This window comes from Lathyrus oleraceus, chromosome 5 (assembly GCF_024323335.1).
Source record: "Lathyrus oleraceus cultivar Zhongwan6 chromosome 5, CAAS_Psat_ZW6_1.0, whole genome shotgun sequence".
In the NCBI taxonomy this organism is placed as follows: Eukaryota; Viridiplantae; Streptophyta; class Magnoliopsida; order Fabales; family Fabaceae; genus Lathyrus; species Lathyrus oleraceus.
Window position 1 is genome coordinate 613,981,095 of NC_066583.1, and position 72,089 is coordinate 614,053,183.

General features: G+C 34.6%; 3 protein-coding genes across 4 annotated transcripts; all 3 read right to left on the reverse strand.

Annotated features, from left to right (window-relative positions):
- Window positions 1-22,277: 22,277 nt before the first annotated feature.
- On the reverse strand, window positions 22,278-27,577 carry LOC127087059 (GATA transcription factor 11). Of its 2 annotated transcripts, XM_051027907.1 has the most exons (4): window positions 27,346-27,577; window positions 26,762-27,019; window positions 22,933-23,622; window positions 22,278-22,778 (listed from the first exon to the last, which is right to left on the reverse strand). In XM_051027907.1, the coding sequence occupies exons 2-3, from the start codon at window positions 27,005-27,007 to the stop codon at window positions 22,945-22,947; spliced, it is 924 nt and encodes a 307-aa protein (XP_050883864.1). In that variant the 5' UTR covers window positions 27,008-27,019; window positions 27,346-27,577; the 3' UTR covers window positions 22,278-22,778; window positions 22,933-22,944. The 2 variants fall into 2 exon arrangements, with proteins under 2 accessions (XP_050883864.1, XP_050883863.1); XM_051027906.1 differs by having other exon boundaries at window positions 22,278-23,622; window positions 27,346-27,576.
- An 8,235-nt stretch (window positions 27,578-35,812) lies between these two features.
- LOC127087060 (protein ENHANCED DISEASE RESISTANCE 2) lies at window positions 35,813-43,984 on the reverse strand. The gene is made up of 21 exons (XM_051027908.1): window positions 43,555-43,984; window positions 43,317-43,391; window positions 43,145-43,198; window positions 42,978-43,043; window positions 42,826-42,875; window positions 42,569-42,675; window positions 42,410-42,456; window positions 42,220-42,320; window positions 41,265-41,360; window positions 41,089-41,153; window positions 40,933-41,004; window positions 40,446-40,592; window positions 39,976-40,280; window positions 38,146-38,209; window positions 37,884-38,059; window positions 37,469-37,570; window positions 37,304-37,354; window positions 37,081-37,224; window positions 36,715-36,810; window positions 36,397-36,498; window positions 35,813-36,152 (listed from the first exon to the last, which is right to left on the reverse strand). The coding sequence occupies exons 1-21, from the start codon at window positions 43,738-43,740 to the stop codon at window positions 36,060-36,062; spliced, it is 2,199 nt and encodes a 732-aa protein (XP_050883865.1). The 5' UTR covers window positions 43,741-43,984; the 3' UTR covers window positions 35,813-36,059.
- An 11,345-nt stretch (window positions 43,985-55,329) lies between these two features.
- LOC127087062 (uncharacterized) lies at window positions 55,330-68,649 on the reverse strand. The gene is made up of 15 exons (XM_051027909.1): window positions 68,490-68,649; window positions 67,536-67,641; window positions 67,272-67,380; window positions 67,041-67,172; window positions 64,297-64,401; window positions 63,694-63,777; window positions 63,482-63,597; window positions 63,186-63,287; window positions 62,983-63,096; window positions 62,809-62,865; window positions 62,651-62,717; window positions 62,466-62,519; window positions 56,942-57,019; window positions 55,808-55,843; window positions 55,330-55,622 (listed from the first exon to the last, which is right to left on the reverse strand). Exons 2-15 carry the CDS (start codon window positions 67,553-67,555, stop codon window positions 55,521-55,523), a joined length of 1,176 nt encoding a protein of 391 aa, XP_050883866.1. The 5' UTR covers window positions 67,556-67,641; window positions 68,490-68,649; the 3' UTR covers window positions 55,330-55,520.
- Window positions 68,650-72,089: the final 3,440 nt, after the last annotated feature.

Here is a 72,089-nt window from a genome sequence, read left to right on the forward strand (position 1 = left end):
AAACGGTCAGGTGAAATAATGATTGCCAAGGGGCATTGAAAGGAAAAAATAAGTTGCAGGAACCTCTGATTCTGATGCCTCCCGCGGAAGGAGCAATTGTTTATCTGTACTTGACGGCCTTCGAGGGGTCTATGAGGTGTATTGGGTCAGCATGACGAGTCTTGTCGAAAAGAGCATGCAATTTACCTTAGCAAAAAGTTTATCGACTGTGAAACAATACATTCACTGTTCAAGAAAACTTGATGTACTTTGGCATAGGCTGCTCGCCGACTGGGACAGTATATGCTGGTTCATGCCACTTTGTGGATGTCCAAGATGGATCCGATCAAGTATGGGTTTGAGAATCCAGCATCGGTCGGACAGGTTGCGAGAGTGCAAAAGAATGTTGACTGATTTGTGATACTCTCAGAAAGCAATAAAGGGGTGTATTGTCTGATTACATAGTCCCGCAACCCATTGAGGATGGTCAGCCGATGAAGTTTGAGTTCCCTGATGAGGACATCTCGAGGTGCTCTAATCGAAAGATTGAGAGTGACCGATCCCGGAGGAGGGGCCTGACCCTGAATCCGAACGGATTCTGATGTCTGATGGGGAGGTTAAGGTGAATAAACTTTTGTTGCCCGGATAACATTTGAGTGCACCGGCAGTGTGATTAAGAATAAAGCTGGTATCCTGGGTACCGAACGTCGGTGCGTACATCTACTGGGGCAACGCCTTTCTAAACTGGTATATGGAATGGAAGCGGTGCTACCGGTTGAGGTTCAAATTCCCTCTTTGAGAGTCCGGATGGATGAGAAGTTAGCAAGAGGCGGAATGGGTAAGGACTCGGTACGAAGAGTTGAGCCTGATTGAGGAAAAGAGGCTGGCAGCCATCTGTCATGGGCAGTTATACCAGCAGCGGATGAAGCGTGCTTTTGACAAGAAAGTACGATCTCGGGTATATCACGTGGGTGATATGGTGCTGAAAAGGATCATTCCTTCTCAAAACGATCGAAGGGGCAAATGGACACCGAATTATGAAGGTCCATTCGTGGTCAAAAAGGTTTTCTCTGGTGGAGCCTTGTTGTTAACGACCATGGATGGCGAAGATTTTCCATCCCCTGTGAATGCGGACGCAGTTAAAAAATACTTCGTATAAAGAGACCCGCTGGACGAAAAGAATAAAATAGTCCAGGCAAAAATGGGCATCCCGGCGAACCAAAAAACAGAAAGAGAGGTTCGGGCAAAAATTAGGGATAAAAAGAAAATGTACACCCGGCGAGTCGAAAACCTGAAAAGGCGACTTGGGCAAAAAAGGGTATCCCGGTGGACTGAAAACCCGAAAGGGCGGTCCAGGCAAAAGAGGGATTGAAACGAACGACTGCGTCCAGCGTGATCGTTTGCGCTTTGGTTAAAGCATCATGGATAATACCCGGTAGGGATCAATCAGAATCGTCTTGTTCAGAAGGCAGAAGGCACGGAGAGTCTGAGGACATATGGGGTGTAACCGAGTTGGAACTCGATGAGATCACGGGTTTCACATTGCCATTAGGATAGATTTTTCCTTTTGTGCGCAATTACCTCTTTTCAGGAATTGCTTCCTTTGTATTGCTCAATTTGAGCCACACTTTTCAAATCAATAAAATGCATATTCAGTCAAATAATTTTGTTTTTGTTTTTCATTACCGCTTTGATTGCAAAAACATCCGATTATTTTGATAAAGAATCTTGCATTTTAAGACATACAGGTCCCTTCCAATGCATGTTTATAAGATTGAAAGCTTGAAATCTTATTCGGAAGGTTGAGTGACCCAAGTGTTGAAATCTTGACACGCCTGGGGCACGGTTTTATCTAACGATCTCTTTTGCAGGTGTTGTTAGATGTTTTTCACTCACTTGCAGGTTGTGATGTGGAAGCTGTTGATGAAACAGATCCCCAGAGAGTTCGCTCAGGGACGAATGAATGAAGGGATGACGAAGACGTTGAGACGTACGACGATCCTTGATGATAATCAAGAAGACTCTTCAAAGTCGGAAGATTGGAAAGTCTGTAGAAATTCCCCGCAGAGTCCAACCAGGGACGTTTGAATGGGTAGAGAAGCTATGAGAATACGTCGAGGCGTATGATGACCTTTGGAATTAATCAAGAAGACTCTTCAAAGTCGGAAGATTGAAAAGTCTGTATAATCCCCAGGAGTTCGTTTTCCGTCGAGCGCGGAGCGATTGGGAATACAAGATGATGGAGCAGAAAAGGTCCAGACGAGTCTGGGAATTCTCAAAAGTGGAAAGTCGGTACGAGATTGGGAGGTGGATACCATGGTTCGACAAGTCGACGGGTGTTCTGTACCAACTTTTCTCATTTCCCCAGCGAGGTCCCCAAGCAGAATTAAAGGACCAACTCCCCTGCAGATCCAAGGTCTGTGACTTTCCCAGCCGAGTCAGGATGGTTATACCCGGCAGGTTTAAAACGGTGTATCCTCAGCAGCCAGGTCTGAAGGTTGCTATTCCCCGAGTGGAGCGGGTTTCAAGGAAATATATCTCCAGCAGTGTTCATCCTACCAGTGGATTGGACAAGTTTCCGTAGCAGACGGATATCTGCATCCCCAGCTGAGTATCCTAGGTGTGGATTGGATGGATTCCCCAGCGGAGTAGCATTCGTTTCCCTAGCAGGGTCAGGATGGTTATCCCCAGCAGGTGTCAGACCGATGCTTTCCCAGCCGCCAGTCCTGGAGGTTGCTGTTTCCCAGCAGAGCTATCTGTGAGTATTTCCCCGGTGAAGTCGACAGGTATCTGTGAGGGTTCTCCAAGCAGAGTTGGGATTGATATCCCCAGCAAGTCAAAGACCATTGTATCCCCACAGAGCGTTGGTGGTTCTTATCCCCAGCAATCCCCAGGTGGATTGGGTGCAAAGGAGGTGCTTCCCCAGCAAGGGTTACCTTTTCCCAGCAGCAGTGCTGTTCCCCGACAGGGTGGAGATGGAGCAGTGGCGAGTTCCTCAGCAGAGTGCCTTGAGCTCCCCAGAAGAGTCCCTTGAGGGGGATACTTTTTATGCATGCATCATTTAGGAGATCATAGCATATTGCATAATAAATTGCGTAGCATTTCCATAATTATGGAGCATTACGCAGAAAAAATCAGTCATGCATCATTGCAAGCATAAGCTAGTCTCAGACCGTGGTTATTGTTTGAGAGGTGGTTTGCCCAGAGGTGAAGATGTTACTCCGAAGAGTTTAGCCTCATGATTGGATCAGAGATGTACCCCAGTAGTGCGATACTGGAGGGAATTTTTCCGTCGGACAGAGATGGAAATGAAGATCGCGATCAGCGCGACTCGGGCCGTGGTTACCATTTGAGAAGTGGTTTCGCTGGTTGGAAGATCAACATCAGCATTGCAAGCATCAGTTACTCGGGTCGTGGTTACCGCTTGAGATTTGTTGTACCCCGGTAGTGCGATACTGGAGGAAGCTTTTCCGTCGGGCAGAGATGGGAATGGAGATAGAAAGGTGACGCGATCAGCGCGATTCAAGCCGTGGTTACCGCTTGAGGATTGGTTTCGACAGAAGTTGGAAGGTGTTACTCTGAGGAGTTCAGCATCGGGATTTTGGAGCAGCAGTGTTTCCCAGTCATCAGTAAGTGTCTGGTCGAGTTTTCTTTGGTGTCAGTAGACATCATCATTCGATGTCCAGTAAACGTCGAGTTATTTCCCAGTCATTGTTTATTGTCTGGTCGATCATTGTTTGATGTCCTGTCAACATCATTGTTCGATGTCCTGTCAACATCATTGTTTGATGCCTGTAAACATCATTGTTTGGTGTCAAGTAAACATCATCGTTCGATGTCCAGTAAACGTCGAGTTTCTTCCCAGTCATCAGTAAGTGTCTGGTCGAGTTTTCTTTGGTGTCTGTCAACATCATTGATTCGATGTCCAGTAAATGTCGAGTTTCTTCCCAGTCATCAGTCAGTGTCTGGTTGAAGGGGTTATTCTGAGGAGTTTAGCATCTGGATGTCAGATCGGCAGTGTTCTCCAGTAGCGCGATACTGGACGAGTTTTTCCGTCGAGCGGAGATGGAAGTGAAATCAAGGATGTTACGCGATCAGCGCGATTTTCCGGGGTTCAAATGAAGAAAGGGAAGTGTTGCGACATTTTCTGGAGATCGGGGTTCAATCAGAGAAGAGTATATGCTGAGGCATTTTCTGGGGTTCAAGTGGAGATTAGAGTTGAAGAATGTATCCGGGATGAGGTCCTTAGGATTTTCTTCTGTTCATGTGTCACCTTAGACTCTGGCTGAGGCCAATGGAGGTCGTTATAGGTGTCTTCTGAGGAAGAGATACACATGCTACCTTCCTTTTGTGAAGGTATACCCTCTGACATGTCGCCCTCAGAGTGGTGTTTGGTGCTATTTCCGACGTTGCCAGCGGAATTATCACGAGAGATTGGAGATCGGGGTTCAAACGGAGAAAAGAAAATGTTGAGGCATTTTCTGGAGACGGGGTTCAAATGGAGAAAGGGAGATGTTGCGGCATTTTCTGGAGAACGGGGTTCACATTGGCGATCACAAGTTATCGTCAGGCGACTGGGGTTCAAATGGAGAAAAGGAGACACGAGGTGTTTTCTGGAGAATGGGGTTCATTATTTTGGCAACAGGAGAACGGGGTTCAAATGCAGTGATCGGGGATCATTCGCGCAAAAGAAAAATTTTGGGGTCCAAGAAAATGGAAAAGAGAAATTATCAGAAAAATTTCGGGGTTCAAGAAAATCAAAAAGAAGAGATAATCCCTAGCGGACGTGTGGGGTTCAGGCCATGGTTATCCCTGTGTTACCATTTATTTTGGTATCCAGGTCGACGTTGTTGTTTCGGTGATTAGGCCGACTTTCTCCGTTCCAGACGGATTTTTCTTTCGAGATTGCTTCTTTGCCGATTCTGACAGGCATGGTTAATTATTTTCCCATCAGAGTGCAAATTGTTCGTCTGTTCTTGGTATTCAATCACTCTTCATCCTGATCATCTGAAAGCCGAGGCTGTTCATATCAACAGGTTCACAGTGGATTGAATAGGGGCAGCTGTAACACCTCAAAATTTGCCCTCCTCTCTTGGGACTAGCTTAACATATTGCATATCATTTGTAGGTCTTTAGGCATTGCATATTGCATATCATGTGGTTACATTGTGCAAGTCATCCTCACAAGTCTTGATCAGAAGATGGAGAGGTTATGTGCAAGCTAGGGTTTCAGTGGATTGGATCATTAATCATCTGAGGGTGGTGATTCAAGTTAGGGTTTTGATTCTCAAGGAGATTGGTCTTCATCTTGGTTGAAATGATACATCATCATCATCATGGTTCTGATATCATCCAAGAAGATCAAGTGTTTGATCAATATACCTTGGGATTAGGGTTTTGACCACTGGTCAACCCTAATCAGTTGCATTGGGCCAATCAGGGCATAGCAAGGAGATGGGGTCTATGATGGATATGGGGATCATCATGTGATTATATGGAGCTTATTGAGGCTAGGGTTTCATCCTTGAGCCATTGCATTAGAGAATTGGGGTTCAAATTGATCAATGCATTGCAAATTCATCTATCAGTTGAAAAAGTCAACTATGGTCAACTGTGCTTGATTTTATGGATTTGGAGGTGGGAGAGAGTTGGATGCACTTCATTCATGTTGTAACAAGTGTTATTTGACATTTCAAAGCTTAAGAATGAAGAAAATCAAGTCAGGACAAAAATTGCCAAAAATAGAAAGTGACTTGTAATGGAAGTTTCCAAAAATGGAAAGTTTTTGACCACAAAATTACATGTCCAAGGAAGCTTCAAATGAAAATTTGTTCAACATGAAAGTTGTAGATCTTGGTCTCACCTTTCCAAAAAGTCCAAGAACTTGAAATTCCCATGCATGGTTGGCAATTTATGGCCCATTCAATTTCAAAAATGACCCATAATCAAAGTGGCATAACTTCCACATGGAGTGTCCAAATTGAGTGATCTTTTTATGAGCAAACTCCATTTGACATGTACTTTCATGGTGCATGATTGGAATTCATCAAAAATGGTCAATGCAAAAAGTCAATTTTCAAGTGTACAATTAAAGATCCAAGGGCAAAATGGTCCAAGTTGAGAAATAATGAGAATTTTGGCATGAGGATTTTTGCAACACCTCACAAATGCAAATTGGAAATGGTTTGAACTGTCATAAACATCCAAGGTGCAATATTTGAACAAGTCATTTTTGAAGTGTACTTGAAATTACACAATTTGGCATGACATGGTGAAAATGAAAAATACAAAACCAATTGCCATGAGACAAGTTGCAACATATCACAAATGGCATTTTGAGGATGTGTGAGCTGTCATACAGCTGTCACAGGGCTTATGTGAAAAGTCCATTTTGCCCTTGCTTAGTAAAATGCATTTTTGCTAATCACATTGCATTTTGGTTAATTGGATGATTAAGAGGTGATTAATTGGAAGTATAAACACTTAATCATAACTAACTTCTGATCATAACAAAAATCACAAGAAATCCAACAGTTTTTCCCTCCATTTTTCTCCAAAACTCAAGAACATTCATCAAGCAAAGTTGAATCAAACTCTTCCAATTCTCCACCAAAATCCAAAATTCCTTTTGCTTCGTGTTCCTTGATCTCTCTATTCCAACTGTTTCATCAATTCCTTGGCTATAACCTCACGAATCTAAGCTGTTCAAAGTGTGCTCATCAATGGTGAATTGAGGTTTCTCATGCGTGGAGCTGTTTTGGATCAAGCTACAAGTTGCATTCACTTCTCCAAGCCTTAATCTCGATCTGTTTTGAAGAATCTCGTCCAAAAGCGCACGGTTTCATTACTGCTCCATTCAAGGTACCTAAAATCGAATCTCATGGTTTCTTGAATTGTGATATGCTTTTTGAAGTGCGTTTAATGTAGAACGCTATGATGTAATTAGTTTTTGATTTAGTGAACTATAGGTCGAGATATCGTGATTTTAAGATTTGATGCCAAAACCTAATTCGCTCGATCCGTGAGCTACAGTTAGAATTAGGTGAAATTAGTTACATATTTGAGATCCTCACGCTCAGACCTTTCCAATGGATATCCGTTTGTGTATTTTGGTTGAGAAATGAGCGAAACCGCATTGGAAGATGATGATGAACATGAACACGGCAATGGAGACGATTTTCTGAAGCTTTTTTCCTGTTTGATCCGTCACGTGGCCTGGAATTTTTGAAATGGTGTTTCCCTCCAGCTTTCACCAATCAGCGCCTGACAGCACATTAATGTGCTGCGCACCGTTTTGCCTTGGCTTGGGATAATTACAACGATGCCACTGTTAATTATTTAATTCATAATTCATTTTAAATAACCATTCACATAATTAATCAAACTTAAAAAAATCATAGAAAATTCATGCTTAGTCCAAAAATAGTGAGACTTTTTTTGTTGGATTCATATTTTTCTCTAGAATTTTATAGGCACGGTAGCATAAGTTGTGCATGGAGAAATGTTGACCTGGCCTATTGATCTTTGACTTGTGTATATTTTTTACATGTTTCACCATATCCTTCATGAAATGCTCATACATTAAAAGAAATGCCTGAAAATTTTTGTGCTTATTGTGGACATGTTTATGGTGATTTCCATGTAAAGTTTGTGAATTTTGGATACTTGGTTGATTAGATATGAATTTTTGGAGTAAGGTGTGACAATTTGTGTCACACCAAGCTAGGTCAACTTTCTGATTTTATTTGCCTGGCCTAGAAATGTTTGATTGCTCCAATTTTTTGCATGAATGATCATTGATATGTCAAGATTGCATGTAATTTTTGCTGGGATTTTTTGTTGCATTTTCAAATTGATTGATAATTTTCTTCACTGTTGGTTCATTTTGCAAGCTTGTACGATACATGTTTGTATATCTTGTGTGAAATTCTCATATGGTTTTGGATGAATGTGAAATTTGGTATGCTGATTATAGACACATTATAGGACATCACTGTTTTGGTCCCATTCATTTCTTAAATGTTCTCACTGATTTATGAATTTTTGAAGTGAATGCATGTGTTGATACCTTGAATTGGCTTGAATAATTGTGTCTGGATTTCTTGATTTTCATTGGCCTATTTTCTTTTGTCCAATTGAGCTGAAAATTGACATGCTACTTGTTGATTATGTCCTGTTTAGGTGTGAATTATTTGAGGATTTTTGGAATTGTTTTGGTATGCTTTTGAGTGAGATAGTTCTGTTTGGTCAATTGAAGTTGCAAATTGCATGTTTGATGTTAAATTGTGCATGAAATGATATTGGTGAATGGTATGAGCATGGGACCAATTGTATTTGCTTTTGAATGGTTTTAATTTGATTTTGGATTGGTTTGGCTTGCTGTTTAGATTTTTTTCTCCCTTTTGGACCCTAGGCTTGGCCTAGTGGTCTAGTTTCTCACATTTGGTTTGGATTTTCAGGATGAAATGCACAATGCTTAAGGAGATTGCTTCAAGGCAATTTGAATTGAGTTTGGTTGATGTTTATAAACTAACTTGACTTTGTTTTGTAGGTTGTGATGCTTGAGCTTGAGCTTATAGCTTGCACTTACGTGCATTAACTTGTGTTGCTTTGTATAGATTAACTGATTAACATTTGCTGTTTATTGTTGGTTTGTCTGAGTACTGATGATACTTGATTGATTTCAGGTACATTTAGTCGCTTACAGTTCTTTAAGAACTTGCTTGCTGCTGCTTGGTTTTTAAACCACTTGAGGTAGGACTTCTATTCTCCATGTAGTCTGGAAGACCTGGCCTGTTACTTGGCCAGGCAACTGTCTGAAGTCCTCCTTAAGAGGCGATGTTTGTGGTTGTTTACATTTGTGCCAAGCAGGTGAAGACCTCTATGAGGCAATTGGTGGATCAAAGGGATATGCAATCTATCCCCCACTATTCTGTGAGTCGTCCCTCTGCTCACACGGCTGTGTGTTGATGCATTGGGACACAAACCCAAGATCTTGTGCTGTTGCACAATCGAGTCAGAGTCTTTGAGCGTAGAAGGGTCCCTCCATTCTGGACCCACGCTCCTTTGTCTGAAGCTCTCCCTGGTCAGGGATAAGAGCTGTGAAGTCTAATCTTCACTCACCTTTCATCTGCTTCACCTTAGCCCCGCAATGGCAAGGTTAAGAGCGAATACTACCCATGTACAGATGACTTGCTTCGGCAGTCAAACCCATTGTTTGAGCCTCACTTGACTGGTTATAGTGTGTGCTATGTGAATATTTGCTTGAAATGCTTGTTTTGATCTGTATGCTTGTATGCTTGCTTTCTTCCTGGATAGGATTAGCTTGCAGTTGTGCAAGTAGGTAGAAACCTGAACATAGGGTAATGATGCATGACAACACTAGGCTCGAGTCCAGCTCCCTGGTAGTGTGTCTTCCCTTGGTTTCTGGCTAGATTTTCTTTCCCTTGAGGGGGAACTACATCGCCCTGATCCTCGTTCCAGACGAGGTATGTAGGCAGGAGGTCGTGCGAGACCTCTCCGGGCACCTTTTTTTCTTTTTTTGCGTGTGTATGCTTGTTATCTTCTTGCGTGTATTTTGGTTCGCATGCCGACGTAAGTCCAGTGATTGGCGGTCGGGCTCCACGTTTGCCGTTTTGTGCGCGTTTTGGTTCGGATGCTGATGTAAGCCCAGTGATTGGCATTCAGGCTCCATGTTTGCCTGTGGGTGTGTGTGTCTTGTTTGGCGTGCGTGAGCCGAACTACGGCAGCTCTGATTCTCGTTCCAGACGAGATACGTAGGCATAGGATGCGATGTCCTATCGAGCTCTTTTCCTCTTAACCCCACCTGTGTTGTCTTCGGCGTGTGTGTGTGTGATGTTTTAGCAACCTTTTCTTTTCTTAGAGCGTGGATCCCGTCGAGTACGACGGACGTGAGGGGTGCTAATACCTTCCCCTTGCGTAACCGACTCCCTTACCCTTTCTCTTTGGTCGCGAGACCATGCTTTTTCCAGGTTTCTCTGAGCGTTTCCTTTCCCTATCTTGGGATAAATAACGCGCAGTGGCGGCTCTGTGTTTTTTTTGTTTCAGCTCGCCGGTTGTTTTTCGCGGATGCGACACTAGGTTTATTTCCTGCTAGATGTGTGATTCCGCTGCTATGAACTCTGTTATAGGGATCAAAGTGTTTTAGCCAAAAAATTTGCCAAAGGGGGAGTTTGTAGGTGTTTAATTGGCTGCATTATATGGTAAAACACTAGCTGGAGTCTAATGTCTTGACTGATGTCATGACATGGTGTGTATGTGTGACTGCATTGTAGGTTAGAATATCTAACTGTACTCTAATGTCTTGACTGATGTCATGACACACTTGAGTAGTTACTGCAGGATTAGCTAATACAGGATTTATTGAATGTCAAACTGGAGACTGTGACATTCATCCCTGTCAGCAGCTACTGAGGAATAGAACAGTTGGTGTTCTGTTAGAGCTCAGTATTCATTTGCAGTCTGGTTATCAAGGAAGAACCAGACCTGGCATAAGGCCTATTGTATGAATGTCAAACTGGATGTTATGACATTCATCATGGACAGTATATACTGAATAATAGACAGAGTGGGGTTCTGCTACACTTCAGTATGTTTCTTAGTTTGTTCTCCCAGAGGATAACAGAACTGACTTAAGGCTAAATGTGTAAATGTCAAATTGGATGCGTTGACATGTATTAATGTAAGCTGTTACTATAGAATGGACAGTTTGGTCCTGTACAGTTCAGCAAATTATGTACAGTCTGTTTTCAGGAAAAACAGACTTAGCATATGGTCCTTGATGTCAAGCTGAATGTTGTGACATTCATTCCTGACAGCATATGCTATATTGTAGGTTGTTTAGTTTTTCTGTTTCAGCATTTTCTCAGGCTAAAATCCAGGAAACCAACAACCAAGCTACAATTAAGGAACCTAACAAATAGCCTATTTGTTAGCACACTAATATCTGGAAATTAGTTAGAATCCTATGTGGCATTATTTGTGGAGGTCTTGGAATATATATAGGCTCAAAATAAGGAGATATATATGGAGAGATTTTAGGATTGAAGACCTTGTTTGTAGCAGAAAGTTTCTGCTGACTTTGTAACAGCAAAGAACAAGTTTGCTGCGATTTCTGAAGGCCCAAATCCAGTTGGGTGATTAGGTTATAAATAGCACTTTGTAACCTAGTTTGTGTAAGGCTCCTAGAATGAATTTTTAGGGGTGTGTGTAAGGTAAACCTCCCAATCTGTGGGAAGGTTACCATGTGTATCTCAGTGGTAAATCCTGAGAGTATTTGTAACTCAAAGCCTGTAGGCAAGAGTGATTATGTTCTTGAACGAAGCTGTGAAGCAAGTTCAAGTTGTTCTCTCAGTGTTCAAAGCTGAGAGTATTTATAGCTCAAAGCCTGTAGGCAAGAGTGATTATGTTCTTGAACGAAGCTGTGAAGCAAGTTCAAGTTGTTTAGCATTACATTGTAGTGAGAGGAATGGAAACTAGAGGTTTCTATCTAGGAGTTCCTAGGTATAGATTGCATTGGGTAGGGATTAAGTGAAGAGTTGTAAACGGGGGAGTTTAACTCTGAATTAATACTGCTGATAGTGGATCTTCTTCCTGGCTTGTAGTTGTAGTGATAGGAATGGAAACTTGAGGTTTCTATCTAGGAGTTCCTAGGTATAGATTGCATTGGGTAGGGATTAAGTGATAAGTTGTAAACGGGTGAGTTTAGCTTTGAATTGATACTACTAATAGTGGATCTTCTTCCTGGCTTGGTATGCCCCCAGACGTAGGTGATGTTGCACCGAACTGGGTTAACAATTACTTGTGTTTTTACCTTTTGCATGTTATAATTTTGTCAGTTATAAAATAAGGTAAACCTATAATGCTGTAACAGATGATGTTCAAATCAATGTTGAGACATCATGCTGATAACTGTGCAGGCTCAACAGAAGCAAGTGCTATGTTTGATCTCTGCTGTGTTTGTGTACCAGATGGACAGAACTGGGTGTTCTTCCATTCTATGGTGATATAGTAGCAGATGTCGTGACATCTGTGAATGTGTGCATATCAGTACTAGGTTGTAATTTGTATAACTGTCTTGCTGTATTAGTTACAATGTTAGATTAGATGTCATTACTTGGAGTAGAACATCTAAACTCTGACTACACCAGAATTTCAATTCCTTCTAGAGCAAACCTTCTTAGAAATTGCTTCTCAGGTTTCTTTCTTGACTTAATTGGCAGCTTTAACTCCAACAGTTATAGGCTAAGGCATGGCATCTCGTTGTAGTCCCATGTGAAGTAATCCTTGTAGTTCTTCAGCAGTTGTATTACCTGGTCTTTTAAATCTGGGTATATCTTGGCAATAATGTAGATAGGCCTTTTGATAGATCCATCTACCAGGTATATTTCTTCCAGAGGATCTTGCGCCTGGATTTTTTCAGTCGAAATTGAGGGGTCTTTCTCAAAGCCCAAAGGCTTATCATCATAGATGCAATCAAGCCTCTGGTCGAGCGTGTAATCTATCGCTTTCACCATGTTGGTTTCATTAGCCAATTTGAGATGTAACTTAGCCTTTAGAGCAGTCTTTTCTTGCTTTTCTGGGAAATAGGTCATAGTTTGAGCCCATGCGTCAGACACAACTTTTTCTTTGGCTCTTCTAGCCAACTCTTCTTGGACATTGGCCTCTTACGCCAATTTCATCTATGTTTCGGCCACATAGGTCGTAATCTTGGTCCAAGCATTTAACTCATACATAGTTTGGTTCATCATCACCCCATCATGTTAGGGCTACTCCATCCTCTTCAGGAGGATCTTCTCCCCAAAATTCCCTTTCCCACATGAAACCATAGGTTAGGTTACTGAATGGAACACATTAATCTGATGGATAAAACCCTCATCTTTTGGTGGACATGGTGTTATGTTTGCTAAGTTCTTATCGAAAGTCCTTCTACTCACATTTTTTACCTTAGCCATGTATTAGATTTGGTCTGCCTCCACATTTTCCACTATACCATCTTCCCTCTATATAGATATCCTCTGGTGAAGAGAATATGGGAATGCATTAACACCATGTATCCACTCTCTTCCTAAAAGCATATTGTTATTAGCTTTATAGGGTATGACCATGAACAGAGTTGGTCGAATAGTAGTTCCGACAGCCAAGTCTACCTAGATTTCCCCTAGGGAATGGCCGGTTTTACCCTTATAGTTAGAGAGTACCATACTATGAGACTTGAGGTCTGTGTCGAATTTCCCTATTTTACTCAGCAGGGAATGCGGCATCAGATTAAGTGTTGCACCGTTGTTGACCAAAACTTTGTTGACACCATAGTTGCCAACTTTAGCTTTAATAAAGAGTGGCTTTAAGTGACTATTCATTCCCAAATGGGGTTTCTCGAACATGGAATTTTGTTCACTCACACAGTTGTTGTTCATTACATAATAGCACATTGGTTTGTGATCAGCCAATTCTTCTGCATAAAATTCTTCTTCTGCATTCGTTACCTTCATTACCACATCACATTTGATCGATAATATTGATACCATATTACAAAGGACATCGAATTCGTCCCCTGAATCTAATAAGTTGTCTTCTATCATCTCCAAGTCTCCATCCTTATCTCCCTCTCTGTCACAAGATAGAGTTGGATCTACTATCGCTTTACCCGCCCTCGCAGTTTACTCGATCTTAGGCACGTTTGAAGAATATGGGTTCACCTTCTAGTTTGAGGTCTTCCTCGCCAACGCTTAAGGAAATTCTAGTTGGCTTCCTTTTCGAATTCCTTTTAGAAATCTAGGCTAACACCAACTCAAGATCAAAGATGAAGACAACCCCATCAAAGGCAAAGGAATATAATGTCGTGAATGTGAAGGTTTTTGTTCATATTAAAGCCGAATGTCCTACATCTTTTAAAGAAACAGAAAAAGGGAATGTCAATCACTTGGTCTGATTCTAATGATAAGAGTAAAGAAGAAACGGCTAACAAGGTGATGGCTTTCACTGGAAAATATAAATCTGGTAGTGAGTCTAGTGATGAAGATATCATTGATGAATAGTTAGCTTAAAAATACAAACTTTTTTACAGTCAGTGGAAGGAAGCATGTATGGTAGGAGAGAAATAGAAGAAAACTATAAGTTCTCTCCTTCTAAAAAAGAAAAAATTGTTTTAACATTCACTAGTCTAGAAGAGGAGGTCACCATGTTAAATTTCAAACATCAAAGTATGAAAAAATATGTTTGTATGTTGAACAAAGGTTCGAATATGGTGGATGAAATCCTAGAATTTAGGAAGATATAAAGGAATGTGAAGGGAATATGATTTGACTACAACTCCATGAGCAAAGAAACAAAAGTTTCCACTAAGAAGTTTGTCCCCCGTGAGAAGAAAAGTGGGTTTTTGGATGGAGGACCACGTGTCTCAACAACCTGCTCGCCATATGCACCCTCAGTTATCACTATGAAAGATATAGACATATAAGGCCCTATTGCTATAGACTGTATGGATATCCTCGGTCCTATAGTCAACCAAGGATCAACAAAAAAGAGGCAAGAACATTTAAGAAAGGAAAGCGTGGAAGCCTAAATAAATAGCCACAAGTCTCATAGATCATACATATCTTAGAGTTTCCTCAAAAGAATATTGGTACTTTGGTAGTGGATGTTCCAGGCATGTGACTGGAGAAAAGAACTATCATGAAGAGTTAAAAACCTACTTTAATAGTTATGTCCAGGTTTCCCTTGCCTTGATGATATGTTGTTGGTAGAAGGACTAACTGTAAACTTGATCAGTATAAGTCAACTATGTGATCAAGGTCTGAATATGAGCTTTAACAAATCAGAATACATTGTTTCCAGCAAAGATCAAGAAGTGTTAATGAAATGATCAAGATGTAAAGAAAACTTTTATATGTTGGTATCTCAAAACAAAAGGCATCCCTTAACATGTTTGATATTCAAGGTAGATGAGGCCAAGGTATGGCACCAAAAACTTTGTCATCTCAATCTCAAAAGTATGAAAAATATCATATCTAAAGATGCTATCAAGGCATTACCAAATCTCAATATTTAAGAAGCAAAAATTTTATGGAGAGTGTCAAATAAGCAAGCAGCCCAAGATGTCCCACGAGAAGCTCCAACATCATACTACCTCAAAAGTACTAAAGTTCTTCATATCGATCTGGTGGGGCCTATGCAAGTAGAAACCATGGGTGGGAAAGTATATGTCTTTGTGTGTGTGGATGATTTTTCAAGATACACTTGGATCACTTTTATTAAAGAAAAAATTTGACACATTTGATGCTTTCAAGATGGTGGAACATTGTGTTGATCAAATAAAATATGAATTTCAGATGAGTCTTGTAGGAAGTCTCACCTACTTTATTGGTCTACAAGTAAAGCAACAAGAGGCGCTTTCACTAAAGCTTTAGATGCAGCTCAGTTTGAAAAGTTGAGGAGTGATATTAGTATTTGCATGTGTGAAATATTATGGCAATTAATATAAGGGAGGCGTGCAAGAATAAAAGGAAAGTTTCTCTCTCTCTTATGATCATTGTAGCACATAAAATAAGGGAAATATCTTCCAATTTGAAATCTTCTCATATCTACTCCATCCTCACACGTAAAAATAACATCTCTCTCTCTCTCTCTCTCTCTCTCTCTCTCTCTCTCTCTCTCTCTCTCTCTCTCTCTCTCTATATATATATATATATATATATATATATATATATATATATATATATATATATATATATATATATATGTATGTATATATTGTTCTACCACAACTGTTCATCTCTCTTTATCTCAAGTCCTTCAATCACATACGAAAATGAGTCAAAAATATGAGGAAGCTTAAGACTTATGAACCCAGACATGTTACAAATGCTTATGGGGTCAAAATGCTGGAAGTCAAGGTTAGGAAAAAATCACCAATGAAGAAATCTAGGGTTCTTAACTCAAGTAGCAAACATGATGAACAAGATATGGTACATGATGATGTACCTCTTCAAATGATTGTGCTTGTTGATATATCAAAGAAAAGAACTAAGAAGTTTAACTCCAAGAAGAATTCAACATTTGAAAATGTAAGTTCTTCTGACAAAGACACATATGTGCATACTCATATTGATAAGCCTGTTGAGACTGTGATTAAAGACAAGGTGGCTAATGTAGTTAGTACCATCACTACTGAAAATGTTGTTGAACCTACTGGAACCATCATTGATTCTCATGATGAACCACATGTTGAACCATCTGATAAACCATTTGTTAATCCTTCTACTAAAACCACTGATGAACAAATTATTCATGCTACTGTATCTGATACATAAACTGGATAATACCTTGAATGAAAAGCATGAGTCCAGTGAATATTTGAGGGATGAGGATCCTAAAAATTCATAGGCTAAGGTTTAAGATGAAAGGAATGAAGAAGTTGGTGAGGATGATGATGTCCCCATTGAATACATAATGAAGATAATAATTGAGAATGTAACCAAGTCTTCAAGACAAGGATTCTCAAGAAAAGGCTAAATAAGTGGTTGACGTGGATGAAGAAATTGAAACTGATGAAGAACCTATTGTGAGTGTGATGAAAAGTATAACTAGGTTTGTAGCTGATAGGGTAAAAGAGAAGAAGAAGGAGAAACATGTTCCTCCCAAAACCTCCATGAAGAATATTGAGATGGTAAATAAGAAAACTCCTTCAAAAGAAGCCTATGAATAAGAAAAGAAAGGTTGAAGAGAAAATTGTTGAGAAGAAATCCCTGTAGATAAAGCTTGTTCAAATAAGTGACTCTGAGACAAATGATAAAGAAGATGTCTTGGACATTGTGCCCACTGTAAGAAGAAAGATTATAGGGGAGAGAATTCTTGTGAATGTACCTTCTTCACCCATGGATAATGTGTTATTTCACTCTGAATCAAATGTTCATAAGTGTAAATATGTTTTTCAAAGAATAATTGATCTTGGAATAGAGCTTAGCAAAGAATATCTTGATTTTCAAGAGATTATGAATTTGCTGAAGGATTCTTGACTAATGAAGACTGTGTCAGACATTAGTCATTGTCATGAGAAATTGATCAAGGAGTTCATTGTCAACATATCCACCGAATGTAATATTGAAGGAAGCAAATAATTTAGAAAGGTGTTTGTAAAAGGTCATTATGTGAAATTTTCTCCTTAAATCATTAATGAATATTTAGGGAGAAGCAATACTGAAGAATCTAATGAGTACCCTTCATTGACCAAAACAAATTACTACTGGGAAAATCAATCAATGGTCGAAGAATGGTCTACTCCCTTCTGGAAGTCTGAGTGTAAAGTATGAAGTACTGAACAATATTGATGACACCAACTGGGAACCCATTAACCATAGTTCATGTATAACTTCTACCCTGGACAAGCTAATATATCAAATAGGAACCAAGTGAAAACTAAACTTTGGAGATTATGTGTTGGAGGAAACCATGAAGCATGATAATTCATATGCCGTTAAGATTCCCATAGCTTTTCCTTGTTTAATAACTACAATTATCTTGTAGCGACACCCTAATATTATGCATATTGGAGAAATGAAGAGCAAAGAGGAAGTACCATTGACCCTTGACTACAGGTTGTTTGTTGGAACACGTGTTTCATACATTGTGGTGACAAGAAATCAAGATGAAATTGCTAATGGAAATTCTTCCCCTTTATCCATATCCACCAAGAAGAGTGTACTTCTTGAACTCAAGGAAGTCTCAAAATCCCTTGAAGAAACTATCAGATCAAGCACCTTAAGAAAGAAAAATATGGATATATTGATTAAGTTGATGTCCAAAAAAGAGGATGTTGTGGAAGAAGAAGAAGCTGGAAGTGTAGAATCCTCAAGTCAAGAAAAAGAATCAAGCTATGAAGACTGAAGCCATCAAGCTGGAGTTATTTGTGCTATTTTGAGGATTATCGTTATGATGTTTTTATTTTGGCCTATTCAAATGGGCATGTTTTTTGCGGTTCTGTAATGATCCTTTAGCAATGACTTCTGCACTATAACCATGATTCCAACTGTTTCAGATTTGGTACTCAGTTGTGCTCCTGGATTGTGATTGCTTCTCTGGTTTTATTTTTCAAACCTTTGCCAATTGTGGCAAAAAGGAGGAGTGAGAAAAATGTGCATGTGTAGATAAGCTTGTCTTGACTTCATATTTATGTGTTTAGAAACCACTTGATTTCTTTATGTAGCAACCACCTTGCAAGTTATCTGATATGTGTGTTACTTCTGTTGTTGTTGTGTGTGTGCTCTGATATGATGTGCTGCTTTATGCTCATAAATTTTTTTTTATACCATAATTAATACTTGTATGTTTATATGCTGAAACATCTGGCTTTCAACTATGTGAGCATGTATGTATGTGATTTTGTGTGTGTATGTTGTTGATGTGGTATACTCTGATATGTGTGTATGTGTGTATTTTCCTGAATGAGAATTATTTTTGATTTAGTCTTGTACATCTTGTAGAAAAGTTGTAAGTTGTTTTAGCCAAAATTTTCCAAAGGGGGAGATTTTTGTTCCTTTAGTTGGCTGCTTTAGGTAAAACAACATGGGCAAAAAAAAGATAAATTTGTGAAGAGGCAACATGTGTGACAAGATATTCCAACATGTGTGCAGCATCTGTCCTTGGTCTGGAAGATAGATTCAGTGAGTAAATCAGTGTGTTTTTTATTGATTCCAAGAAGATTTGTCATTTAAGTGTTATATCTTTTAGCAATATGTTTTTAAAGAAAATTGGCTAAAAAGATTATTCGATACCAAATCAATTTGAATGAGATCAAATATTTTGGTGGACATTCATGTATAAGCAAATCAAATCTGCATCAAATCAAATATGTTTGGTTTTAAATCAAATGACCAACCCCAATAGATGGTTTGCTATATAAGAAGATTAATTTCTAACAAAGAAAACAAGTGCATGTATTAAAAATCTAGTGTGTTAGGGTTTGTTCTTTGAGTCTTTGTTCTTGTTGTTTATTATAAACATCTAAAGAAGCCTAAACCGAATATTCAAGGCATAGAGGTTGATTATTAGTTGAGTCGTAATTCAACATCTTTAAATCTGTTGAAAGCATAAAATACTAGGGTAGTGATTGAGAGAAAGTGAGAAAGACTCTCATATTTAGGGGGAGTCCTAAATAGAAAGACACGGGTAGTACTAGAAAGTAAGCATTGGACAAGGTTTATTCATCTAAGACTAATTATACTAATACTATTGAGAGTGAATTTTCTTTCTTGGGTTGGAAGTCCCCCAATCGTAGACGGTGTTGCACTAAACTGGGTTAACAATTCTCTTGTATCCTTTATTGCTTTTTGCTTTAAATTCCTTAGTCTGTGATAATCTATTATAAACTACTTTCGGTGGTACATATTGTCTAAGACATTGTGTCCCACTTCTGTCCTGTGTAGAATAGAATTTTAGTCCTCATACATCAAATTTTTTTGTGTGATTAAACCCTTCGATTTCACAACAAGTGATGTCCATTGTGGGCTAGCAAAAAAAAATTACAAGTAAGCACCATGGGTTCTAAATGGCAGAATGAGAAGTTTTTCAAAGACATCGATTTTGGATTGTGGAAAGTGAATATGCAAGAAATATTAACTCAAGATAAGTGTGTTGAAGTATTTAAAGGTGAAGCATCAATACATGTACGCCTGACAAAATAAGAGAAGACTGTGATGGTAGATAAGGTCAGAAGTGCTATTATCTTATGCCTCGGGAATAAAGTTCTAAGGAGAATTGTTATGGAAAAGACTACATCTTTGTTGTGGGAAAAACTTGAATCTTTGTATATGACCAAGTCTTTGGCTCACTGATTCTGTCTAAAATAACAACTATACGCATACCAAATTGTAAAGAACAATTCCATAATGAAGCAATTGACACAATTTCACAAGATCATTGATGATCTAGAGAATATTGAGGTAAAGATTGATAATGAGGACAAGGCTCTACTATTGTTGATCTAATATGTATATCCTTTGAACACTTCAAGAATGTTCTTATTTATTATAAGTAAGGTATTATTATTTTGGATGAAGTCTAGACGATTGTGAAATCCAAAGAATTTCCAAAGGTGAAAGATTTGAATATTGACAATAATGGTAAAGGCTATAGTGTCTCAATATGAGAAAATGAATGTAAATGATTGTCCAAATCAAAGAGGTTTGACAAGTCAAGGTTAAAATGTTTTATTTATCAGAAATTTGATTACTTTAAGAGGAAAGTTTTCGAAAGAGAAAGGACAATGAACATTTTATTTAGATTGTGGATGCCTTATATTAGAATAGTTATGAGAGTGTTGATGTACTAGTGGTGTCGAGTTTGGATTCATAAGAGATTTGGATTGTGGACTCAGGTTGCTCTTATCACATGTGTTCAAGAAAAGAATAATTTGAGATTTTAAAGTTGGAAAAAGGTGGGGTAGTTCTCCTTGATGACAATAAGGCTTGCAATGTTCATGGTATTGGTACAGTCATACTTAAAATGTTAGATGATCGTTTTTTTTCTTCATAAGGTGAGGTATATTCTAGAGCTCAATCGAAATTTATTATCCATAAGCATGTTTAATATTTTAAAATATTGCATTAGAGTTGAACATGGAGTGTTAGAAGATTTCACATGACAAAGTCATCATAGCAAAAGGGTCTAAAATATGTGGCTTTTATATTTTAGAAGGTTCTAATGTTATTGTTCATTCATCATCAAATAGTGAAAGACTTTAATGAAAGAACAAGCTATGAATTTGAGATCAAGGCATGGTGGATGTCTCGAGGTTATTCCATAGCACTTTAATGAGTTTTGCATAAAACAAAGAATAAAAAATGCATTTGAAAGAGTTGTCATGGATTTTTTTAGGGTAAGATTGGTGCGAAAATAGCTTACCTTATGGTACATATTCATTTACAGGAATAGACTTCCAAACACTTATGGAGGTTTCGAATAGAAAAATGTAACCTACTCTGTTTTAAAGGTCGTCAAAACTTTGTTTATTGATCAAATCAAGTTAATTTATCTTGATGATAAAGTTGTGGACTCTGTCTTCAATCGTAGATGAATTATTTTTATTGAGTCCATCAATCGTAGATGAATTACTTTTACGAAGTCTTGTCAGGAGAAAAAGAGTAAAGACTTGAGGATGAAGCTTTTAGAAACTATGGCGGAAAAAATTCAGTTTAAGGTGAATATTTTTACTATAAGTACTAGTAGTAATGAGAGAAAGATTACAAATGCCCTTAATTATTATTTGATTTGTGCTAAGGTAATGAGAGAGATTGTATCATCTCAAAGAGACGATTATGTTGGTCTTGAATGTCATTCTATGAATGTGGCTGAAGGGTTACAAAATTTAGAAATATGAATCTTTAGAAAAACATTAAAAGCAAGTGAAGTCAAAGATGGTTGAACAACCATACTTGTGAACTTGTTAGACTATTAAAACGGAAAAAACTGACAAAAATTGTTCAATCGATGTCGAATTGACATAAAGCACCAAGGTAGTTGATGGATAAATTGGCGTCATCACAATTTCAAATCAAGGGGGAGATTGTTGAAATATGCATTAAAACTTTAATTAATGAAAAGAAAAGAAATATGTTTTGAAATTGCAATAAACATGGAGGCGGAATCGATGGCGGCAATGCGACAGTAGGTCAACCTCCGGCGGGACATTACATTTACCAAGTCGACGTGTCTGACTTGGATGAACAACAATTGTCTTTGAATGTTAAACTTTTCAAACTTGGTTGAACAATAGTCTTTAAATGTTACTCACCAACAACGCTTTTTAAATGACTCAAATGATGATATCATACACTGCCAACTTTGAATAAATGAGGATGTAATAGATACTTTATGATTCAGATTTAGAAGAAAATGTTATGGAATAATGGGGAGAGTGGATAAACTACCTGTTTGAAATCAGATTAAGAATGCAATACAAATAACACATAGATGGAAAAGATGAAGCTTGACAAATATTAGAAAAGTGTGCCTTAAAACCATTAGCAAGAGTGATGTTCATATATATACTTTAAGATGTGACAATTAAGAGATTAGAGAACGATTATCAACTACATCATCATAAGCATTAGAATCTAAAAACAACATTACAGTCTTCCAAAGAACCCAACAACAAATGGTAAACAGATGATGCTTTAATATCTAATTGTTCATTCACATGAAAATTTCAACATGCTGTTCATAGAAAGAAAAGAAAAAAACACAGTTAACATGTAAAAAGGTAACAAACATGCCTTCCTCAATAAAACAAAAACAAAAATATATAAAATGTATAAAATATAAAGTACAAAGTAGACATTAAAATGAACAACAAAAATACAGATAATAATATCCTTATGAAACAAACTATAGTTCAAACTAAAACAAATTCTAATAATCTGTTTTATAAAGGGTAAATAACAAAACCCAAGTTGAAGCTGTCTGTAATCTGGAAAGACATTTTTCCAGCCTATGGAATAGCAATGCATGTGCTTTCCACTATAATTTCTTTGTGCCATGTTACAATACATGTGATATCATTGTCCTTTCCTTTAATTAATCCTTTGACTTCATGTCCTCATAGCACATGCAGCAAGTAATGCAAAGGATTCCTGTCTCTACTTCAACCATACATACATACATATATATAACCTCACTTCCATGCCATGCCATGCCATGTCATGTCATCCATCCAATTAGACATCTCTACATTAACATACCTTTCTCAACTTCTTCAACTTTTTAACACATTGTTTCCTCAATGCCTAACAAAAGCACTAATCACTGATCTGATGCAACTACTACCTTTTTTATTTTAACAATCAATTTACACTAATTAAACAAATGATGCTAAGTAATATAACATGAGACTAAATTATAACAATAGACAGAGGAGAATCATGTCTGAGACTAGTATACCGTTTGGTCTTTTCAATAAGTTCCATGATAATGCTGTCCTACCGAATTTCCGGGAAGAGTTGATGGCAGCGATGTAGAACAGCTCCTAGCACCTCCTTTGATGACACCGCCGCCTCGCATCTCGAGAACCTTTTTGTGACAGTTTGAGTGAATTGATTCGACGAAAGTGGGGCTGTTTGCTGGACGGTATTCAGGATAGAGGCGGCCAGACCTGTACCGAACACCGCAAGCATTGCATAGCGTTTTGGGGCCGTTAGGTCCCTCTCTCCATTGTGGAGTCTTCGTGATCTCGCAATGCGTGCATTTTCGGAAGATAACTGACTCTTGAGATCCCGTCTCAGCATCGCCTGAGATCACGTAGAGCTCCTTTTTTCTCTGTTTCTTCACAGGTGTTTTATAATATTTTTGCAATGCCGGTGAAATAGGTATGAAAGAAAATGAAAATACGGGGTTTGACTTTGAGGGACGCCGGCGCTTACTTCGAGCACGCTTTATTGGGACGACGACGGGCAGGTCAAAGGTGGAATTCTCAACTGAGGAAGCACCACTACTGCCTTCGAAAACAGAAACAGGGCTGTACTGACGCACGGCTTTCTTTTCATAGAAAGCGGCATCCTGGTTGGGAATAGTGTTTCCATATGTTGGTCCAGCAGTCTCTGCCACTTCTTTTATTGAGGACATTTCATTACACTGCAATGCCAAGTTATCATCAAATCAACTTAAAAAAGGAAATATAAAAATCGGATACAATATAAATGGATACGATTATTTAAATGAATAATTATAAGAGGAATCGAAGTGATATGCTACTTTGCTAAAAAAAACACAATCATATACTATAATTATCAATTATCAGATGCTGTCGAGTCAAATCATCGTAGTCAGACCAAAGCTAGTTTCAGCCACCTTACCAGACGGAAGATGTTTCTTCAAATTTTGAGCAGAAGCAGTAACTGTTTGGTGCAAGGGGCCAGTTGTTTACTACAGGATCCCACTATTTACCCAATACTATCACACAAGACACGTTCATCTAATCATATACTGCTTAATGAAGCATATTTTACGTATTTTCTACACATGCATACCCTCTATTCATCATCCAAAATAACCAAACATTTGCAAATTTCAAGATTGTTCAAATATAATTGCCGGAAATTTCCTCACTTTCTGAGAGCAACACTCCTAAAAATATAAGGTATGAGCACCAAGGTGTTGTTAGGACCTGAGACTTAGAACTTTACACGGTGAAAACTAATATATATATTGACATAGCTGCAAATTAATTCCATAGGAGTTCGTTATAAAGCTATCGGTGCTACTGTTCATGTTACTAGACCTCTTTAAAAAATACAAATTAATTGAATAAAATTTATGAGTCGTAATGAAAACAATTTTAAATCAGAGAAACAAACATATTGGTTGATGATTTTCCACCATTACACAACTAAAAATTAACCAAATGACTAATTTCCCAACCTTAATCTTTTTTTTTCTGTTTGTGTTTTTCTGTCAGCTTTTTCTTTTTCAAATCCTTCTAATGTGATCCAAAAATGTATACCAAGAGAAGAAGTTTCGTCAATATGAATGGGGAGGAAAAGATAACTCAAAGCTTCCTCCCTTTGTCGTGAAACCACTGAAAAGTTCCAACTTTAGGTGCATAAAGGCTGCAAAGGTCCAACTTATAGAAAGAATAATGGCAGCATCTACAGGACAGTTTAGGTCAGTAGCAGATGAAACAACTGAAGCCTTCTTACAATTTTTCCAACTATAATTTGTTCTATGGCGATTTCCTGTTACTACTGATAATGAATAAACAATATCGGCGACACACTTTCGAGGGAATTCTCAGTACCACCACAGTCAGTGTGTTACTACTCGCAGAATAGGCTCGGGCGGTATACATTAAAGCATCAGAGGTGGATCTGTTTTAGCGTGAACATGTGCATCAATTAAAAACTACACACACTATTACAAGTCTTTATATTTTTTCCCCTAATTTTTTATATTTGAACCCTCTGCGCTGTTATAATATTTTTTAATAGTATTAATAAGGTTTTCCAACTTCTAGACCAAAACCATCTTGTATTCCCAATTGTGTTTTGCCAAAACCCCTTACTGTGGCTCTCAATTACCAACCCCTTTGCATCTCTCACCGTGAGCAATCAAGGCACCATCACATCGTACGTCTCGCATCGCAAATTCCCAGTTGTCTTCCCGAAACCCCTTACCACTGCCGCTGTTCTCAATATCCAATCTCATTGCATCTCTCACCGTGCGCAATCAAGGCACATGCCCATCATACATCTCGCATCGCAATTTTTTATTTGATCGGAACAGGTATCCTATCTTTTCCTTTACAGCTTGATTTCAACAATATACTATGTTTTATTAAATAGAAAAATAATTTACTCTTAGTTTTTTTGCAATGGTTCTTGTGTTGTGAAGACCAGTGTTGTCAATGACGGACGGCGGTTTATGGCGGAGAGCCAAAATCCCGCCATACTGCCCAATTTGCGGCGCTGTTATAGTGGATTATGGCGGAAAAGTCTACAATAACAGGCAAAATTTACCATTGCGGCAAGTCCAAAAACCGCCATGTATATCAGCGCCATAGATAGCACCGCAATGGCGGATATTTGATAACAGTGGTGAAGACCATTATGGATTTGATTTGATTTCCTGTGATATGATTTGTTATTACTTATTATTGATCTATTACTGATATGGTTTGAAAAATAAAATCATACAGAGAACAATTATAGTTAAACAGATTCCATGCCCTTTTTCAGCAAATGGCACGGATCATTTAGGCTATAAACGAGAGAGAAGGATGATGAAAAATAGGGAGAGAAGGATGAGATAGAATTGATCAAAGAGATCGAGAAAAAGGTAGGCGACCCATATCTTCATGTGTATGATACCAATTATTATTTTCTAATCCCCACCTACTCAGGATTTTGGATCCACCATTGGTTAGGCAATTAAATTTGCTCGGTAATTTTTCCTATTAGGCGAAAGGGGTGAAAACCGAATCTCTAAAACACAAAACATCCATTTCTTTCACTCACATTCTCCTAAATCATATTCATTCTACAATAGTGTTGTTGACGGCGGATGGCAGTTAGCCAAAATCCTGCCATACCAGCTGCTTTGCGGTGCCATTATAGCAGATTATTGCAGAAAAAACTGCAATATCAGACGATATTTACCATTGCGGCGAGCCCAAAAACCGCCATGTATATCCGTCACAGCGGCCATGGCGTTACTATTTGATAACACTACATGTCCCTTCTTTATCCATAAAGTAGTTTGGTTATGATATTTTTCTGTCACCTCGACAAATTTTCATGCTGATACCATTCAAATTTACTTTAGTAATTCACTTGTCAGTGCAAAAATTGTAATTGTGAAAACTCATAGTTGCCCAAGTACCAAAAAGACAGCTGCGGAAAATCCAACTACAAATTTCTAGCAGTCTAAGTAACAACATTAGCATTTCCGTCTAAAGGCTTGAAACAATTCAATCATTAAGCATAAATAATCTCGAAGAAAACAGCCATGGTTGGAAACTGAACTTCAAAACTGTGGAATTTGTGGATAATTCATAATTTTGCTCTTAATGCCGACAAATTCATGTTGTTTCAGCTTCACATATGTAGTTAAGTCATTAATATACGAATACTGCATTGAAGTATAATCAGCTAGTCGCAACTTCTAAAGTATACAACTACTAACAGAAGCGAAATTCATCAGAAAATAACAAGTTAAGTAGATAAAAGACATTAAAATATAAACTCCAATTCAGCAAAACTAGAAACAGAATACTCACAGGAGCAGCAGAGAAGCCATTCCCAAATTGTGGATTTTCAATTTTGGTTTTACCACACAATCCTACTGGTGTCACTGAAAAAGCATCAAAGCACGGCTCATCAATGCTTTGAAATTGAGCACTCCAATCATCTTCGACGGGATTAGTTTCAACATCTTCTAACGGAAAATCGAAAAAATGAAGTTCATCGAAAATCTCATCCGACAATCCATTAAAATTCTTGTCGAAAAACCAAGAGTCCTTCATGTTAGGAATATCCTGTTCCAAATGTCACCAAACACACATTATCACCCTTTACTACAATTCATTCGTTCAAAACTCAAATCACCTAAAAATTCAAACTTTATACTAGAAAAACACTACCCAACTTGTATAACCATGTAAAACAAGGTAAATTACATGTTACAGTTGAATTCAGCACATTGTAATTTTAGGGGAAAACAATAAAATCCACCTATTTTTGAATCAATTTCCACCATTTCTAGATTAATAAAATACCCAGAAGAAATAAATTAAAGAAAAATGCATGCAATATCTATAACAGTGTTAAAAGATAAGGGGGGAGAAAGGGGGTTGAAATTAACCTCAGGCGTAGTAGTGGATGAGTGATGAAATTGAGTACATTGCAGTGAATTGAGAATGAAGAGAGAGAGGAAGGAGAATCTGGATTTGAAATTGAGAGAAGAGAGAGGAAAAATGTTAGAAATGAAGAAAGGAAAGGAAAAAATGTTTGGTAAATTAGGTTTTGTTTTTCTCCATGGCTGGCGCTGCTACTATGTGGAAGACCTCATAATACTCTCGTGACTTAAATAAATATTATTGATAAATTTTATTATAAATAAGTATATACATTATAGATATTAATTAAATAAAAAACATTAATATTTTTATACATTAAGACAAAAAGTAGTACTTAAAGTCTAGTTTGAAAGAAAAGGAAATAAAAGAGGTTGGTCAAATGTGAAGGTGGTAACGGTGATGGAGCATGAGATATGGATCTAAAAGGAATAAATTAAAACAAAAATAGGTGGATCTAAGAAATATTAATATTTATTTGAATAATTGTATCATACGGAGATTTGATAAATAAAAACAAAATCCATTCAGCGATCACCGACGGTCGACAAGGGACCAATCACAATTATTGAACTATTTATTAATTATCTTTTTTTATTTTTATTTTAAATGTACTGTCTATATCCTTGTTACTAGGAAACATGGACACAATGTTGTCCACATCTTGTTTAAGTTTTGTTTACTACTACTGTTATTTACGGTTAAAAATATTTAAAATGTGAGGAGAAGCATATAGACAATTTTTATTATGTTTAGTTCAATGTTATTCGGTTTGTTAAAACACAGATATGTTTAGTTTAAACATAATAAAATTGAATTAAACATAATAAAATTGACACTAAAAATTTTCAATCACAAGATCTTGATTATGTTTGGCTTTTTCAACATAGATCAACCACCACCATCATCTATAATGAGGTAAGATCAATGAGGATCGGATGAACCTTCACTTATAATGAGAATGACAACGATTATGCCTCTTCTCACCCGAGAAACTTGTGGTAATGACAATGTATTTTATTAGATAATGTTTTGACTTAGGATATGTGACATCATATATTAAGTCTCTAAACAACTTGTTACCAATGTAAGACATATGGTTTATAACAAGGTCTAACAAGTCAGAGAGTTAGAGATCGGGCGAGCCGATTTATATGGCATTTATGTTACGTATGTTACTCGGGGAGTTAGAAGGAACCAAATTTAAACACACATATCTACCAAAATAAAATCGATATTCAGTCGATTCCCGAATACAATAGGTACCTCGTACTCCTTATAATGCCTAGCCTAGTACTTTTATCCCGGCTAACATTGAGGGAGAATCAAGTGACAAATGATACATACAATCAAATTGATCTTCAATTTGGACATCTAGATGCAAACAAGTATCATCTTACATGGGAAGACATGTCTTTGCCCTAAAAAAAATTAAAGACCATGATGTACATGCCACGACTTCATGTACAAGTATTATACTCGATGGGTTTAAAGACACCCAGACTGGTTCTTTTTTTATGTTGGTGAAGCGGTATAAATTGAAAATCCACTGCACCAATTTAATACATTATCAGTATTTGGAATTCATGAAATAGACAATGTAGTGGTGAACCAATAGAAGTCATGAAGGAATCCCCTAGCTCATGTTCAATCATAGCAAGGTTTTTGAAACCCCTCAGATAATATGTGGTGCCAACTAGCCACAGTTTAGGCTAGATCTCCTAGACAACATATGTTAGATCCCAACCTCATAGTTGTGAGTGCAACTTTCAGTTTAGATGTGTTTTGTATGATGTCAAAATTAGAAAACTTTAGTGCTTTTGTACATTAGACAGTATCATTTGGTTCTAGTTGTGCATTGTGTATTTTAGCATTAGGAAGCATGTCAACATGTTTGGAAATGGTTTAGAAAATATTCATGCATCAAGAAAAGATTTGTATGCATCAAAAATTCATTTTTGTGTGAAAAACAGTCTACAGGTCGACTCCTATGATTATAGGTCGACCTATAGAAGAATTTTTTTCAACTACAGGTCGACACATACGATGCATGGGTCGACACATGTGCTGCAGTATTGAAGTTTGTAAGTTATGTCTCATGTGTCGCCTCTACAGGTCAACACATAGCATGTCTAGATCGACATATGACTTATATAGGTCGATCTATATATCAAAAATCTTGAAATTTTTCATTTCTTTCTATTACTTTTGCATTCCTTTTGCTTCTCATTTTTCTTATATATATATATATATATATATATATATATATATATATATATATATATATATATATATATATATATATATATATATATTTGATATGTGCATCATTTATAAGAATAATATTTGATTTTGCATCTGGCTTTTAGTTTTATTGATGATAATGCATTGTTTCTTAGAGAACAATTTTGTACACTAATGGTTTTTATCTAGTATGTAGCTTTTGCTAACAGGTTCTGACTCTAAAGCATTGACGTGTGACGTCATCAGATTCTAGAATCAACACACTCTGACTCTGAAGAGATACGAGTGCTTTACAAAATATTGTCAAGTTCTAGAAAGCTATTAGACAACGATTCTGATGAATGTTTGTGCTAAAGCTTCTGTCTATGACTCTGGTTGAAGAGCCTCTTAAGGATTGTCATCCTTCAATATTATGCACTCAAAGTTCTGAAGATTCCGAAGAACAAGATCTAAAGAATCTAAAGACTAGGTTCTGAGGAACTATGTCAAGACTCTAAAGATCGAGGTTCTGAAGATTCTGTCAACTAGTCTCTTGATCCTTCGAAGCATGCTTCAACAACATTTCATCAGAAGCCTCTGAAAATTAAAAGATAAAATCAAAAGGTTTTGCGTCAGAAAGATAGTACACAGTACAAGATCATCCTTCCCTCCACTACGTTGATTTTGTGGGCTAAGGATAGTATTATTGTATCATTTTGTCTCCTATATGCAAACTGTTATACAAAGAGACAACTGCAAATTGCTATTCCAATTTTACCCTCTAACGAATTTTTTAACTACCTTAATAAAGAATACTTGGAAGATTGGAAGAAGTTGCTCATGCTAGCTAATGCTCACGCTATTTAACATGCACATGGTCTCTGCTAAAGTATATATTTTATGTGTATAGTCTTTGTAAACATACATAGAGTTGTTGCTCGTTATTGTGTGAAGATATTCATTGTATTTAACTTGTGTTAATATGCTTCCTTAGAAGCAATACTTATAAACACACACTTCTAAATCTCAAAGTTATTTAAATGGTTTTCTTGAGTGACTAGGTTTTAGTCAGATAGACTCAAGAAGACAAAGACGGTTTGTCTTTGTGGTGTCTGTAATCAGTTTCGGTTATAGTGAATTAAGTCCTTGTTGAGAAGGAAAAATCACCTTGGTATGGTGGATTGGAGGTAGCTTCGTTAACAGTGAACCAGTATAAAAATAACATTGTTATTTTTCTTGTTCATGTTTTTGCTTGATTGAGTTGATTTTGGAAAAGCTTTTGGTTTTAGAAACTCAATTCAAACCCCTATTTCTTGTGTTTCTTACCACCTTCAATTTGCACCAGAGCTTCAGTTCTGGTCTTGATAAGATTATCAAACACTTAATAGTGTCAGATAAAGATCCAGTGTGAAACACAATGGCTTCCCTTCCACCATCATTTTAAATAACCCTAATGTTGATGGGTTTGACCTCTTGAGAGAAAGTTTTTGTAAAATCAAAACCATGTTGTTAATGAAATCCCTTTTCAACCAACATGGCCTTGTATTTGTTGACAGTGTCATCAGGGTTTTCCTTAAACCTAAACACCCATTTGCAACCTATAGCATGATTGTTAGGAGAAAGAGATACAAGTTACCAATCTTTGTTAGAAATGAGGGCATCAAACTTAGTTTGCACTGTAACTTTCAAGGGTAAGGAGGCAAAGGCTTGCTTGACAGTTTTAGGCTCACAGTGAGTAAGAAGTAGTCTAGGTTCAAGTCTTGGTTGAGCAAATCCAGATTTGGCTCAGGTTTGCATAGAATGAAAGTTGATTGGTTTAATAGGAACATGAACTGCCATAGTAGGGATAGATTGATCATTTGAAGAAGTATAAGATGAGGAAAAGGTGGATGACTCATGATGATTTGAGGAATTTGAGACATTTGTAGAAGATGAAAGATAAATAATGTACCCAGAGATATGACTAGACTGAGCAGAAGAGGAATCATGTTCAGGAAGAGAATGAGAAGTAGGCTGAGACCTAGAAACTGAATCAGGTAGAGAAGACTCTGAGAAAGTAGAAGAGCCTGTAGTAGTAGGTGGAGTACCTAAATAAGCAGGAAGAATAGGATCATGAAATAATAGGGGAGACGAAGTAGTAACCTTAATGGAATGGGAACTAGAAGAAGAGAGAATAGGAAAATGACCAGGAAATGGGCATCTAGATTCATTGAAAAGAACATCTTTGGATATGTACAATCTACAACCAGGAGCTAGACACCTATAGCCATTGTGAGAAGTGGAATAACCAAGGAAGATACATTCTTGGGATCTGAAATTGAGCTTGTTTGTGTGATAAGACCTAGGAAGAGGAAAACAAACACAACCAAAGGCCTTAAGGAAGGCATAGTCACGAAAAATGTGAAATAATAAGGTGTAAGGAACTTTAAAATTAATAGAAGAATATGGAAGTCTATTTATTAAGTAGACTACAGTGAAGAAGGCAAAATCCCAATAAGACAAGGGCAATGAGGTTTGAATTAGAAGGGCGAGACCAAGGTCTACATTATGTATGTGTTTCCTCTTAACCACGTCACTTTGATGTTGTGTGTGAGCACATATAACTCTATGAAATATGCCCAAATCAGCCAAATATTTGGTGAAAGACCCGAACTCCCCTCCCCAATCAGGCTGGATGGCTTTAATGGGAAAGTCGAGCTGCAGTTTAACCATGGATTTGAATGTCTTAAATGTAGAGAGAGCCTTAGACTTGGAGTTAAGCTGATAAATCCAAGTAAATTTAGAATAGGTGTCAACAAATGATATGTAATATGTATAGTCTAAAGTAGATGGATTAGGATAGAGACCCCATAAGTCACTATAAACAACTTCTAAAGGATAGAATATGTGGTGTGTGAAACATGTGAATAAAGTCTATGTGTCTTATCCATGCAACAAGTAGAACAAAATTGAGTGTGATCTTTAATATAAAAAGTTATATTACAATGTTGCAACAGAAGTTTTAAAACATGAACATTGGGTGCCTTAGTCTAAGATGCCACACAATAGGAAAATTAGAATCAACACAAGTAGAATAAGACCTAGGATTAACCTTATTAATAGATAAATAAGTAGGTAAAATAGAGGACTTATCGGTAGGAAACATAAAAATAAGAGGAAACTCATATAAGTCATCACTCCCAACATGACCCTTAAGAAGCACAACATTAGTGACATGTGATTTGACAAGACACTTGTTAGTAGTGAAAACAAAATATACATTATTATCCCTTGAAAATCTACTGACACTCATAAGATTTTTAGTAATGGTGGGATCTAGAAGAAGATGACTAAGAGTGAGATGTGTGTGAGGTTGGAAAGGATAGGGGAAGGAACTAGAACCATAAGAGGTAATGTGTAAACCTTGGTCATTTCCTATGAAGATTTGATCAGGACCTTCAAGGGGAGTAAGCTGTAGGAGATTGTTAGCTTCAATAGTAACATGATAAGACGTGCCTAAGTTAGGGAACCAGGAGGCACACGAGGAAGGAAAAGCATTTGCCACAAATGTACTGGGTGAAGGAAAGAGAGGAGAAGCATGTCCAAGTGCCATAAGAGGTGTGTTCCTTACATTGTTGCCATAAGGAGCCATGTGACTTTGCCAAGGGGATGAGAATATGAATTTCCATTGAAGAAAGTGCCCTAAAACTGTTGGTTGAACTTATGCCAATAGTTTAATATAGTGTGCCAAACTTAGAATAAACTTGACACTGAATACTAGCAAAACGACCCCTCTGCCTCTGCCAATTTTACCACCACGTCCTGACTTAGCACCTCTGAATGCATGGTGCTCGGGCTCAGGATTAGGAGTAGCATGAGAGAGAAGAGTAGGCTCATAACTGGAGGTTTAATACTCAATAGAAGCATGTAAGTGAAGTGATGTGTGAGTCAGGTTCAAGAAGAATATGTATAGAACTGAGGATTTCTTAAACTTAGAAAGTCCGAGTTCATGCGCAATCAAGAGTATCTCAACTCCATCAAGATCCATGATGCCAAATTTGCTTTCAATCACAAAGATAACTTGAGCATAATTTGAAGATAAACCTTGAAGAAACAAATCAATGTGATAATAGATTGGTAGAGGATCACTAATGGAAGCTAAAACATCAACAATAGTTCTTATTTTGTGAATATAATCCAAAACTAAGAGCGAATCCAACGTGAGAGCATGAAGTTCAACACGAAGATGTCAAGCACGAGCACGAGTTTACTTATGAAAATGATTGAATAAATGATCTCATAGTTTATGTGTGTGCGAGCAACCAAGAACACGATAAAGGATTTCGCTAGAGAGAGTAGACTGAACCCACGACAACAACATTTGATCATTTTCCAACCAAATCAAATAAGTAGGATTAACCGATCCAGAAATGTGCAGCATTATTAAGAATTCGAGATGGAATTTGTGTGCAAACAACGAAATCACTAAGACCGTAAGCATTAATGTAAAGTTCAACTTATTGTCGCTAAAGAAGAAAATTCTTTGCATCCAATTTGTGCATAATTTTGAGCAAATACACGAGACGACGAACATCATCGATTACATCGACGCTGTCGGTGTCAAAGTTTTAGAGATCTGAACAGATGGTGAAGGTGAAGCTGACGAAAAAGATGACATGGCTTAGGATCACTATAGCAATCTAATACCATGATAGAAAATATAGTAAAGTTATTAATTTTTTATAACGAACTTTTCTTTTCATTCAAAAGTTAGTTACTTAGAGAAAACATAGTTCCTATAACAAACTTTTCTTTTCATTCAAATGTTAGTTACATAGAGAACTAGCAAGATACCCGTGCGTCCGCACGGGTAAACTTATTTTATACGGTATAAAATATATTTAAATACACGTGTAAATTTGAAATAAAAGAATTCATCTCACAATTAAAGATAATTATTGGTTAAAATAAAATAGAAATTATTCTGATAGTGATCCGTGAATTTAAAAGTTAGTGGTATGTATCATTATTGAGTAATATTCAATTTGATATAATATAAAATGTTTTTAGATACATATGTCAATTTATAATATTACTCAATTGTAAAATGAATAATGATCGTATAAACTCATTCTGTTAAATAATCATATAAAAAAAGAGACCCGTGAGATGGAGAAGGGAAAAAAAAATACATTTAAAAATAAAAAAATTGTCTCTCAAATAAAGATAATTATTTATTAAAATAAAATAGATATTGTCTTGATAATGACACGTGAAATAGAAAGTTAGTTGCGTGCACCGATTATTGACTGTTATCCAATTTAGTATAATATAAAATGTATTTAAATACACATGTTAATTTCAAATAAGTTACTTAATTATAAAATAATCATATAAATTATAATATATTTTTTATATATAATAATTATAAAATAATTATGTTTTTATTTTATATCAATTTTGTATTTTAAAAATTCACTTTTTTTCTGTGTTGTTCTTCATTAAATTAAAAAGAAGTTCAATTTGTATACTTAAAATGATAAAATAAAAATTTAAAAAAATGGAGAGAGAAAAAAATTAAAATGAAAATGAGAAAATATGAGAAAAAAAAGAGAGAAATTTAAAATTTGAATTAAGAGAAGAAAAGAAAGAGAGAAAAAATTAAAAATAAAAATAAGAAATGAATAAAGTAGCAAAAGAAGGTAATTTTAATTCTTTTAGGATTTGTTTATTACAAATGTGTTTTTTTCCTATTCTCGCTGTCTCAAAAAAGTATCTTATTTACATTTTTTTTAATTTCATAATAATTATCCTTTTTATAATATCAATCCAATAATTTTTTTTTCTATTATTTCCTATTAATTAACTTTAACTTTACTCAACAATTTTATTAACTACTACAATTAATAAATGTATTCTGATAAATGATACTAAATTTATCCATAAAATCAAGAAATCTAATTATTTTTTTAATTACCATATATAATTTAAATATGATATTTTTATGAGACGAAGAGTGTAGTGTAATTTTAAAAAAAATAAATATATTATAGCAAATCAGAATCTGACACCCGTCAGTCTTGGTAGTTACAACAATACACTAGATACGAATAGACTAGGTTGGCATTACTCTAATAAATATAATGTAATCTACAATAATGTTTATATTTCGGATTGAGTTATTTAATTATTTTACAAAACTTGCATGGAATGAATTGAGAAATTTTCTCCACAAAAAATAACTGAAAAGATTTCTTTGCCTAGATTTAGGAGTGAAAAAAAATCAATCAATTTTTAATGAACAAATGCAACTTCTTTTACAAAAGATTCATTCTACTCCTACCGGAACCCATCCATCCTAACATTGCTAACAGCACCATAAAATAATCGATTGAACAAATAATGATTTCTGAAAGCTGGTATATGGAGACAGGAATCTAGAATTTCAATTTCAATTATCTACATTTGCAACTTGAATTTCCCTTTTCCGAAACGTACTTGTAACAAGTCCAGATGAAAATCAAGGCTTTAGACAAACTGATTTGGAGGCATCCAGATGGTTAAGGCGGCAGGTTCCAAGAAGAAACTCCGGGAGCTCTTCACGTGTGTTTCCCTGAATATATATTTCAATTATTACTATATAAATCAGCATATAATTATAATAATAAGAATAATAATAACTATAACAATTTCGTTCAGAAGGCAATTATTGGCATTTGTCATGATAAGGTCATGCATAAATGCAGCATTTCTATAGCTTGGTTTGAATCTACCCATGTGAATTTTCAGTAATATATAATTTCCCCAATTTTAGCTCAATTAATTAAAAGGAAAGAAAAATTACAAAATTATCTTACCTGGATTAGAAATGCCATCTCAATAACCAGATGGTTGAGGTACCCGAGGACAAGATTCACAACACCTCTTGCAACGGTTGATGATCCAATATCAATTCCCAGCTGAAATGGATGCCACAATTCCAAGATAAGTATTAAACGAAAGATACTCTTTCTCCTTCGCTTCAATATTTTTTTTGGCAGACCAAAAGATTCACCAATACATACATTATACATGGTTTCAAATGCACCAACTTAAAATCACAAAATTAATACATGTATGCATATTATCCTGATTTTCCTAAAAAGTTCATTTTTAAAAGATAGTCATAAACTTACTTCCAAATAGTTCTTTCCCTGAAAATAGTTGATTTCCAAAGCTTGTCCAACTAAGCACGCCTTCTTTCCCACACTCTGTTTTACAATCCATGAACCCTGAAACAGCAATATCAACACTCAACACGAATATTCCACGGGCTAAACAAAATAAGAGCAGAAATTTTGCCTTCATAACATGGAACACATATGCATATAATTTTGGGGATCAATCTCTTTTAACAACTGAGAAAAGGGATTGATATATGGCATTGTTTATCTTGCATGTTTTGTAATGAAAGACACAAAATAGAGGAAAATAATTTCTAAGCCAAAATTACATAGAGCTATTTAGACTCAGCAGATTGCGTCAGTGATTACTTTACAAACCTTAGATATGTATGGTATGAGTTTAAATCTCGAATTTCTGAAGGTATTATCACCCTTGATAAAACTCTCGAGCAATGGAGCATCTTCCACAGGGGTATTCATCATATAGTATAGTGCCAGGCTGTATGTTGTAGAACCTGGAACCTGGTTCAAAGAAACGCCTAAATTAGTGTCGTGATAAATTTTATGTAGGAAGAATCTAAGCAGAAGACAATTGATTAACCTGGATGTTTATAATGAAGAAGAACTCAGGCCCACCCTGTGCTGCATATTTCTACAAGGTTTAAAAAATTCATCAAATTGATTTTCCTTTATAGAGCATAAGTAGTTACTTGATGGCTAAATATACTCAAAGTTAAGAACCATAACACCAACGAGAGAAAACAACCTGCACAATGCTTCCAGGACGGCCACCAAGATCATCTTCCCTTTTTTCAGATCTCAACCAATCTGCAGCAACCATTTGCATCAAGGTCCCCTTTGCTTTAACCTGGTAATCAATATTCGAGACATTTGAGATCACTGACAAAGTTAATGGCTAAACTAAATAACAACAAAAAACGATAACTGCGTATAATGCGGTTAACCTTCAGTTCGCATCTTTAATCAAAGAGTTTTATTTTGTAATATAGAATGAAAATGCAAAAATTTGAGTTTGATCAGCTCATATTAAATTAATGAAATAACAGAGCATGGAGAAAAGTGAAACAAATACATACACAAGAGGGAACAATGGAAACAAAAATAGATCTGTCCCTGTATTTTTGCAAAAAAAAGTGATAATGTGTTGCTTCTTCTTATACCTTGAGACGGTCTTCAAGATAATTTTCTCCGCGAATCAGGAAAGTAGAAGGATCTGCTTCTGTCAAACTGCAAGGTAGTGTACAAGTAGGATCTTTTGGAAGAGTTGATCCATACGGGCATGTAGTGATCTCTTCTCCAACCATCTCTTGCAAATCCACATAACCTCTTTTATGAACTGCACAAATGGTTCTGGGCATTTTTAATCAAAGAGAAAGTAAAATAACTTATAGTTACCATATGCTATCAGAGTTTCCAAATGACCTGCAAGATCGTGCAATTTTCTCACAAAATTAGCAGCAGATGATAACTTTTGGTGGCGAACGTCCTGAAATTCTCAAATTCACAGGAGGGCAAGAAAATGCCAAATCAATCAAAATAGAAGTTTAACAATATTTCCAATGCAAAATAATACTAATAAAAAATAAGAGTATGATTGCGTGGTCAAGCAATGAAAATGCCTTATGTGGTATGCAGTATAAATAAATTCTAGAACCAATTGGGATGTCACGAAAAGCTAAAATGCTTAAGTGTAAAAAATGCATAGAGCTAAGATATGCTTAAATACATCCCTGACATTGAATGCGTCTACTGCAATGTCATCAGCAGTGGTGAACATACTTTGCACTAAGCACTCAGTGAGTTTTGAGAAGATGAAATGCTAAATTGTTAAGCTGTTAAAAAAATACATAACTACTTATAAACTATCTAAGCAGATTAGAGGGAAGAGAATGAAGTGCATAGAAAATCAGAGCATAGATTAAAGGGAAGAGAATGAAGTGCACAACTTAGCAACCACAAAACATAAGCATTTGATGGGAAGTCTTTCTAATATGAATAACTATTTAATAAATTGGTAAACATGATCCAACATCAAAATGATTATGAATTAAGAACTATCTCTAATAGTTGAAAGTTTAAAACGATGGTCAAAATTGAGTGAACCTATCTTTTATTTGCGAAGGTGAATGAAAATTTTACCTCATGGGATGTAAAATGGGTATGAACTAATAAGACCCAAACACTTAAACCAATAAGGTCATACACCACCAAGTGAGCACAACACAAGATAAAGGAGAAGACCAAAACAGAGAACAAATTCAAGCACCAAACACTTAAATCAATAAGTTCATACAATATTCATGAGGTCATAAACCAACAACTGAGAAAAACACAGGATGCACAAGACCAAACAGATAACAGATTTAAACACTGGATCAGTGCACCAAGGGAACCAACAGCTTAAACTAGTCTTTTGACGCTGCTCCGCACACAAGGAACACTGAAGAAGATGAGCACGTGATAAAAAAAGAAAGATGAAAGTGCTGTTTTTGGTTGGGACAAAATGCTAAAAATAGGGTTAGAGGGGCTGAAAACATATTCAGGGTTGAGAGAAACATTGTGCATTTGGGTTTCAGAAAGTTAAGCAGTTGAAACTTGCTTTTGGTTTGGCAGGGAGTGATTGCAAGATCTCACCAATCTTATGTGCAAACTGGTGAGATAGCACTCCAGAGTAAGATTGGCATTGCCCAGTGCTCTAAATCATAGAATTATGAGATTAAGTTTGTGATTTTGATTACCTTTTACTTTTTTCTTTTCAAAGTTGAGATTCAATAGTTACTTACAAATTTTACATAATCGCAGGCATAGATCTCTAGAGAAGTCAGCCTCCTTATATGATAAGACTTGTATTTTCTCCCTAACACTAAACATTTAGAGTCATATCAGAGACCTAGTGAACATAAAGCTAGTTGTTTTGAATCTCTATTTTCAATTATGGAGTAAAAAACACCATTTATACAAGCTCAGATTCTGCGAATTGAGATATAGTGAAGTTTTTATCGACTAATACAACAGGAAAAGTAAATCTGTGTTTCACAAACATATAAAGAACTGAGAACAACAGATGATATGATATTTGAAAGCCTATTGGTAGCATTGACTGATCATTATCAGAGAAATCTGCTTATAAAAAAACATTGAAATTTAAAGCAATCACTCAGTATTAAGTTTCAAGACACAAACTGCATTTTGAATAACTTTGCACTCTTCATTTCTTTCAAGTGCAATTAAAGCAATTAATCAAATGTTTACCTGAGACTTCTGGTGACTACATTCTGTCATCCATCCATTTTCCGACTCATCACAGTTTGATGGTTCCATAACATCATAAAACTCATCATCGGCATCATTTAGACTAACAAGGCCTGCATGCTCCGATTGCGTTGGATCTACTTCTACAGTTGGGTTATCTGGATTGCTCTCATCTGCCTGTATTTGGGTATCGGAATTGGCATGTTCTTCCATCAGACTATTCCTTCTGTTTCTTGTCAACTCTCCAGATGAATAATCAGACAAAGTGCAATTCCCTAGTCTAGCTCTAAATAACTCTCGTAATGCTGCACATGCAAGAGAGATAATCAAGTAAAATATAAACTAGAAGCACAATAAACTTCTGATTCAGTATATACGAATCCAGTGATATAAAATAATTGTCGGCCTGTGACCATATAATAGTAATGTTCAATAATATAAAAATTGCAACAAAAAAAAAAAGAGACTACCAGCAACTCTCCCAAGCATTTGAATGGTTATAGAATATGCCGATGAGGACTTAAGATAAGATCTCCAGCATTTCCAATCAATAGCAAGCATGTGCTTTACAACAGATTGCTTTCCCATGTTCGCCGGTGATATAACGTACTCTCCACCTACAAAAGAATGTAAGTTGTCATACTTCAACTGCTATCATTCATGAATTTTCCTCTAAACTATCTGTCATTCAACTTTCTGAGGAACTAGAGCACATATAAAAACAAATTTGGAAATCCTGAAATATAGATAAATTGGATAATATGATGACAATAGTGATTAAGTGAAGGAAAATGATTCAAGAATTGGCAAACTAATCTTAAAGTTCAGAGTGAGTATGAATGAAAGCAACAACATCATGATTGCAATAGTATTAAATTTATTTTCTAGGTAGTATGAGACCAGTTAATAGAAGGAAATAAAAATGTTTACTATTTCTACAGTTTCAGCATACATTACTTTTAAGGCAGGCACGGACATAGCCTTTCTGGCGAGGACACTTTTTGTGAAACACGGAATGGTAAAGAATAACTGTGTCAAGGAAAACCAAATTAGTTACTTTCATTCAGAATAAGAGTGTATTTACAAATACATTGTTCTACAATTTGTTGCTACCATAGGTTCCATCATCTTCTCTCCTCCAATAACGCCGCAGCAACAGATCTCTTCGTTTCATTCCCCTGTAAAAAACATGATATGAAACTAATAAAATTATTACCGGAAAAAGACCAGTAGGTACTACCTCAAAACACTAGGTGGTACATGATAAGCATTAAAGGATTGGGTCTTACCAAGGCAACCAATCACTATATAGCTGCTTGTGAATAATGTCGGTGTGACCATCTAGGTGCTCAACTACACTCCCCTTGGAAAAACAGAAATCCCATCTGCAAACCAATAGTTTGTAACAAGGCAAAAAACACTTGAAAATCATGGTTTATAGAATTTCAGCATGATTGTTCTGCTTACCTATCCATTGCTATAACATAACCTTTATATGACTAAACTTTCTCTTTGCAGTTAATTGAAATGTTAAATGTAAAAGTATACAGGCCAGATTCCTACACACTATTATTTCAAACAAAGCACTCATGTTGGTTTTGGTTGATGGACTTGTTAATATAATCCAGAGCCTTTTTATTAGACATATCATTCCGCAGATTTTGAGGGGACTAAACTGAGAAGGGAACTTGGGTGATGTTCGATTATGCTGTCCTTTTATTTTATGCAAATGATGATGGGCTAATGGTGTTCTTAGATGGAATGCAAGGACACCGTTCCAAGATAGAGCATAAGAAGACTGTAAGGTTTATTTGGATTATTTTCATTTCTTCAGAGCTTTGGTTTAGTTTGTTTTGCTCTTATACTTCCAACAATCTCTTGTACAGGAATATCATCATTTACCCATAAAAAAATAATATAGTAAAATTGCATAGATATAATATACGGTGACATTGTAACTCTGACCATCACAAGGGGTTATAAGATGGATGGGTTGGTTTCAGGGAATGGACAAAAGCATTGGACTTGGAGTGAAAAGGAGGGCAGAGGTTCAACTTTCGTACTAACATTTGCTGTTAGAAAAAGTTACAATATGCAAAGCCAACTCCCCCCCTCCCCAACATAACACACTAAAAGCCCGCGTCAATAATAAAAGAAATGAAATTATCCCAAGACATAAAATAACATTTGCTTGTTAATCTAGCAGTGCCATTGAGCAAGATTACATCCAGTTAATGGACTTACTCGGATCTTGAAGGACCAAGTGCCATAAGAGTCTGGAAAATGGCTTCTGAAGTTCCATCTACCACACCAACAGCCATTATTGCGGGATGATCATCTCGTTTCTGGAGATTGGACAGGGTATTCAAGAATTAGTCGTTTCCATTTTAAATTAAATATGAACAACCTTTTACTGAAAAGAAATTTCGCCAACCTTCCCACCAGAATCCCTATCTTTTGCTTCCTTGAATAGTCGTAAACCTTCGTTACACCCATAAAAACATTAGTGCAAGTTTTAGCTAGGTTTTTATCATGTGAACTTACAAAAACTATTTTTGAATAAAAAAACAGCAATTATGAAATAAATTTTTACCGTTTTGGCAGCCAAAGATTGTCCAAGGTGATGGGGCAATAACATCAGAAGAAGAAAGTGTCCAGTCTATAGAATTTTGGTGATTTCTACTGGAAGATCCACTTAAGCTGTAGGCATCACACCAAAAAAGAAACAAAAGATCATGCAACAAATACAACAAAAAAATATAGCTCAAGACAGCTTCAAATGCTTATTAACTCAGTCAACATAAAACTTTTTGTTGCAGTAAAAATCATTTAAAGGAAAGATAAAAATACCTATAAGACTGCCATTTCCTCTTGGAACATCCTATATCTTCTGGGGCACCCTGCACATATTAACAACAATAGCTCCATCCATCATTCAAACAGTTCCACCACAAGCTAAAAAAAAGCCTCAGATCATGCATAAACTATATAAACATATATACCTTCAAAGACGCTTCATGAAAGCATTGAATCCATCTCGCTGCTTCTTCAGGACGGCTCGCTCCTAACTACAACACTCAAAGTTTTGTAATTCCAAATTGAAACATAATTTCAAATTAACAAAAACCTATAATTTAATTTAAACCTAATACACTAATAATCACCTCACCTTTAATCGATCATTATGATTCGAAGTGTTATATAGTGTGAAAATGAAAAACACCTACAAAACTCACGCAGATAAACAAACATTAAGCCAGCAACCATTTTAACAGAAAAAACAATAATAATTTTTTAAAAATAATAAAAATAAAAAATGAGAGATTAAATTGAGCATATACTTTTCTGTTAATACTCTCCCTTCCATTATCCATTACACGAATACACGAATCCACAATAGCACTTCTAACAGGATCCTGAAAAAGAAAGTTTCCGTTTCCGTTTCCGTTTCAGTTTCAGTTTCACAGAATCTAATCTAACAAACTCAATACAGTAACATTTCTAACTTCGTTATCAACCGAACCGATTCAATTGATAAAATAATCGGCGAAATGAAATTGAAAAAAAAAAGCGATGAACCTGATCGTCGGAATTGGGAACGGATTTGAAGCTACGAAGAAGGTGATGATCGAGAACGAAGTAACGCTTACGCGAAAACTGAAGTCCAAAACGGTTACAGCGTATAAGGTATAACCATCCTTCCATTGATGATGATGATGATGATGATGAAGTAGCAGTTGTTCCATCTCCATTACTACTACTCATTCTGTTTTCAAATTCACCTTTCACTCTTTTTTTTCTTTTTTTATCAAAATGATTCCAACGCAATCATTGAGCTGAGAAATTAATCAAATTAAAATAAAAATAAAAAAAATAAAAAATAAATTGATTCTGTTGTGTTTGAAAGTCTTTGGAATTGCAGATTGCAGTTGGAAGTGAACGAACAAATCAATGTAACGAAAGTGTTTGCGTTGCGTTGCGTGCCTTTACACATGAGACAAACATTGCTATTACTCGCTGACGAGTAGTAAATGCAAATTCTCGCTACAGGAAATTACTTTACTATCCCTGCTCTTTTCTTTTCTTTTCTCATACGTCTATGATTTAAATTTATTATTATTAAATTAATCTATTTTTTAGTTGGCTTTAGGAAGAAGCTTCAGCCTACTTGATGGAGAGGTTTCTTAATTCTTAACTACCAATTGTTTTAATTTCTTCACCTAAAACTTTTTTAACAGCTGTAATATGTAGTGAATAAATTATTAATATTTATTATGAATTACGATTGAGGATTGATTGATTTAAGGCTATAAGAGTATCTTCTTAGCGAATCCACAACAATAACTTGTTTCCTCTCTCTTAATCTCTCTATCTTCTATTTTGGGTTACATCTTAATCTCTCTATCTTGAAATTTATAAAATATTAGTAGTAAATTATTTATGTAGGGGTTTATTAGATTAAGGTTTCACATGATAATTTGTGTATGATAAAGTTTTGTAAATTTTGAAAGACTATAAGATCTTAATGCTTTTAAAAGACAACTAAGATTTATTGTTTGAATTTCTAAGGATTACTGGTATATCATAAGACTTTGGAAGATTTTAAAATGATTTTATGGATTTATAATTATTAAAACTTTTAAATATTAGGATCATATCATAAAACTTTGTAAGATTTAAAATAATTTTATGGGTTTATAATTATTAAAAATTTAAATAAATATTAAATATAAACTATTACAACACAACACTAACACAATTTTCAATATATGCTATTTTATTTGTTTAAATTCATATTCTTTTTACAAATTTAATTTTATATATAAATATTATGAAATCCTATTCTTAAATTTCAATGATAGAACTTCATTTTTATTTGAGAATTATTTTTTCCACCATTAGACTGTTCTCCGAAGTCAAAAATGTTCCTTATGTTCAGATATGCATTCTTGGGCGCACAATTTTTATATATTCTTCAGTGCAAACTACTTAGGTATCTTATTTTACCAAAATTTAATTCGGGAATGCATCTTTGTATATCATATAGGTGAGTGCGGAGATACATCTTCGTAAACACCATTAATTAAAAATTCAATGGATGGTTCGAAAATGCATTTTCAGACACTTTTATTTCATATATTCACACTAAACTCTTTCCTTTTCTTCCTTTAGTTTCTAAAAAGTCACTCAACATCAAAAAGTACCCAACTGGGAATCTTTCTCAATCATTCAAATTTCTCATCCTATCAAGCTTCTCACAACACTCTACTTCATATGTTGTAAAGTTACTCACTTCATTCAAGCTTCTCGTCCAAAACTTTGATTCGATAAGCTTTTCAAAATGTATTCTTTTTTTGTGTTTTAAATGATGTTTTAGATAACATAAGTTGTTTAAGTTACATTAGACAGTAGCGCAATGGAAATAGGTAGTCTAAATGGACATGAATTTACATTTGTTTGGAGGTTAGGGCATCAATGGTGTTTATGTGATGCCTGAGAAAATCGCAAGTTCATCTGAAGATGCATCTGTAGATTTTCTCTATGATGTTTTTGGAGATGTATCTCCATATTTGTGTCTGGCTTTATTTTGGTTGAACTTGTGATGTGACTTTCTGGTTTTAACGTAAGTATAATGGCTAAAAACAACCCTGGCAGGATTAGGCTCGATCTTGTATCCAAAATCGTGCACATACGGTGTGAGAGGTCCGCAACCAGAACCATGACGCCACAAGTCGACGATAACTCGTTTGATGATTCACAACGTTGAGGTTCACAACCATCTGGTTCTACTTCTCGTAGCCTCCTACCTCAGGCCTCTACATCACGGGGCCACGAGTCCCTGGATGATGAAGCAACGCCTGAAGCCCCTAAAGCTAAGGAGGAACCCGTTGTTGATGCCCCTTTAGAGAGTTATCCAGGAGCCCATTTGATACCTCCTTACTTCATCTCCATGTAGACTATGTTGCTAGGCATGTATGGAAAGAAGAGGTATATTTATTTACTTTTGCATTACATATGTTTTAAACTAATTAAATCGAGACTGGTGGTGATATATATTTTTTACAGGAGCGGTCGTGTTTAAAATTGGTAAACCATGACAGGAAGATATTGGATTTGAAACAACCCGACGCTGATTGGTTCAGGAATACCATCTAGTATTCTGGTCATGCCAGTTTATGTTCTGTTATTGTGTACATTGCCATAAACCATGGCATGTATATGTCATTTATAGAGAGATGGAATTCATAGACGTTGTCTTTCCACCTTCCTATTGGTGAGATAACCATCATCCTATATGACATCTCATGCCTCCTGTATCTTCCCATAAGGGGAAAGCTCTTGGACCACGAAAGGCTCGGTCGAGGCGTCGCCCCTTCTAGTAAAAATAAGGGAGAATATAGAATCAACATGGTACATGTTATGAGTAATCTCGAAAATGGGTTCCATTTTCTCCCCCTCTGAGATATTTTGGACGAAGGATATATGCAATGTCGAGACAGTAGTAGAAACCTCCTTAAGAGTGCAAGTAAGTTGGGAAGATAAGATGTATGGCATCCACATGAAGGGAGTAACCCCTTTAGAAGGACCAACCTCAGTGACACGAGTTTATTTTGGAGAACCCTTTTTCTGGGGGATTATTAATCTTCATTCTGGGTCGTCTTCGTTGAAATTGGAGGCGAGGAGAACTCCCTCACAATCAAAGTGGCCACAATATTCGACAATAGATCTACCTCGGATGCAAAAGTAGCAGTTTTAGTAGTCGAGATAAGAACGAGGAGTGGAGCAAAAGCAGTGGTCATCGTCGGAGGCACCACGGCTTGAATACCTTGAGCATTTGCGAGGTTGTAGAACATCTTTATCTTGTTCACCTTTTCCATGTTATTTGTAAAAATCAATCACACATATAAAAAAACATGAGGACTCTGCTCTCACCAAATATATTTTTCCTCTCATCCTGGATGATTTCACTCACAATGGTGTAAGTGTCAATTTTCCTTCTTCTCACCTTTATAGGAGGCACCTCGCCAAGGGGAGAAGCCTTCCTCATAACCAAGATCGTCGAACCAATATCGTATTTCCTTATTCATTTCCACCTTTTTCGGAGAAAGATCAACTTAGTACAGTAGGAGTCGAAGTTCTAGTTAAAGTGAACTTTAGACCAGTATCATGGGTATAAACTCTGGCAAAAGCGAGGATAGTCGGTAGGAAGGTAGAAAAAAGAGAGATGGATCACATGCATGAAGGGTTTTACTAGCACGAAGCACCTGAAAAAATCGCCCCAATTTAGGATAAAGGGGTTGAACCAAGGATTGGCCTGGTGGGAGTTACTAAGCCCTTGATTAGGGAAGTTGTCTTTTGAGGTGCACCTAGGACCCCAAATGAAGTTGGAAGGGACAAATTTTAAGTGCTTCAGGACGACTACCTCAAAGACAGAAAAAGGCAACCACATTCATATTCTTGTGAACAAACACTTATATAGCGGGATCATGCAATAGTCAAAGGAACTACATATCCTCTTTGTCAGTCCCATTGGAAGAACCGACTATTCCAAAGTAGGGATGGCAATTTGACCCATCCTCAATGGGCACCCGTAAATTTACCCATAACGGGTAGGGTAAAACCCCGCAAAAATGGGTACGGGCATGCGCTCGGGTAATTACCCATAAAAAAAAAGCGGGTATGGGCACCTTGGTACCCAGCCCCCCCACATACCCGAACACTATATATTTATATATTTTTATTTTTATTTATATATTTTAGTTTATATTGTTATATAAAAGTGCATGTCTATCAATTATAAAACGTATATCAATGTTAAGCCATTACATATTTAATATAAGTGTTCGTTTATTTCAACAATAAATTGTTTGAATTTTTTTTTAATGTTTTTAAAAACTTATAATTATATGATATTTTATAATTGATCTATTTATTTTTAATAGGAATGCGGGTCACGGGTATGGGTACTTACATACCCATAGCACGGGTACGGATGCTAACTTTGGCACCCAAGCGGGCATGGGCTCGGGCACGGGGATTTTTTTTAATTGCGGGTATGGGGATGGGTATTATAGTACCATGCCCAAACCCTGCCCATTGTCATCCCTATTCCAAAGGACCGTCGACCACAATTCCAACAATAGTTATGGTAGCCCCAATGCTCAGAACAAATTGAGTGTCTATTACTTCTGCATCCACCCAGTCAAGCTTCTATACATCCAACCGACTTAGAAGTCCAAGTGGGCCTTCACCTGAAAGTCGTTGGGTTTGCAGTTATCGGTCCTCAGACGAAGCTAAATATAATCCTTTGCGTGTTTTATCCTCTGTTGATTGGCCTGTATCTCCTCCTCGGTTAAGATGCAACGGGGAAAATGGACCTCGGTGTGACTAACTTCTTCGCCAACATTTAATAAAAAAAAGCTTCTAATGAGTCGGATGAAGAAGTTCCTTCTTCCAAGCAATTCCCAAATACCCTTTCTGAGTCAGAATCATCAAATAAAGGGATGATTTTTGGTTCCAGGTGGTTGCAATTGAGAGAAGGGAGATGAGAATCAAGGGATGTCCCCATTATAGCGTCAGACAGAGTTTCTCCTTCAGAACTGCTCACTAGGTCAACCGTACTATCACTCATCCTAACTAGAAAACAAAAAATGCCGATGATAGAATCTTAAGTTTAGAATGGTACCTGGTTATGTGAGATTAATGAAGTAAGAGAAGAGGAAGAAAGGCAAAGACTTTTAGCAAAGCACTAGAGCTCGCTTTGATTAATACTCTCTGAGAAGAGAGAACGAAGACGTTCCTTAGAAAGTGACCGTAAGTTTGAATGTCAAGGGTTGCAAAAAACTCCCAAACACTAAATTCCTCATGTTTATAGTTAGGTGCAATTGAAGAATTCGGTCCAACTAGAGAGAGAAATTACATGATCAACAACAAGATTTCTACTCATGGATACACGCAAACTCAAGTGCACTCTAGTACATTATAAACTATGTTTTGCCTTAGCTAGTCATATCACCACACGTATCAGAAGAAGACTATGAAACATTTCAATGATGGGTCTGCATTTAATGTGATTGTTCCCCACTACTTTCTCAACTAATTCCAAACGTTTTAGTTCTATTTCACATTGGAGAACATCTTGGAGGCCGACCAACATCACTTAAGACTTTCCCCGGATCCTTTAGTGCCCGACAAAGTCTTGGGGGCAACTGTTATGGACCGGTCAGAGGCCAAAATTACCAAGGTCTAATTCATCTCAAATCCACTCCACACGACCTAAGGTATAAAAATCGATTCACACGCTAAGGGAAAAGTACATTATTTGATCTCCACTTTTCACTACACTCATCTTGAATCTTGATTTAACTTGGGCATTAGAGTGTTAACTACGCGGTTCCACCCTGCACCGCTGTAAAGGAGATCAGCATCACCACTCAAGATCATCAGTTCTCCAACTACATCCATTTTTTGTTCTTGAACGGAACAAGTAGTATGTTAAAGTTAGCAATGCCAGAGGATGTGTTTTGAGCTTTGTATAGAAATGTAATTTTTATAGCTTTAAACCTTTTCATTAATTTAAAAAGACCTTTTTTTTTCTAGTAGAAATCAGATATCCTATACGCACAACTGCAAAGACTAATCCCTCTGAGTCAGGGAGGACTATAATGAGCCTAAACTCTTTCCTCAAAAAAATTAATAGCGTTGCACGCGTAAAGATAGATTCTAACCCATAACATTTGGTTAAGGTGAAAGAGATCCTTTATCATCTCATCTATGTGCTATTCGGTTAAAAAAAACATGTTTGCTGGTACACTTTTGTGTATTTATGAGATAGATTCATTTTATACAAATTAATAATATTAATAAATAATATTTAAATAATAATAAAAATATTGAATATTAAAATTGAAATTTCATATTCAAGAAGTTTTTTTCTTATGAAAATTTAGAATTGAGGTCAAAAGTAGTATATAGTTTTATAGATAATAATTATTTAAACAGAGTCAAAGATAGTATATAATATTTTTAAGAGTTTAATTTTAAAATATAACCAGTTTTTTTTCCAGTCATTCAATAATTTTAATAAAAATTTATAAACAAAATGATAATCATCATCATAAACTTACACATAATTGCGAGATTATAAACTCAAATCTAAGATAAAATATTCAGTCTAATAGTACTGGCATATTACCAGTTTAATTAGTTTAAAAATATGTGTAATCATACTCATTAAATAAAATGACAATATATCACTATTCAAAAAAAGAATTGTGAACATTTTCTTTTGGTAAACTTACTTATGAAGTCTTCTAAATTTAAATATTCTTTTGAATTGGTTCTGAGTATTTTCTTCTAAATAGTTATTTATTTTATGTTATTATTGTTCATATATATTTTTTTTAAAATATGTATAATATATCTTACATATGATAAATCAACACCTGAATCTAAATTCTTAAATAATAATAAAGATTAGAACGAAAATACATAATAAAGATTAGAATGGAAGTATCTAATTTTTTAAAGCAACTAGTATTTCTACTTGTGCGATGCACGAGACAAATTATGGATAGGTATTGTATTTTTTTATAGCAAAATTATGAATATCTAAAAATAACAAAAATCTATATATTCATATCTTCAAACAAAAAATTACATATTTCATTGGTACAATAGAAATATATCAAAAAAAAATCTCAAAATCTAAATAGGATATGTAAATAAATTATCCTTCTCTAACTTTCCTTGTAATTGAACAAAAATATAGAAAAAATTCATCATCCCGTCTTGAAAGAAAAAAGAAAAATATTAAAGAGAATGTAAAACTTCTTATAACATTGATAATAACATATAACTCAGGTTAAATGTGAATTAAAATAGTAATTTAAACAAACTTAAACAATAGGTAACGCTGAGCAAAATCTTTCGAAATGGTAACCCCTATATTTACCAAGGGATGACAATGAGTATGGTTTGATCATGATACCATAGTACACGTTCTCATACCCGCAATTTTAAAAAATCATCGTATCGGAGCTCATACATGTGTGGGCACCACCATTTGTACCTGTGTCCGTATCATATGGGTAGCTAAGTACTCATATACGTACCCGTTTATCCACATTTTTAATAAAACATTATCGATCAATTATAATTTATCATGTCATTTTAAGATTTTCACGACATTAAAAAAAATCAATTACATTATTGTAAAGTTAAGAAATAAACAAATACTTAAATATGCGTACAAGTTTAATATAGATGCATTCAATAAAATTGATAAACATACAAGTGTTTATAATAATAAAAATATATAAATATATATAGTGCGGATATGAGACGGATTGAGTACTAAGGTATCCGTACCTGTGTCCATGCCTGCATAATGGGTAACTGTTGGAGCTCATACCCATACCTATTTTGTGGATTTTTACCCTATCCATTATGGATCATTTTTGCGGATACCCCTATGAAAATTGGTCAAATTAACATCCCTATATCCACCCGTGTTTAAAAAAGTAAACATGACATAAATTAATGAAATTTATATATTTATTTATATATTGAGATATAAAAGTATTAAAATAAGAATTTTTTAACCATCTTAATATCATTTGATAGTAGAATCAATCAATTAACGGTATAAAATAATTTATTAAATAAAAAAAATCAAACTTGATAATAGTTTAGCATAGAATTGGTAAGTATGTAGTTCATATTTTAGAAGACCTCCTTGTAAACAACATTTGAATTCTTATTAATGACATTACCATTATCGTCATTGATAAGAAGTTTTAAACCAGCTTGTGGAGTAACTCTAAAAATTGTAACATATAGGTGACCATTGGTAAAAACAAATCGTGGAAGGTAGATTCCAACATGTTTAAGAGATCGACCTTGACTCTTATTTATTGTCATTGCAAAAGAAAGAGATATAATGAGACGCATGCCATTACATAATCCTGATGATCGATCAATACTTCTGAGTAGCATAAGACGTACACCAACCCTTAATTTCAATTCATCATTTGGTAGGCCCGGGGCTTTGATGGTATTCAATAATTTAAGAGTAAGAATATTATATGGACCATCAAGAATTTCGCTTTGTTCACATGGTGTATCAAAACTCAAATATATTTTAACTTCACCATAAATCAAAGATAATATGTAATCATTTATGAGTTCAACAACATCATTCTTTGATGTCAAAATAGCCTTATCTTAAAAACACGAAGGATCATGAAAATCCTCAAAGAAAGATGGATAATTATCACTAACTATAGAAGCAATGTAGTCGCCTGAATTTTTTATGATCATATCATCTATAATTTTAGTGTTTAAGTCTCCATCATTATTCTCACCAATTTTTCCTTCTCCAATACTCAACGACCAATCTAAAAATTGTTTCATTTGTAAAATCCGACGATCCAGTTTGAAACCTCGTGTTCTTAGTTAATGTTATTACTTGACAAAAATCCTATAAATAAGATGAATTAATCCTGACATGTACAATATTTTTCTTGTTCCTTGGATATAAAAGAGAGGATTTATCTAAAATCACCACCCATAACCACTACTTTACCTCCTAAGAGAATTTTACTATTAGAATTGGAAGATTTAAGAATATCTCTACCTCCTAAGAGAATTTTACTATTAGAATTGGAAGATTTAAGAATATCTCTAGAAAAAAATTGTCAACATCTTGAAAGTAATATTTGTGCATCATTATAGTCTCATCCCATATAATAAGTCTAGTATTTATTATCAACAGAGTTAAATAACTTTTTGGTCCAATCTTGTAAGTAAAAAAATCATAAATATTTATCTGACACAATTTTCACAAAAATATAAATCCCCACTTTTTGTACATAGAGTCTTTACACATTTGGTACATACTTGATAGTACCATTTCTTGGTGTGGTCGAAGTCAATTGTTTTTAGCAAGAACAACTACGATAAACACCTATTGTGCAAATACATATCTATCCGATAATAATTGATTTGTTTTATACATCTAAATGATGAAATTGGAGTTATACATATAGATCCTAAAAATAAAGATATTAATTGTTATGCATTGTTAGTGTAAAAAAATTTATACTGTTAATACATCATAATCATCCGTTTGGATTACTTTACCTATAATTATAGAAAAAGTCAAACTTCTTTAAAAAAATCAATGACTGTGATTAACTGACAGTGTAAAATATCTTTACTCTGTCAATGTATTTCAATTAAACTCAAAGATAAAATATTACCTTAAGACATTGAAGAACTTAAAAATATTCATTTTTGGATGTTTAAGAAAATCATCCATTGAAACATTGCTGGTCTGACCAATACATGATTAATCACCTGGTTCAATAACTTATTTCCATTCTCCAATTTGACAAAATAAAATTAACAAAAATAAAATTCCAAAAATATAATTGAAAACATGCAGACTTTAAAATAGAGAAGAAGTGAAGCGTTTGATTCAAAAAAATGGGGAGAGAAGATAACAAATGTAAACTTCAGCAATTTTTGTTCATTGAACTAATAGAGTAAAGAGATGATAATTAGATGGAATCATGATTAATAATTAAATCACAATTTTTTGGAAAGAGAAAGAGATTAAGTGGTTGAGAAAAAAAAATATTTCATTCAAAATTCTATATTTATTTATTTAAAGTTATCATATCTTTTTTCTCAATTAAAGACATTTTTATTCAAAACGTTGAATTGATTGATCCTTCTATTTTACAAATCCATTAATAGGTCTTAGTAATGACATTTTACTTATACTGTTTATTTAGTATATAATTCAATAATTTTATTTTTGTGCTCGCTAAATTTATGTTGCTGCCTCCACTAAATTATTGTTGTTATTGTGTGTAGCAATTATAATCTTTAAAAATAATTTTCGGAATGATTGTGCAAAAAATCAAATGTCCAACCATATTAGAGATGAATTATTTAATAATTAGTTTATCACTTATTTTTTAAAATAATTTAAACATACAATAATTTTAAAATATATTTTGTTTCAACTTAAAATTTTAAATCAGTTCTTAGTTTTTTATTATTTTAAAATAAAATATATTATATTTTAACTTAAAATTTCTAAATCAGTTCTTAATTTTTATTATTCAATTAAAAATTTAATAAATATCACATAATTGAGTCATAAATTAATTAAAAATATAATAAATATAATTAAATAATAAATATATCCATAGTAATATTAAATAGTATAATTAAATTAAATATTTTAATAATAAGTCCAAACTAACTCAAAACCATAAATAATTAAGCTTAAAAAAAACGTGGATAGACGTCCCTAATCAATTAAGAAAAAATGGGCAAAATTAAATGGAAAGGATTGCAAGTATAAAAGCCATGTCGTAAAGGTAAGGGATTAGCCAATCCAATCCTAAGAAGGGTTTAGGCTGGATGTGATAAAAATTAGGCTTCAATGTAGTGTCAAGTATTGTGTTTTAATATATTAAGGATGTAAATCAGCTACCCAAAAACATTCAATTATATTTTTTTTCTTTCAGTTTTTGATTTTTTTAATCAGTTTTCAGTTTTTATTTACATCGATTTGAATTTATCCAAAATCAAAACCTGAAAATAAATTACAGAAGATTATCATTAATAATAGTGACATTAATGCCATCCTACAAATGTCATTGGATTTTCTTAAAATGATACTAAAGACAAACTCATAGTCCCTCCAATCGGATTTTCTTAAAATGATAAAAGAGAAATTCATAGTCTCTCCGATGGAGTCCCTCAGACTCCATAAAGTTATATGCGAAAGTCTTTTAATTTTTTTTTGAATTTAATTGAAGATATATTATTAATTATGTTATCTATCTCATATAAAATTAAAAAAAATTAATAAATTTAATTATATTTCTTAATAAATATATTTCTTAATAAACGTAAAAAAAAAAATTCTTTCTTATAAAGAATAATAGTACTCGACCTTAACATTTTAATAATAAAATTGAGATGTATTATTAATATAAATTATACTTCCTCCATCCCACCCACACTCCAGTTCACCCTACCATCTCATCCAAGTTGATGATTGGGATCTCATTGAAAAAGTTTGGTAGGACGAAGGGAGTAAATGAGAAACGTTGAAAATCTTAAGTCCATTGTTTTCATGGACCAACCTGCCCGCCAACCCCACCCATTTAAGGTGAGTCAACAACCAACAAACCTGCTATGTATCTGTAATCGAATTAAATTGTTTCAATGAACCCATTAATCTAAACCAGACTATTAAAATTAATTCAAACTGGTTCCAATAAAGTAAAAATTGGTTTGGTTCTAAGACTTTTTTTCAACTCCACTATCCCCTTAAAACTTTGAATCTGATAGTAATTAGATTGATGATTGTTATCATTTATAACATAAAAAATAGGAAATAAAAAAATAAAAGGTGCTCTCTGTATACCAAAAATTATACTCAGAGAGGGGAGAAAGCAATACACAACAAAAGCCCCCTGAGTGTATTTTAAACATGTACAATAGGAAAATGCATCTGTGTATCAAACCTTCCCACTCCGTTTAAGTTCTTTGAGATGCTCTTTGTCAGCATTGCTTAGCCGGGCTTGAAACTGGCCCCATTCGTTTCTGCATCTCGCTCTGACCTAAAAGTTGTGTAGGACAAAAGTATAATATTTGTTCATAAAAGAAAGCACAACATTTAGCACCAAAAATCACAAAAAAACACAACATTTGAGTGTTGCCGATTCAGAAAAAAATAGTACTCTCAGAAAGATGTTTGTGAGCCAAAAAACTGCAAATAACATTGTTAAACTGGAAATACACATACCGCTGCACGTGGATCTTCTCCATTTTCGGACTGTCCCTGAAAATTATATGATAAAGTGAATACAAAAAAACTTTCAAAATAAAATAAGGCACAAATGAACTGTTATGGCGAGTAGAAGCAACTATTTTTACATTTTGTTCACAAAAATGATAAAATTCTTTAACTGGAAAACATATGCTATGTTCTTCAACAATGTATATGAATAAACTCATTAGTTTAAATAAGAAAAAGGATCAGCATTACTTTAGTAGTTGTCATATTCACCTTTTCATTTTTCTTCAAGGGCTTATTAGTATAATCTCATGCAAGACTGCTTACGAGAGCTTACAGAAATGGCTTATAACACGTTCATGAACTGTTTTTAGCATATTTCAATAAACTATTTAAGATAACTTATGAAAACAATTCAACTTATATGAAAATAGCTTGTCATAATTTATTTATTTTGTCATAGATAGGAATAGTTTATACATAAATATGTTCATTATAAGTGCTTAATTAAGTTGTTTATCTAAACAAGAACTAAATGCAACCCCCACTCTTCCCCCATCAAATTGAAAAGCAGAAGAAAAGCCTAATTAAATCAATACCAGAAAAAGCTATCGTCTACTAACAAAAACCAAAACCTGTAACCAAATTATAATAGGAAGCCCACCTATCCCAAAAGAAACATTAAAAAACAATTTCATCATAGTTCAACCTCCAGCCAGCATGAACTCATTGAAACCTCTACTAGAATCAACTTCTACAGTTCTAATACCACAGCTATGCTTGGTTAAGTAGGTGGAAAAGATAAAGAGGAAAATTTAAACAAAATAAAAAAAAATACTTGGGAGTTGGAACAACGCAATCCAGATATCTTTAATGTAGACTTTGCTATGTGAAAATATACTTTAATTGCCAACACATGTTGGTCCAAATAGTAAAGAGTTTGGTTTCTCATTAAGGTCTCAATTTGAATCTTAGGTGGAAAAAATAGGCAGTAAAGTTATTCCACCTTATTAACCAAGCATAGCCCACATATAATCCCAACAACAACGCATACATGCATATACATAAAATCTCTCAGTTTAGAATGTTACCCTCAAAAGAAGTAAGTGGCCATTAATATTTTATAAGCCAATGATGTCTTACCTGGTTCCCGAGAGAAGGAATTACTTGATGAATAATCCATTGAGAATCAATTACACCAATTTTTTCATGCGCTGGCGGCTAAAAATAGGAAAAACAGATTCCTTCAGATTAAAGCAAGGTTAATTAAATCAATTTTCATGTTTTAAGAAGATTTCATGTAATTGATTGAGCAAAAATATACAGATTCCACACAGAAATAGCCTGTGGAAGATTTATAAAAATGAAAAGGGCAAAAAACATAACATTCTGGAAGCCTCTTTGACTAACTCAACTGTAGAAATATATTGTATATTTCCTTATGTTTTATGAGAATTACATATGCTATATTTATAGACTGCATAAGGCAGGATTTGAAAGAGAAATCTGACCTAAGAATCAGGGGAATTAATTTCCCATGAATGCTAATTCTAATTACAGAAAAGAACAGGAAATAATAGCTAATTAATTACATTAATCATAATCCTTAATGAGCTGTACAAACAGAATCATTTGATTCTGTATTGATTATTCCATACTCCCCCTCAATCTGGGTGGTAGATGTCTATCATACCCAGATTGGATCTGATATTCTCGTATATGTTCCTTGGAAGGGCTTTTGTTAGAATGTCTGCAGTTTGCTGGCATGATGGAATATGATTAACACTTATAATTTCATGATCAATTTTCTCCTTGATGAAGTGTCGGTCTATCTCCACATGCTTTGTTCTATCATGCTGTACCGGGTTCTTAGCAATGCTAATAGCAGCCTTGTTATCACATAATATCTTCATGGGGTGATTGGTAGGAATTTTGATCTCATCTAGCATTCGCTTAAGCCAAATTCCTTCACAAATACCTTGTGACATAGCTCTGAATTCTGCTTCTGCGCTACTCCTAGCCACAACAGATTGTTTCTTGCTTCTCCAAGTTACCATATTACCCCATACAAATGTGCAGTAGCCTGTAGTTGATTTCCTGTCAGATAAACATCCTGCCCAATCAGAATCGGTGTAGACTTCAATGCCTCTGTTTGAGTTCTTTTGAAAATAAAGTCCTCGGCCTGGCGTACCTTTCAGGTACTGGAGAATTCTGTTCACATTTCTCATGTCAGTTTCAGTTGGATTTGACATATAACGACTAGCCATGCTTACAGCAAAACCAATGTCTGGTCTGGTGTGAGTTAGATAGATTAGTTTTCCGACTAGACTTTGATATCTATCTTTATTAGCCAGTACATTCTCATCTTCACTCCTTTTTACTTGTTCTATGGGAGTATTGGCAGCTTTGCATCCAAGCATACCTGTTTCTTGAAGTAAATCCAGAGTGTACTTCCTTTGAGAAACTGAAATACCATTCTTTGTTCGTGCAATTTCCATCCCTAGAAAATACTTGAGTTGTCCCAAGTCTTTGACTTCAAATTCTTTTGCTAGAAGTTTCTTTAACTGGTTGACTTGTTCATCATCGTCTCCCGTAATAACGATATCATCAACATAGACAATAAACAAAGCTATCTTCCCATCCAAAGAGTGCTTGACAAACATGGTATGGTCTGTTTGACATTGAACAAAACCATCTTGCTTGACAACTTTTGTTAGTCTATCAAACCATGCCCTTGGTGATTGTTTGAGGCCATATAGAGATTTGCAAAGTCGACACACCATGTTGGCGGTTCCAGGTGATTCAAGTCCCGGAGGAATTTGCATATATACCTCTTCTTCTAACTCTCCATTTAGAAATGCATTCTTTATGTCTAGTTGGTGTAGGGGCCAATCTAGATTTGCTGCCAAAGATAGTAGAACCCGGACAGAATTGAGCTTCGCAACAGGTGCAAAAGTCTCCTCATAATCCACCCCATATGATTGTGTGAACCCCTTTGCAACCAACCGAGCTTTGTACCTGTTTATACTCCCATCAGCATTGTGTTTAATTGAAAATATCCACTTGCATCCTACTGCTTTCTTCCCTTCTGGTATAGCAGTGATCTCCCATGTGTCATTTCTTACAAGTGCTTGAACTTCTTCTGTTACAGCTGCTGCCCATTCAGGTTTCTGCAATGCTTCTTGAATATTATTTGGAATTTCTAAGTTGTCAACAGCTGCTACAAAGGACCTGTAACTTTGTGATAGTTTTCCATAGGAGATATATTTTTCAATAGGGTGTTTAGTGCAAGTTCTAACCCCTTTTCTCATAGCAATAGGAATATCAATATCTATTGTATCAACATGTTTAGAGTTAGGAAGAATATTACCTGTGGGAACTTCATTTTCTAGAGTCTGGTTTGACTCATGGCCTTGCATTGGAGCTTTGCTTGACTCTACCTCCTTCCTTTTATAACAAAAACCCTTCCACTTGCCTGTTTTTGGATCACAATCCTGTTGAGATGTGGTTGAAACTATAATTGGTTCTGTTTCCGTCACAACTTCTGTTGTCCTTTCACTCGGCTGAATGTTTGAGGTCTGGTCTGGTAATTTTTCAGCTGGTGTAGGCATAGGTTCAGCTGATTGAGTGTTGCCGGTTTGGTTTGGTATGATTTTGTCATGTTCGGTTAGTTCAAGAGGCAAAAGTTGGTATTCTGAATTTTCTATATGCTCCCCCTGAATACCAGTTTTGGTGTAATAGGGTTGATTTTCAAAGAAGGTTACATCCATAGTGTGGTAAAATTTTTTGGTATGGGGAGAGTAACACCTATATCCCTTTTGGTGAGGAGAGTAACCAAGAAAAATGCATTTGATGGATTTTGGGTCTAATTTGCTTCGGTGAGGGTTGAGGTTATGGACAAAAGTTGAGCATCCAAATATTTTTAATGGAATAGAGGAAAAGATTTTGCTGGTTGGAAATAGGTTTTGAAGTGTGGAGAGTGGGGTCTTAAAGTTAAGGATACGGGAGTGTGTTCGATTTATAAGGTGAGTTGCTGAAAGGACAGCTTCTCCCCAAAAGTGTTGTGGGACATTTGTGGCTAACATGATTGATCTAGTCACTTCCAAAAGGTGTCTATTCTTCCTTTCCGCAACTCCATTTTGTTGGGGAGTGTCCACACACGAGCTTTGGTGAACAATTCCAACCTTTTGAAGATAGGAACTTAGAGCAAGGTTGTAATACTCACGGCCATTGTCAGTTCTGAGTATCTGAATATTGCTTTGGAATTGTGTTTGTACCATCTTATGATAAATTTCAAATATTCTCCCTACTTCTGATTTTTCCTTCATTAGAAACACCCAGGTAACACGTGTGTGATCATCAATAAAGGTGACAAACCATCTCGAGCCTGTAATGTTGTGGACTCGTGATGGTCCCCATACATCACTATGAATTAATGAAAAAGGTTTTGAGGGTTTATAAGATTGGGGTGAGTAATGGTTTCGAGTATGTTTAGACAATTGGCAAATTTCACACTGAAAATGTTCCTTGTTTTTATTGAATAAAGAGGGAAACATTTTTTCCAAGTATATGAAATTTGGGTGGCCTAATCTGTAGTGCCACATCATTACAGGATTATTATCACTTGAAACTGCAGCTGCAACATGACAATTATTCTTGAGTTTTTCTTCTGATTTTTCCACTTGAAGGAGGTAGAGTCCAGCACACTCTTCAGCATTGCCAATCGTCTTCCCCGACTCCAAAGTCTGAAATTCACACAAGTTAGGGAAGAATTTAGTAACACATTTCAAATCTCTTGTAATCTTGCTAATAGACAGCAAGTTACAATCCAGTTTAGGCACATACAAAACAGAGTCAAGTGTAATATTTGATGAAATGATAATTGATCCTTTACCCATGACCTTAGAATGTGTACCATCAGCTATTCGAACATTATAGTTATAGGGACATGGAGAATAACTACTAAACAAAGTAAAATCTCCAGTCATGTGATCTGAAGCCCCTGAGTCAACAATCCATGATTTTATTTTTTCCTTACTAGTGTTTAGAGCATGTAAGTAATTACCTCTTTGAGCCACTACAGCAGTACCACCTTTTTCTACAGTTAACATGGTTTGCTGAAGGAGTTTTTGAAGAGCCTCCATTTGTTCTTTGCTAAAAAGAGATGAGTTAGAGTATACCTCAGCTTCTTGATTGTTAAATGCTGTGTTACCTCTTCCCTCCTTGCCTTTGAAAAATTTGGTCTCTGAAGGTTTTCCATGTATGATCCAACATGTTTCCTTTGTGTGGCCTGGTCTCTTGCAGTGTTCACACCAGGGGCGGGTTTTCTTTTGTGGTGGCCGAGGTTGATTCCCTCTTGCTGCCATTGCAGAGCTCTCGCTGTACAGAACTGAGCTAGGTGTTCCCAACATGATTTTCTTCCTGCTTTCTTCCCTTCTCACTTCTGAAAAGGCTTCTCGAATTTTGAGAAGTGGTTTGGTTCCAAGGATCCTTCCACGAACTTCATCTAGGTCCTTGTTTAGCCCTAATAGGAACTTGTAAATCCTATCTTTTTCCACCAGCTCCTTATATTTCTTTTGATCTTCTGTACAACACCATGTAACCTCTTCATATATGTCGAGTTGCTGCCAGTGTTTGTTAAGTATATTAAAATACTCGGTAACAGAAGATTCTCCCTGTCGAAGGTCATGAAGAATACTTTTAATCTCAAATATGACAGATGTATTGTCAACATTTGAGTATGTTTCCTTCACTGCATCCCATATCTCTTTTGCAGTGTCATAGAACATGAAATTTTCACCAATTTCGTTTGTCATGGTATTGAGCAGCCATGACATTACTTGGCTGTTCTCAAGTTTCCATTTCTGAAAGTTTTTGTCTCCTTTTTCGGGACATTTAGAATCCCCCGTTGTGTAGCCTTCCCTTCCTTTTCCTTCGAGGAAGATCTTGACTGACCTTACCCATTGGGTATAGTTTTGACCATTTAATTTATGGCCTGTGATGAGGTGAGTGAGCCCTTCGTGTGAACTGGTCGGAAATGATCCAGTCTCCACTTTGAGCGATTCATCAGATTTGGGATCCTCCATAGTTTGGCGGCGCTAGGTTAGGGATGGTTCAGATCGTGCTCTGATACCATGTAGAAATATATTGTATATTTCCTTATGTTTTATGAGAATTACATATGCTGTATTTATAGACTGCATAAGGCAGGATTTGAAAGAGAAATCTGACCTAAGAATCAGGGGAATTAATTTCCCATGAATGCTAATTCTAATTACAGAAAAGAACAGGAAATAATAGCTAATTAATTACATTAATCATAATCCTTAATGAGCTCTACAAACAGAATCATTTGATTCTGTATTGATTATTCCATATCAACAATAAATGAAACCATCAAATGCATTTTGAGAATTTACAATTGACCATAATACCGATAATCTATATAGTAATTTATGAAAAAACAGAAGCCAAAATCATTATTATGAACAGAAAATTAAAAAAAAGTTATGCTTGGATAATATAATTTTATTGAGATTATGAGCTCAGCATCTGAAGCCAGACATCACCAATTGAAGCATACCAAGCTATTAACAAGGCTAATGAAATGATAAAAGTCCCAGCTTTATGAACGGGTAAGAAGAAATAGATAATAGAATCTCCTCACCTCCACACATCTTCTGAGGGCAAAGTCCAATCCCCACCCATGCACTAGATCATTCTACAAGCATATATTTGGAAAGTTCATTAAGGTGATTAAAAAGTTTGTATGTATCACACAAAAGAAAGTTTAGCTATTCATTCAGTTATATTACAATAACCATAATGTGGGACATGGAAAATGAAATATACCTGAATCATATGCCACACACATCGCCATGCTTCCCGAGAAAAAGCAGGGGCCATAATTTCCACAAATCTAAAATAACAGAAGAAATAATAACGTTAACTGCATAGACAGAAAAGAAAGACTTCATAATGATATATCAAGGGTGAAAGAGAGAGCATACGCAGCACACGGAGGCAGATGTGGATCACTACACCATCCTGGTCTCTCTTGAGTAACCCTATATGCCAACTCAACATAAGTGTTTTAAGATTTAAGAGAACATTTGAACTATGAAAAAAAACACCATATTACATCAATGCTTAAAATTAGAAAGATAGGAAGGCCGAAGTAATACGTGTGAACTTCTCTGTCACCCCTCCTCTTTGTCATCTCCCATGTCAATCCGTTATTGGGCTCAATACCAGGTTGAGAGATCTCTAAACCGTGTTTTATGACTAAATTCATATACCTAGAGATTAGAATTTGGTAAATTAATCAAACCAAAAATTGCATATAATGTACATACACTTAAGCAGACTAAACACATGAAAGTCATACTTGTCCCCGTCGAAGTGTTCCACTCCAAGATCTTCATCCCATATTAAAATATATTCAAAAGCTGATACTATGTCCGGGTGCAGAAACCTTTTAGCATACCACCTGTATAACATAAAATTAGAACAGGGTGAAGAAAAGTAAGGGAGTGATGCAGTAAAATCATCATTCCTGACAACGATCAGCACTTTTAAGAATTCCATATTAAATGTGAACAAAAACAATTGCCTTCTCATTCCCAATATTTTGCAAATGAATTCTACATGCTATGTGCAAATAAGGACAGAAAAAAGTTATACCATTTTGTTTGTTTCTTTACACTAACATGGATTGCATTCTTTGACCACTCAAATTGATCCCATTCACTAGTTCGACCATCATAATGAAAGAGCAAAATTGCAAAATCATCAGAAAACTACAGAACAATTTTATAGTCAGTACTTCTAGAGAAAATAGTAAATAGTAAGTATACAAATAAATTGAAATATATTAATGTAGTCTATCTCTTAACCTTTTTCAGTGCAGCATCAATATTATGCCTCTGATCATAACCAACTGTGAATGTAAGTAAATACTTTGGCTTTTTCTTTAGGTCCTGCAGAATTCATGGTTTTGTGGTAAGATTTGCGAAAAAGAAAAGGCATGTAAGTGCTATCCATATCAACACAACAACTTATCGACATGCATATCTCCTAACACACTCATATGCAATCACGCATGCATAAAAGCTGCATGAAGACAGAAATGAGATTAGTGCACATCTCTAGCCAATTTGGCCGTGCATCATGGGAAATAGTTTTGGTATATCCTTTTCAACTAAGTTGAAGTATGAAAAAGGAAGAAATAAAAAGGTAAGCATGGCTCTCTGTTTTTCTGTGACAGACTCGACATGTGATTTATAGACAACACACACAAACTCAAGTGCCTTGCATTACAAACCATAGACAACACATGCAAATGAGACAGACTGACATCACAGAATGAGTACATGTGGTGTGGGGTTTTTATTCAATTTTAGAATTCTATCATATAAGTAGTCGTGTACAGATAAAAAGTAAAAACTATAAGCCACAGATAATTTCTTGTATAGTAAATAACTGTTTTTGTCATATACTTCACTAGGATCACCCCATAGTCGGCGCAAATAAAGATCAGATTCTGATACAACAATTCCTGGGGGAAGTAATTCAGCTCCACGAGGATTTGATGAAACATTAATCTGTGAAAGTAGCAGTTTCAAATCAGATTTGATATAATAAAATGCTACTCATCTAAAGCAAGAATAGTTATATTATGATATGATTACATGCTATTTGAAAGCTATAGCTGCAATGCAACAAAAATGAATACGAGAAATAATTAAAAAAAGTACCTTAACCTTAAAAAAAATTGACAGTCCCTAATGATCATCTACAAGCCTGTTGAGCCTCTTAGTATCTGTTAAGATACGTTGAGATATTATATTGTAGATACTACATGATAGGGTAGAGATAAGGCTGATTTGAATTTTATTTCCAGCCGGCTATGATTGATGAGATGGCGATCTATAGGATAGAGATAAGGTTGACTTGAATTTGATTTACTGTGGGGCTATGAATGTTGAGATGACAAACTAGATTCTAACCAGACAAGAACTTTCGATCCTTCTCCTCCAGCGAAACTTATACTTGGCTATCGTCATCGATGGGTAGTCGCAATCAAGGTAGGCCTACATGGTCATGTTGATTGCTTGAAAGCCCACCTTGTAGCTAAAAGCCATACTCATATTTTTTTCTATGAATTATGGTGACACTTTTTCCTGGTTGCAAAGATGGCGTTGATTTGTCTTTTCCTATCTCTGGCAGCTACATGTAAAGTTGGCCTCTCGGTCAGTTGGATATCAAAACTTCCTACTTTCATGGTGACTTAGCTAAGGAAATCTACATGGAGAAACCACTTGGATTCATTGCTCAGGGGAAATTTGGTGGCTGTGTTTGCAGGTTACGCAAAGTCTTATACGGCCTCAAACAAGTCCTAAAGCATGGTTTGGCAAATTTTGTTCTGTTCTTTAGGATTTTGGCACTATGCGCACCGAAGATGACCATTCAATGTTTTATAGACACTCTCTACTAATCAATGCTTTATATTGTTTATGTGGATGATATTGTTACTAAAGGAAATAACCTGAAATATTTGTTTTAGAACTTTCAAACTAAGGACTCGGGCTACCTGAAATATTTCCTAAAGAATGAAGTAGATCAGTAAAAGAAAGGGATGCTCAATTATGCAGTTGACATTTTAGAGGAGACTAGTTGGATCCTAATGTCAAACTTATGTTGGATCAAGGGGTCATTTTTAGATCCTGCTAGATATCAAAGACTGGTTGAGAAGTTGAGTTACCTTACTATGACTAGGTCTTTGTTGTAAGTATTGTGTCGGATCAAGGGGCTTTTTTTTTAGATCTTGGTAGATATAAAAGACTCGTTGAGAAGTTAAATTATCTTACTATGACTAGGTCTTTGTTGTAAGTGTTTTGTTCACGTAATAGTCATTGAGATTGTTAAAGAGTCTCACATCAGACAATATATGGTCTGATCATATATGTTTATAAGTGGGGGCAATTCTCACCTTACAAGCCAGTTTTGTAAGGTTGAGTTAGGCTCAACCACAATTCTTAAGATAGTATCATAGTCTCGTTTAAAATCCGTTGGGCCACATGCTATCAGGGTTCCTCTATTTATGTCCATGTTCCATATGCTATCAGACCACCCACCATTTATGTCCATGTTCCATGTGTCCAATCCTGGGTATGGGGGTGTTAAAGAGTCTCACATCAGACAATATATGGCTTGATTATATGTTTATAAGTGGGGCAATGTTCACCTTGCAAGCCGGGTTTTGTAAGGTTGAGTTAGGCCCAAACCCACCACAATTCTTAAGAGAGATGTAGTGGTCCAAATCTTGAGGTATTTCAAAAGATCTCTAGGAAAAGGGTTGGTTTATGAATGTTAAAGATCTAGACAAAGTCGATGTTAAGGCCTATTAGATTGCTTAAGCAATTAATTTTTTAATATTTTTTAAGTACTACTTTGTTCAGCATAGTTTGTTAATAACAATGAGTATATGATAGATTTCAAAGTTGAGAAGCTCCTGATTCCTAAACATCTGCACCAAATTGTTGTTCAACACACATCTAGAAAATAATCAGTTCAATAGTAGTCTATTTCATGACAAGTTTTATAGTTGATAAAACGTGAATGCTAGCACCTAATCAGTATTCTTTTAAAAACATCCAAGTTAGACTAAAAGCCTATGATTATATACTTTTTCGACATACATGCAGACGTTTACATTCTTTCTGGAATTGAGGTTATGATTATTTTTCTATTTGATATGTTTTATATCCTATCTATGTATGATCAATTATAGAACAAGATCACAAAAAATCAACCACAAATAAATTTCAAAATACAAAAGTATAAACAAACGTTTATTGAATAAAATATCATCTGACACTTCAATTTGTACACCTTAAAATCTTATTAGAAAAGAAGGTTTAGCTGTTTGAGTTTGAGATATTTCCAACCCACAGCCAATAGCCCCCGAGAAAGATCATTAACACAAAATATTCCAACGTGTCTTATGAAAGATAAAACCATGACCAAGAAATGACTATAGAGCATATTCTGAAAATAAAGAAACAAAGATCAAATTCAACCTTTAACAGTTTAATTTTCACTTATTATATTTGTGCTAACAATCAAAGGATGTTCTCTTGGAATATAATTATAATTATTGACCAAAATATGCAGCTTTACTTTTCTGAGAATATTAGTGCGCGAATGTGAATCCATCTAAAGAATAAGCATGGTGATTTACCTTTGGTAAAGTAGCAGACCTTAGGGCTTCAATATTTTTGGTTCCAGAAGATCCGTCAAAAATAGTATGCGCTATGCCTATTTCAGTCATAGGTACATCAAAAGAACTCTTTACACCTGAAAGTAAGCTAATCTGCAAAATATATAGTCACCCGGGTAAATGAAGGGGAGTTTCATAAGGATGATAAGTACCAGGTACAACATTGAAGAGATTAATAGTTGTAAATTTTACCTTACTCAAATGGACAGATGAAATTGAAATACCAATAAAAATTCCAAAGGAAATTCCCATAATTGCTGTGATGATAATCCGAGTACTATCATTTGATCTTTTAAATGCACTAGAGAAGAAATAGTAAACCAAGTTCAGTCATTTTGATTGAATGGACACGGAGAACAAGTGTTAAGTAAAAGAGAAATTAAGTATTTATATTAAGATATAAAACAAAGAAATGAATTATTTCTCTTTTGAGCTAAAATAGAATTTTCTTCTTACCTGCGCTGCATTATTCTCATGCAGTCGGTATCTAGCAAAATCAAGTCGGGATAATTGTCACTCTGAAAATGATATCCTTATGCCAACTCTGAAGCAAATATGCCACCTTTCAACAATCAAAGGAAAGACCGCGTTTAATACACAAATAGAATAGTAGCCAGGTAGGATGTGCATTTGTATGAATTTTCAATATTAGCTTCAGCCTTTCAACTTTCATAAGCTCCATAGTTTAATATAATCATCTATAAGTTTACAAGGACTTATAAACTAATCCAAACTAAAAATGCATGCCCTCAAAGATTCAAGTCCATTACCATAATACTTAACTACTTGCTTTTCACTCTAAAACCGTGTCACAAGTCAAAACTTAGTGTATGTTTTATTCCACTTTTTGGAGGAGTCAAAATTGATTCTAGAGATCTAGAATCTATTTTGACTTTTTTCTCTTAGGCAAAATTGATTTTGCCTCCAGAATTGATTATAACTTCAAACTAGAAATTGCAGCTTTTGATTCTAAAATTGATTTTTAAACTCAAATTTATTATTCAAATTTTACATGAAGGTATTCAAACATAAACCACTTTATTACTTTCAACTCAAGTATAGACATAATCAATTTTTCTATAATCAATTACTTCAAAATCAGTCACGCATAGCCAAATAGAAACACATGGTCATTAGAACAGTTTTCCCCAAAAGAGAAAAGAAAAATCCACTAGAAGAATCAACTGAAATTGAAAGTGTTAAATTACAATTGAAAAAGAAAACTCCTCAATTTCACAACTACATTACAATTAATCCTATCATTTACAGAATCTAACTAAACGAAAACCTGTAATTCATTCGAACAACACACAATAACTGAATTTAAGCGATTCCATAAATTACAGCAGAAAACTAAATTTACAACTTCGTGAAAACGAAAACGAAAACGAAAGTTTGAATTGAACTTACCGATTCGATTGAAGTAACGCTATGGTTGAAGTTGAAGTTCGTTGTTGTTCGATCTCGATTGATTGAAGAGAGAGCCAGCGATTATATACTTTGAAGAGAATTTCACAAGACCATTCTACTCATGCTTGACCGTTGTTCAGAAGTGCGTTGCAGAAGTGGAAAATACTAAACTACCCTCTTGACTTGTTTTTCTGATGGCCTATAAAAGTGTGCCACGCGGGGGACACGTGTCCTTGAACTTTTCTGAAAAATAAATATCTTAACTATTTTATTCCGTTTAACTATTTAAAAATATATATAATTGAAAGAAATACATACTAAAAAAATATTTACATGATCCTTCAATAAAAAAATCATTAATATATTAAATTATTTAAATTATTTTTAAAATATCAATATGATATGGCGGAATGTGCATTCTTAATTAAATATTGAACTAAAATTATTAGTTTTAATAAGATTATTAAACTTTTGGAGTATAAATTGTTAAATTTTTAATTTATTCATTTAAAAAGTAAATATATTAGAAGATTTAGGTAGTTAGTCATATGATTAAGCTTCCTCCTCTCCATCAAAGAGGTGTTAACTCTTATTCTCTGTGTTGCTACTTCTTCATGCAATTTTGATTTCATAAAAAAATGTCTTCACTTAAATTTGAAAAAATCAATATTATATTTTGGTTCCTTAAGTTTTTTTATTTTGTTTTAATCTTTTAAATTATAAATTATAAATATTTGACATTTTAGTCTTTTAAATTATATTTCATATCTTAATTCTTTAATTTCTTATCACTTTAATTTTCAAATTAAAATTGATAGGTATTTTAATCTTTTCATTTTTTGTTTACTTCATTTCCAGCATGTTCCAAAAATCAACATAGTAAAATAGGTAGTATTAATTTCTTCAACTAAATTTTCTTGCATTTACTCGAATCAAATGTTTTTTTAATAGGTTAATTCATCAATGAAAAATGCTATTATCCAATATTCTACTCCTTCCATTTTCTATTATAAATCGTTTTTATTTTTTACACGTATTAAAAAATATAATAATTATAATATAAAAAAAAAAAAATTATGAAGGGTTTTACAAAATCGTTTTTAATTAATAATATTGAAAAGATAAATTCACCTTATTGAAAAGAGAGAATAATAAATATTTAAGAATATAATGAATTCATTAATAATATAAAACGGTTTATAAAAAATAATATTAATGATTTATAATAAAAAATGGAGGTAGTATTTTATAAGTGACAATTTAACTTACGTTCTAAATACATTGAATAATCAATATATATAAAAATTATATATGAATCAAATATATTAATTATTTAGTAAATTTAAAAAATAAACTTTCTTTTATAAATTGGACAGATGGAATAAAAGTTATGTTTTTCAATATTAGTTTCATGCTTATTTTGCTTCGATTCATGTGTACAAACCATTTTATTAAGTGTTACTCCCTCCGTTCCTTTTTAAGTGTTAATTTCTTATAAAAAAAAATATATTTTTTAATTGTCACTTGCAAAGTTCAAGGTAGTATTAATTGTAATTTTGTCAAAATTATCCCTAGGTAATTATTATATATAGAGAAAAAGTAAAATGAATGTATTAAATAATTAGGGATATTATAGATAAAACAATAATTATTGTTTGAAAAGTAACAATAATGATTAACTTCTTTGATATGTGTATAAAATCAAAAAAATGACACTTAAAAAGAAACGGAATGAGTAATTATCAATACTACTTATATATAAAGAGTATAGAGAGTTTTGGACTGATTTTTTTTTATTCCAAATTTAGCCTTATGTATTTTTTTAAAATTATTAAACTAAAATCATGAGTTTGTATTACCACTACATGTTACTATATATAAGTGATCCACCATATAATAATTGAGAAGAAATGCAAAATAAGGATTAGGAAGACAAGCAAACGAGGATAGAAGAAAACAAAGAAAGGTCATAAAAACACATTCTTCAAGGAGAATGGAAATAACATTCAACTGAACAACGATAAGAGGTAATATCTTTCTTACAAATTGTCTCAAAATTTTCTACATATTATTAGAGAACAAAGTGAAAGAAGAAATAAATCTAGGCGTAGAAACACAAACAGAAACAAATAGTTTTAAATTATATTTATTGTGCTTTATTAAATTTAAACGTGCCAAACATAAAATGATATCTAATACATAATTACATATCATCGTCGTATGAAATTTTTTATAACAAAACATGATAGAATAAATACTAAAAATTAACACAGAAATAATAATAAGAAAAATATGAAAGTAATATATTTATCCTTATAATTTAATCACGGTTTATCTCATTACCACCAAATTGCAGTATCATTACTCTCTATTTATGAGATAATTTCTCCTGAAAAAAATAAAAAAATAAAGATAATTAAAAGCAAAAACTATAATAAAACAAAATGAAAGAAAGAATCCCAACAAAAGAAAAAAGAAAATTAAACATAAAAGAAAGATAAAGAAAGGGGAAAACAAAAGATAGTTAGAAAAAAGAATTTCTCTTCTGTATGTATTAATTCTCAATTGCTTTTGATAGTGTTAATAGTATAAATAACATAATATTCCATTTTAATATAATTGTTAATTAATAATAGTTCATTTGTATGTTTGAGATTCCACCAATATTGAATGTGTTGTTATTTGATAATTCAGTTTTCATATTTTTTTTTTCTTTTTTAGATTTTATCTTTTGAAAAGAGTCATGCTCAAGTCGTAGAAGAAAGGTATACCGTACTTTTTGTTACATTTGATTATTTTATTTACTAATTTATTAATTATTTTGAGGGAATATAGTGTATCTGTGAAATGAAGTAACATTATATAATTTTTTTCACAATTTTATTTGGTAGTTATGGCTTGATTGTTTAATGTGTTAGTTGAGATGTTTTAGTTGCTTTTATGACTTTGTAGTGTTGTTGATGAGATCTATTGTACATTAGTTAGATGAATTTTGTTTTTGCTGTCAGTGTCATTAAATCCTAATTATAAGTAAATTCTTGCTATTGGAGTTACATAATTTTCTTTACTTTCGAAGTTACATGCTTGCCACAACTATGGTAGTTCCATCTTTTATATCTTATGAAGCTTAATTAGGAAGAATTTCCTATCAATATGTAAGAATTTTATTATCTTATTAAGTTACAATCTTATCTTATTATATTTTAAAGCCAATGTATATATTATAGTAGGTTGAAAAATTAATTATATTTTTTAGTTAATATCTATTTATTATATATATATATATATATATATATATATATATATATATATATATATATATATATATATATATATATATATATATATATATATATATATATTAGATTGTTTTTTATTTATTTTAAAAATACTTTGACTTATTAAATTATTTATTATTATTATTCCTACTATTTTTATAGTATTTTTATTTATGTAATTACTTTATTGGTAAGAGAATATATTTAAGTAGTAATTAGCTATAAGAGTTAAAAAGTAAAACTGATATCTTTAGGATTATCGGTTGGACATGAATGACAAATAGTTTAATATTTTAAAGAATATTTTTTTTATTAATTAGTA

What these genes read in the sequence shown, in the direction of transcription:
- LOC127087059 (XM_051027907.1), bottom strand. Translation starts at nt 27,007, where the DNA reads ATGAAGGACTCTTGGTTTTTCGACAAGAATTTTAATGGATTGTCGGAT. An exon ending in ATGGCTTCTCTGCTGCTCCT is followed by an intron (nt 23,623 to 26,761) that starts GTGAGTATTCTG and finishes TTGGCATTGCAG; the next exon opens with TGTAATGAAATGTCCTCAAT.
- LOC127087060 (XM_051027908.1), bottom strand. Translation starts at nt 43,740, where the DNA reads ATGAGTAGTAGTAATGGAGATGGAACAACTGCTACTTCATCATCATCA. An exon ending in GGGAGAGTATTAACAGAAAA is followed by an intron (nt 43,199 to 43,316) that starts GTATATGCTCAA and finishes TGAGTTTTGTAG; the next exon opens with GTGTTTTTCATTTTCACACT. An exon ending in TCATACCATACATATCTAAG is followed by an intron (nt 36,811 to 37,080) that starts GTTTGTAAAGTA and finishes TTGCTGTTTCAG; the next exon opens with GGTTCATGGATTGTAAAACA.
- LOC127087062 (XM_051027909.1), bottom strand. Translation starts at nt 67,555, where the DNA reads ATGAGAATAATGCAGCGCAG. An exon ending in TATGGGGTGATCCTAGTGAA is followed by an intron (nt 63,778 to 64,296) that starts GTATATGACAAA and finishes TGAATTCTGCAG; the next exon opens with GACCTAAAGAAAAAGCCAAA. An exon ending in GAGAAGATCCACGTGCAGCG is followed by an intron (nt 55,623 to 55,807) that starts GTATGTGTATTT and finishes CACAACTTTTAG; the next exon opens with GTCAGAGCGAGATGCAGAAA.